The sequence below is a fragment of the Saccostrea echinata genome, unplaced genomic scaffold (genome assembly GCF_033153115.1).
Source record: "Saccostrea echinata isolate AGI-Se365-2 ecotype Australia unplaced genomic scaffold, CSIRO_AGI_Sech_v1 ptg000029l, whole genome shotgun sequence".
Classification (NCBI taxonomy): Eukaryota; Metazoa; Mollusca; class Bivalvia; order Ostreida; family Ostreidae; genus Saccostrea; species Saccostrea echinata.
In genome coordinates, this window is record NW_026889778.1 from 11,154,638 (window position 1) to 11,226,726 (window position 72,089).

The window sequence follows — 72,089 nt, forward strand, 5'->3', positions numbered from 1 at the left end:
ATTTTTAAAGAACATTTTACAACAACTCTTAAACTAACATAACTGCCCTAAGTGAAGAAATATTAAAATAGAAAGCACAAAGAAATTCACTTTTTCATAAGGATACCCACTTCCGCCTTTCATATATATATATATATATATATATATATATATATATATATATATATATATATATATATATATATATATATATATATATATATATATATATATATATATATATATATGAATAATATTTAATATTAAATACGTCAATGCTGTTGGATAGAAAAAAAACAGTGGGGCTACCATAGATAATCAAAGTTTTACATGGGACCATATAAGAAAAAAGAGGCAAAATGGCCTTAAAGGGGCTTAGACACAGATTAGAATTTAATATTTTCTCAAATTTTCTGTATAATAATATCATGAATTATATGTTGCTATAGAATTTCAAACGGAAATATAACAAAAAACTTATTTTATCTGGAAATTATTGAAACTACGAATTTTGGGACGCGTTTGATTGACACATCCTTGCACTTTCGAAACGTAAACTTTATCCTTAGTACTTAAAAGAAGAAATTCTGTTGTGTTTTAATGAAAAATATTAAAACTATAATCCAGAAAATTCAGAGTAGAAATGCGAGAAAGCAAAACCAACTCACCAGCATTGTCAGTCCGTGCTCATTGATGTGTGCAGAGTTTAACAAATTGAACACACCCCGTCAAACGCAAACATTACCAAGAGATGTTTGTGAAACACTTACATGTATGCCCCCCCCCCCCCCAAGTAATTGGACTTTCTCTAAGTCCAAGGGCATAACTCTGTCAAAACTTGCTCGATCGTACCCATAACGAAACTTTACCTACATATTTTTATGATAAATCTGTATATCAAACAGCTAAACTAAATCCACGAAGGGGCTAAATCGGTCTTTTTTTTTCAGGAAAATTAAACTAAGGGGAAGAAGAAAATTAACAATAGAAATATTATCCTTGGGTATCAAACTTTTATAGTTTATGCCAATTTTTTTTATTTGATGAGGTCATATTTGTACAGAAAACGTCTAAACACGTGCACTTTGATAGTTTTTATCAAAATAAAGCATTTTTTGCGTCTTTGATTCAAATTTTTGCTGTGGCCACACCCTTCGAACAAAATAAAATTTATACCATTGAAAAGAGGATTAAAATATGAATAAATAAAGTACATTTTTATTTTGTTCGAGGGGTGTGGCCACATCGAAATTAATACTTTTTGTTCGATTCAAATATCTTAGCACCGACTCACACAGTGAAAATAGCGGGGATTACCCTACATTAATAAGAAAGAAAAGGATTCTATATTGTTTTTTGTAAATATTAAAAAGTTTCGAAATGCGAATGCTATATTTATTATAAGTTATTTTGTGTTGTGGTGCAAAAAAGTACGAAAAACTCTCGCTAAGCATGACTGCATATAGATGCAATAATGTCGACATTTTGTGTACTATATACGTGCCTCAGTCCTCACCCAAGACTTTTCCTTCAAGTAGCTGAACTATATCTATCTCATCATTATGCTGAAATGTTTAAAAAAAAAATAATGTGTTCTCTTTTCCTCTTACAGCCTATTTATTTATGCTTTGAATTTGTTTTCCAACTCCCGGCTCCTCGGGACCATGGTCACTATGTAATCAAAGGGAGATCACCCGAGAAACTTGAAACTTTGAAACTTTTTTGCCAGTAGCTGTTTTTCGTATATTTTTGTTTAATTACAAAGAGTAACGACCCGAAAACGTCCAGGTTAAAAAAATCTCATATACAATATGTATACGACATTATGATTACTTTATCGTCTTCTGTACTCATTAGCGCCTATCTATTTGTAGTTGTGTTAGATATTGCACATGGAGAAACGAAACGTAATTTTAAATATATGAAAATTGTGAGTAAAATATTAAAACTGGTTTTGAACTATATGAAAGACTTAGATGTTGTTATGTTTCAATTTAATTTTCACTTCTCACCAGATAATCATTACTTTATGATTTTATGAAAAGGGTTTATAATAGGTACTCCTCAACATGGGAGTGTGTAAGATATGATTATATGATAAGAAAACGATTAGTAAGCTATAACTAATTCGATTGTTTTTGTCATCCGAAATCTCTTTTCATATCTATTGTGGGTATATAAAAAACGTTTCTCTTTGATGATATAACATATTTATCATAATTAGTGTACTTTATTTCGATTAAGTAATTCACATTGAATAAAGCGGTATACGTGCCATTTCCGTTTATCTTGTTTTTTTAAACTTCAGGTTCTGTTTTGAAATTCAAATACTTTGGAAATCTTGTGTTTTCGTTGGACTCTTAATTTTTTGGCGGCCGATTTGATGCTTTGTATCACTCTTGTTTAAAAGTCTGTAGTTCCTTCTTTCCTGACAATCTGTGTTGCTCAGGATTGCCGTCTAACGTCACTATTTTACATGTATTACATGTATGAACTACAATTTCATTTCAAATCAGGCCCGTAGGAAGCAATTTCAGTTGGGGGGGGGGGGGGGGGAGGGGGCACAGCCATACATTTTTCAGTTGACAGTAGAGGGGGCACTACCAAATATTTCCTGACATTTAAGCAAAAAAAAAAAACTCATCAACTACCAAAATGCCTTAACAAGCAAAAAAAAAAAAAAAAAAAAAAAAAAAAAAAAAAAAAAAAACATTGAGGGGGCACAAGCACATATTATCTTAGCTGCAGAACTGTAGCTCTCTGCTTGAGAAAATTCGGACAGACAAAGCAGAGAGCTACAGATCCAAGCGTTGTAAAAACCTTCGATTTACGCCGCCGCTTTTTTGTCGCTCACTTCGGGTATTATTTCTTGTATTTAATGCTTTCCCCCACTTTAAAAATAGTATCCGATAATTAACCATATATTTTACTCCTATTCTTGATACCTTATCTATCTTTCAACGGTCTCAAACAGCCCTGGTACGGTTTTGGAATGTCGGTTTTAAAAATACCCATTCCGACGTTCATATTAGGGGTCGTGCGAAAAATAAGTCTTTCAAAATCATATACTTGCCGAGAAAATGTAAATAAAATATTCTAAAAGAATATAATATGTATGTAAAAAAGAAATGAGATACATGATATTTGAACCTAGAATATTTTATTAATTCTCGGCAAGTATATGATTTTGAAAGGCTTATTTCAGGATGACACCTAATAGACGTCGGAATGCATTTATTCTAAAGTCTGGAACCGTTGAAAGGTAAATAAAGTTTCAGGAATAGGAGCAAAATATATGATTAATTATCGGATACTATTTTTAAAATGGGGGAAAGCATTAAATACAAGAAATAATATCCGAAGCGAGCGACAAAAAAACCGGCGGCGTAAATCGAAGGTTTTTACAACGCTTGGATCTGTAGTTCTGCTTTGTCTGTCCGAATTTTCTCAAGCAGAGAGCTACAGTTCTGCAGCTAATATTATCTATGTTTACTATAGTAATCTATATATCGGCAAAATTATTGGGGGGGGGGGGGCACGCCCCCCTCCCGTGCCACCTCGGTTTCTACGGCCATGCAAATGTCCGGGAAATGCCATAAATTTCGGAAGTGCAACGAAATTTTCAAAATGACAATAAAATAGATGGTAACTTCAAACGTATTTATTTTTAATGCAACTTATCATTTTAATTTTATGTTTTCGTTATTAAAGAGTACTTGTGTATTTTCTGAAAAAAATGGTGTATTCTTTGTTTGTACGCCGTATGACCATACAATAACACATTTAAGAATGATAAAATCCTTATCCTTGGCTACTATAGTATATATTTTACTACATAAATTCAGTTTTACTCAAACACGATTGATTAACACTTTGTGTTTGTTTTCAGCTTAATGTGTCTCTTATTATCCTTTAAAAGGTGTTACATATATCAATGATTATACCAGACAACCGTTGTATATAACAAATATTTGGCATTTCTTTAGAGTACAAATAGCTTTAATTAAAAATTAAACCAAAAGTTTTCAGAACTTCTTGAAAAATTCATAGTAAAATTTTCCCAAATATTTAAAGAAGAGCCTGTATTGGTTATTTTTATTCCATTAACATACATATGTTACTTTCTTATACAAAATGTCAACGTCACGACGTTAAAGTATGTAAGTCAACGTAATGACGTGATAGTATTGATAAGGAAAACAATACCAATTTTAAACGAATGTAAAAAGAAAACCAGAAAAGATATTGTTAAAAAATAAATTGTTTTACAACATACAAATCTTAAAGTTTTATGTGAGAAAGTTTCATTTATTTTGACGACTGGGCCGATTTAGCCCCTTCGTGGATTTAGCTCTTTCATTTCAGTATGCGCAATCTCTGCGAAGAAAATGAACGGAAACTGTTGGTGGACCCACAAATCGACCAACTGACATACCGACCGACCGACCGACCGACAGACAGCAGCAAAGCAATATGCCTCCCTTCTTCGAAATGAGACATAACAATAACAGAGCTCGTGCCATGTTTACAAAAAAATAATGCGAACACATGCGAAGTAGACAGTATATGTAATGAGTTTTTTTTTTTTTTTTTTCATTTATCACAACGAGCCATGCAGACAAAATCATCATTTCTTCTGCAAGTTCGGCAAACCTCTTTCAATGCAGGTTGAAAGTTATTACAAGCATTAATTTGCACTAATTTGTGCACATGTGTGAGAAAAATTGAGATCCAGTCTTTCCTGAATACTACCGCAATGACTATGTTTAAAATGTAACTTCCGTTTCAAAAAGTGTGTTCGCATTTATATTAAACGCATCGGCAGAAAATTTAATAAAATTCATAATATGTAAGATTGCCAATTATAGTCCATTTTTATACCCACCATGACTTACGCTATAAACAGCAAGCGTGTTATTTGATGAAATCAAGGATAAATACGGCTGAAAATATAGCGGGATTTCACTATAATACTGATATACCCCTCTTAAAGCGGAATACACCCCCCCCCCAACCTGATATATGTTATATACTTAGTTTGGTTGAAATTAGTTTAACTGTTCTCGAGAAGCTGACAATGTTCAAAAGGATGATTCTCTATAAAGCCGTTTTCCTGTCTAAGATGTTATTTCAATCCCTCTGAACCGTTCACGGCAGCTCAGTCGGTAGAGCGCTCGCTTCGTGATCGGGAGTTCGTGAGTTCGAATCTCGGCCGCGACTGACCTAAGTCGATAAAAAATGGGTAGCAGCTATTCCTTCGCCATGCGCTCGGCACTTTGAAGTGAAAGTTGCGGGTCCTTCGGGTGAGACCTTAAAAACCGAGGCCCCGTGTCATAGCAGGCGTTGGCACGATAAAGATCCCTCACTGCTCAATGGCCCTAAGTGCCGAGTAAAGGTCAAAATTTGAAGCCCTTCACCAGTATATGGTGACGTCTCTATATGAGTGAAAAATTCTCGAATGGGACGTAAAACAACAATCAATCAATCAATCAATCCCTCTGTATTTTTTGATTTTTGATGTTTTTTTCTCAACATCGATCACATGAGACACATGGCGGTCAAATAAAGAAAAAGTGAGGGTAGGTCTATTTAAATCATGTTTAAATGCGTGTTTATAAATTTCACTGATCGAAAATAGTTTATATATATAAGAAACATATCATACTAAAATAATATTTATGACAAATGTTTACTTAAAGATTAGATTAATTTTTGTTGTTCTTTTTAAATAATTTAATTTATTTAATATTTGTGATTGCTTTAACTCTAATAAACTTACCAAACTTCGTTACTTGTTTTCTTTGATCCGCCAACAGTTATTTCACAGCCAAAGTTGTCACTTGACTAATATTTATACTTTTGTGCGCTTGTTCTATGTATATTGTAAGTGGAAATTTTGGATATCTCATTCATTGCCTTTGTTAACATTTTCTCGTTTTGGTTTCCTGTCATTTACGTTCCTACCTCAGTTCCCTTATTTGGTAAGGTTAAATATATTGGGAATCTGGTTACAATGATACAGAGAGGGTGGGTAATAGGCATAATATTCTCATGTTATTTACAATTTGCAAGATATCAGAATTACCATAAAATATCACTTGTATTAAGTATTATCGTCATTGGTTAGTATTCTAACTATGTATTTCTGTATAAATCTGGTAATAGGCTTGATCCTAGCAACTACTGAGGTATATCAATTACCTCAAATCTAGGAAAAACTTTTCAATAGAACAATCCATACTAGGCTACTTGCATTTGCATACTCTGCATCACTGATAAGTGAAAATCAAATTGGTTTCAAAGAAAACTGTAAAACGTCAGACCATTTGTTCTCTATAAATACAATAATTGACCATGACAAAAACAAAAAAAGTTTATGCTGCTTTTATTGATCTTAGAAAAGCATTTGACACTGTATGGAGATTAGGTTTATTTTATAAACTCCTGGAATCTAATCTTTCCCTAAAAATGTTTGATATTTTATTTATAGTAACAAAATGAGTAGAATCAAATTTCTGATGGATTAAGTGATGTATTCAATTCTGAGTATGGTGTCAAACAAGGGGATGTCTTAGGCCTCACGCTCTTTAATGTATTTATTGATGTTATTGTCAGTGACTTGAAAAATGGAAAATGTGACCCTGTGCAGGTAAACAATATCCATGTAAATTGTTTCTTATATGCTGATGATATTGTAATCTTTTCTGAAAGCAAAAGTGGTTTACAAACTAGCCTTGATATTCTCGGTAACTATTGTTTAAATTGCAAGTCAATGTAGATAAATCCAACGTTATGATATTTAACTCGAATGGCAAGTATCAAGGGAATTAATTCTGTTTTTAATGCTTATACAATACAAATTGTTCCAAAGTACTGCTATTTAGGTATTATAATGAAATTTAATAGGAGGTTTAATTTAGCAACAGCTGTGAGAAAAAAGGTAGAAAAGCATGTCTTAAAATGAAAAGAATTATTGTTTCTGATAATTTACCAATGTAAGCTTTCAGAAAAACTTTTTGATGCTATTGTACTTCCAGTTCTTCTCTGTTGTAGTGAAATATGGGGAGTGGATCTCTATTTCAAAGTTATTTCACATATTGAGAAATACACATAAAATTTATCAAAGATATCTTTGGAGTGCACTGCAAAACACCCAATGCTGGTCGTCTTGTAGAACTAAAAAGACTACCACTTTGGTCTAAAATTTCATTCTCGAGTATTAAATATTGGAATCACCTGTAAACTTTAATTCTGTGGCTTTTAAACTTTACCAATCCACAAGAAATTGCAATTCTTGGACTAAGAAATTATTTTCTATTCTAGATAATGGGATTTCCAAACATTGCAAAATATAAAGGTTCCATTCAACACCTTTTACCCAGCATAAAACAAAGAATTACTGACCAGTGCACTCAAGAACAAACATCAAAAATCTTTGGTCCAGAAAAACTTGAATTCTATTAAAAATTATACTCAAGAAAAAGAAGATCATAAGTTGATTTACACAGAAATTTGAAGATCTGAGATCCTTTCTTAGTAGAATTAGGTTAAGTGCACATTAACTTGCAATAGAAAGTGGTAGATATATTTCCAAATCAAGAAATGAAAGATGTTGTAATGCTTGCAATACTGATGTGATTGAGGATGAAATTCATTTTCTTTTTCATTGAAAATTTTATTCTAAGCTAAGAAACACATACCTTAGAAATATTTGTAATATAACAAAGGAAAATATTAATATTTACAATGAAAGATCCGTGTTACAATTATATGTAAACAGCTAGTGATATACATAAAGTCTTAAAAGTTACTGTGAAATTTATGAGAGACTGTCTTGAACATAGAAGTCAGTTACTTAATGCTACATAAAAATTATGCAAACATTATTTAGTGATGTTCAATGGGCCTTTGCCGATTATTGTAATTGTGTTTGTGCCAAAAAACATTTATATTTGTATTTGAGTTAAATATTTAGTTAAACTAGTCACATCTACAATCCGCAGTTTACAATCAACCTATACAAATTATACACTTACGCATTGTAAGTTGTGTATTCGCAATTTGAAATACTACAACCTTTTGCAAAATAAAGTGCGTGCTCGCAACTATACAATATTACCACTTTGCGCAATTATATAAATAACTACTTTACGCTGTTTCATCATACATTACAAGGTTTTTAATAACATAATATAGGTTATTGTATAAGCAAAATATAATATGGTCATAATTATCTATGCACATTGTATTAGTTCATCCTAAATCAAAAATAATACCATACACAATTGAAGTTTAAAATTGTAAGTAACACTTGCTATCTATATGATGACATTATATTATCGTGCTTATTACTATAATGAACATGATTATACACTCTTATATAATACAGTTATTATTATTATTATCATTATATATATATATATTTTTTTTTTTTTTGGTTACGTATATAGTATATTTACACCTTATTTATTGAGCTACTATATATGAAAAGTCACATCCTTGCGAAAATATATATTTGTACTCTGCGCATTTCTACATGCATTTCAAGGTAATTAATAAGTTGTATATACATGTATATGAAATCTGTCATAAATTATATAGTTTAAATATATATAGTGTATTGTACCTTATTAATTTAGTTTTATTAGTTAAGATATATTAAGTTCGGGTTAGTTAATTACAACTATTTGGACATAACATACATTCATACTTATTTTTATTCACATATTAACGCATAAGAAACTGGGAATCATGTCGTGCTACGGCTAGTACTAGCTACAAAAGCATGGAATAGGGCTTGAGGTGTAGCACTTGATGACGGCCTCAAAATATATATATAATAATATTATTGTAACAAATTATCAAAATTCCCTTTTGGCAGCCCTCCCCTTTTTCTTATCTGTATTTTTTTTTTTTAGTTTTTAATACAAGATGCAATCATGCACTTGTATTATACTACATACACCCAAACAAATATAAACTTACAAACTTGCATATATCTTATAATCTTATAAATTCCTTTCATTATTCATTAGTATAATATGGTTTTACTATTAGTAAAGTATTAAGTACAAGCTTGAATATATCCTACTTATTTCATCATTTATAATTTTTTTTAATTTTCTATATAATTAATTTAATTTTGTTTAAGTTGACATTTAATTTCATTTAAAGTCGGCCACCAAAAAAAGAATGCTTCAGTCTTCCCAACCAAGTTACACGGTGGTTATTTATTTATTTATTATTTATTTATTTTAAAAATGATAAGTAGATATACATGTATATCTACACGACCATGCAGAGGCATGTCCTTCTAATTACAGTGGAAGGTAGTGATTTTGAGGCTGCAACCACAATGTGAACAAATTAGAATATATATATTCTTAGCACCAATGAATGATTAATATTAATTATGATTTATCAATACAATACATACAGGAGGCATTAATACACTTCTCAGTAGTTATTGATTTTCTTGAATTTAATTATTTTTTTAACATAATCAAAACAGCCGTAAAGTTTTAAGGAACTATATTGGAGCATGCACTAATTTAAGAGGTTGAACATTGCAATTTTCAATGCACAATTTAATTCATCATCATCACTATAAATATCATTTAAAAAGGATTGTATGTATCATAATATGGGTCGTGAGAGAAATTTAGATAGGTGGTTTCTATCATTGAGGCGACTACAGTGTATAAAATTAAGATACATAGAATTTCATAGCGAACAATTTTCGTATACAAGGAGATTGGATCCTGTTATAAAAAGTATTGAGAACTTTTTATCAAGTATATTTTTAGAATATTCACACATAGCTTTAATAAAAATCAAAACAAATCAAAGTACTGATACAGTACTGAAAGAGAAGTTCAAAATAATATATTTCGTGATTTTACAAATTTCTTTCCTGGTGAAAATTTTATAGGGTTTTGATACCTACTTTAATTCTTTTAGACATTTAAAATTAGCATAAAATTTTTGAAAAATTGTAAAAATTAAATATCTTCACCTTTTTCACTCACTTCATTATAGATTAATCAATCATTACTAGTATAGAAACCTTTTATTTTGTCCGAATTTCACAGGGACCGAATTAATATGACATCTCTGGAAGTAAACAATCGATGATGCGTACGCAGTCGTTTATTACACAGCCGAGTAGTTGGAACACTAGTGTGGTTCAATAAGTATTAAAAATTCTCAAAATGCTTCTTTAATCTGTGTAAGAAAATCTTCATATCACTCTTTAAGTTTTACCCAGCTTGTTTATATTTTGATCAAAATAATCTATGCACTACTTCATTTTGCGTAGATTCAATCCATACGTTATAAGCACGACTTCCGTTTTGAAGCCTCGACTGACAGTAAACTAATAGACGGGGTCAGGTGACCCCGTCTAAAAAAAAGGGGTCAATGCGCTTCTTATGGCGCTACGGAGCATTTAATATGACCATTTTGTACTGTAATTACGTGAAACACCTAAATCAATTATTAAAGTTTTTCCTTTAATATTTTAGATCCAAAAAAAATGTTGGAACAAACGTAGCCTTTTTTCATCTTGAATAGTCAAATTAAAATTTATGTCAACAAAAAAGTTTCAAATTACTTCGCATAGTCAATAATTCGACCTTTCTGCACTCAAAAATGTCATTTTTCTGACATTAAAAAATTTAACAAGCAATAACATCATTTGAAAGTAATGACATTTTACTGAATATAAGCAGAATGGTTAAAATTATATTATATATTTAGAAAGGAGAATTAAAAGCGGGGGTCTGTGATGTTAATTTTTAGATATAACTAAAATAGTGTTAATTTTAAGATTAAACTATTTATCTCCTGAACATTCATAATAAATTTGCTATATTTGTGATGGTAAAATTTAAGACATTTAATTCAATATAAAATATAGGATCAGCATAAAACATTTTATTGCACAAAATAACTCTGTGTGCACGCTGCATGTAAAAATAGGAATCCAAACTTAACAATACTGTAAATACTTTGAGAAAGAAAAATTGATTTTATTGATTGATTTTATGATGTTTTACGTCCCTTTACTATATACCGGTGAAGGGCTTCAAATTTAGACCTTTACTCGGCACTCAGCGCCATTGAGCAGTGAGGGTTCTTTATCGTGCCTACCGTAACACGGGGCCTCGGTTTTGTTAAGGTCTCATCCGAAACACCCGCACAGAGCGAGAGCTCTACCGACTGAGCTGAGAATGATTGACCATTTTATTCTAAAAAGAAAACCTTCCGACACAAAATATAGTTCCCCACTTAATGCTTTCGATATGGAATTTAATCATGGGGTTTTAACCGAATATATTTTATTTAGCATTGTAGAATCTAAATTTGTAGTAAGAATTAAAAAAAAAACATGCAGAATTTTTTTTTAATAGAGGCTGCTCAAAAGCTCATCAGGAACGAATCTCATTTAAAGAGCGAGATATTTGCTCTCACTTAATTGTTTATGTTTTGAAATGAAATGTGGAGATAGCGAACAGTATTCATGCTCAAAAGTCCTACATGTAATTAAAAACAATACAAAGTGAGGGCAGGACAAACATTGACCCCCTGAAACAGTTGCTGTCCATTTTTTAACGACTTAGGTCAGTCTTGGCCAAGATCCAAAATCCGAGATGGGATCAAGTACCATGAAGGAGTAGGCATCCCCTGTCGGGTATACAGAGAAATTCCGTACACAATTTAGTATAATATAGAACTTACTTTTATATACGAGAACATCAGTGATCATTCAACAATCAATCAATTCAATCATTTACAATACTGTAAATACTTTGAAAGAGAAAAATGATTTGTTGATTGATTTTATGATGTTTTATGTCCCGCTCGAGAATTTTTCACTCACATAGAGACGTCATCATATACCGATGAAGGGTCTCAAATTTGGACTTTTACTCGGCACTCAGGGCCATTGAGCAGTGAGGGATCTTTATCGTGCCAACGCCTGCCGTGACACGGGTCCTCGGTTTTTAAGTTCTCATCCGAAGGACCTGCAACTTTCACTTGAAAGTGCCAAGTGCTTGGCGAACGAACAGTTGCTACCCATTTTTTATCGACTTAAGTCAGTCTTGGCCAAGATGCGATTTCCCGAGCTTCCGATCACGAAGCGACCGCTCTACCGACTGAGCTACCGTGAACGGTGTCATTGAGAATGTAAGCATATACACATTACGAGTAAATGTTCACTCTCAACAGGGGAAAAAAAACAGAACTAGCATATCTTCTAACATATTACCCGATATATGCACCGTAAGAGAGGATTCACGCATAATACTGACAGATTTTTAAATCACCTGACCTGAAAGCATGACTGTAATAATCAATACCAGGAATATTTTGTAATATAGGGAGGCCATCTTTGATTTACAGGTAAGACACAATAAAAAGAGATTTACAAGTCTTTTATTTCAGTGGACCTGATGGACCTGGGTTTATTTTAATAATTGTTTTAATTGTGAAGCGGGTCATTTTAATTGTCCAATGATTGCAACCGTAATCACTACATTAACAACCAAGGACATGTTATTGCTTATAATTATATCTCTACTAATAATTTAACATGTTTTGCGGTGCGATCGTTTGGGCGAGCACATGCAATTGTATACAGTACCATCACAAACCTTCACATAGCTTTAACGTTGAACTATGATCCGCTTCTTCAAACCTAGACTGACGGTCACGGTCACCTACAGTGAGGGCGTTCTCTTCGTGATCGGGATGCCCGGATTCGATTCTCATTCACCGCGCCGCGTCAAGACCTAAGACGTAAACATGGGTAGTGACTTTGTCAAGCGCCCGGCATTTGAAGCGAAAGTCACGGATCTTTCGGATGAGACCTTAAAAACCGAGGTCCCGGTAGGCATTGGCAGAATAAAGAACCCTCACTGCTCTATAGCCCTAAGTGCCGAGTATAGGTCTAAATTTGAAGCCCTTCACCGGTATATGTCGAAGTCTCTATATCAGTGAAAATTCTCGAATGGGACATAAAAAATATACAATCAATCAAACTTAGCCTGTGACGTCATATTACGTCGCATGGTACCTAGTTGCATTTCCATAGCTGAGTCTAATAGTGCAATTTTTTAAGAAATAAATAAGAAAGTTAAAAAGTTCTCTGGGAAATGAACTTGGTTTGTCACGTGATCAAATCCTATGAAGCCTGAAAAGCTTCCCAGTAGATTTTATTACGTACCAACCAAGTTCATTTCCAAGTGAACTTTTTAACCTTGTTATCGATTACTTATATTTAAGCATTGAATTTTTTGGATGTCGTCGGTCCTCTAACATCACCTGGCCGTGACGACAAATTGAATACCGTGCGTTAGCGATGTTTTGCAATCAAGTTCAGAAAATTCCTGTTTATAATGATAGAGCAGTGATCGGCATTGATAATAACTGTTTTATGCTAATTGCGTCTTTATGTTGACTCAAAAGCGGTGGTATCGTGTGTTTCAGTTTACCTTCAAAGGAATTTATGGTTAAAACGGTAAGCGCGATTTTACTTAATCAAACCATTCTTCACACCGATGAAGATCTAATGGACATCTGTTGATTGAAAAAAAATATCCGTATGTTTTAATTATTTTATCTTTTTCATCGCTATCAAGATAGAGGATCCAAAACTTGTTTCTCAGCGATAGTAATATGCAGTCAAAATACCATAGCCTACTGTGTTCGAAACCCTTTATTTTTCGGTGTTGTACAAATTAAATTATTAATCGTTCATGAGAAATACTAAAATCTGATTCGTTTAGACGCATCCGTAATGTTACCCTCAGCATTAGCAACACACTTGATAAAGGGTAACACAATGATAATATCACATGCGCGCACGAGCTAATTATGCACGTACGGTTCGCCGTAGAATTCTCAACATTCGAAAGAAGCTGAATAAATTTGACGTCAATCAAAACTTGCGCCCGATATACACTGTAGCTTGATTGAAAACAAAACCATAAAAACGATAGGCGAAAAATGCTTGCGAGTGCAGAAATAACGAAACTTTAGATGGTAAAGGACTCCCTGAGTATCAAACAAACAATAAAGAGGTCGGTAAATCTTTTCCGAAGTTTCGTATTGAGAAAAACAAAAGCGGGGAGTTTGAAAGCTTTCTATGCGTGTACTTAACGACAACCTCCGATATTTTTTTAATTTATTGCTGGCATCCTAAATCAATAAGACATTAAGTATAATAAAAAAAAAAGTGCGTGTTTTTTAGGGTAACAGTTGAAATTGACACCCCAAGGAAAACCATTGTCAACTGCCGCTGACGCGGAGGTTAATTGACAATGGTTTTCTTTGGGGCGTCAATTTCAACTGTTTCCCTAAAAAACATGAACTTTTTATATAATACCCGGGGAGTTCGAATTAGCTCTGGCGAGATTTACTGAGACTACAGCGAGCCTGTTAAAGGATAAGGTAAATTGCGGAAGTGTAGCTAGGAAGCTAAGTGAATAGCACGGGGAGACATGGTAAACAGAAAAATAAAGTTACGTTTCAGTTTTCACCACTGTATAATATAAGTGGAAATGTACTTTAATCTCTTTAGAATTAATTCAAACTGCTTCAATAAGTATTCTCATTATTTTCTGCAGTTATGTATTAAAATTTCTTTGAAAATCTCGAAAATCGGTGGGACTAACTGAAGGCGTCTGAATTCCCCAGCTACTCTCGACCAGGGCTATCCTGTCGAAAGGGTTGAATAATATCCCTATGATAAAGATAAATGCACTAATGAACTCCATGTAGAGCAGAGTCAAGGCTGTGGTAGATGCTCGAGGGTGATTATGAGAATTTTTATTTTATTTTCAAATGTGTGTGTGTGTGTGTGGGGCGGGGGGGGGGGGGGGTACCGTCAGATGAATTTCAATAACATATGAATTATCAGTCAAACTCAAATGAGATTTTGGCAACTTGTTCATTAAAGATGAATGTAAATGTTGGATAACAATACTGAAAATACGTTAAAAAAATAGCTTTAATCCACTTCAAAACTTTACCGTTTTCTTTTACCTTCCAGTATATTTATAGATAATTCATAATTTTTAAGGTTTGCTTGATTTAAAACCAGTTATTAGTTTGATTTAAAGCGTACATTAGGGTCCACAAGATAGTCCCAAAGTAAGACATTTTACAGAATTACCTCGAATCTGATGTAATTTCGTCAAATTTGAGATACTAGTACTTTTCAAAACATAAAGCAGAGGCTTGACTATCTGAGATTTTTATACACAAGATGCCCCTGATACAAGTGCATTAGATTTATAAATTCGGTAAATAGGTATGTTTGTGCTCTGTATTTTCTTTAACAAATTTGCTGTAAAATTGATGAAAATTTATGTAAGAAGGAGAAAATTTGGAAAATGTCATGTCCTGTGACCTTTAGGAATTCCATAACATAGAATCAATGCTCATTTTGAAAGAGGTATGACAACAGGTCTTTTAAAGAACGGATTGTTGCATCGTTCTTATATACATCCTAAACCAGGGGCCCAGATGGGTCCTTTCACATTGAATATTGATCGGAACAAATTAAGCCTCAGGGAACGCTATCTAATACGACACCTGTGCAATCCGTTTCACTGTGAATTCCGACCTTTATTTAAATTTCCATTTTACTGTTTTCAATGTTCTTTACATTTTGTAATCCAACATCTTGTCTACTCCGACACAAGTTTTGTCTTCAATTGCATGTCAAGTTGGACAGGTTTTATTAGGCTATTATTGTTATTTAGATGGAGGGAACGTTCGAGATGTGTTTCTCTTAAAGATTGGCAACAATTTTTAAATTTTCTATCATTAAAGGGTGGAAATACTACGCTTAATGATACAGTTTGTATCATTAGCGGTCAATCATGTAGATAATTTGTTTGTTTCATTAAGCGTTTGCGATGCTCTGCATTTGTAACGCATAATGATATAAAGCTATCATTAAGCGTCAATTTAGTATTAGGGGTTGAAAATATCAACTATTAATACAATAATCCATGGCATTAAGCATTGCAATTGTAATGCTTAACAATATTTCTATCATTAAGCGGCGTTTTATCATTAGCGGTTGCTACATTACCAGCCAAACACAAACAAAATGATGTGGATGCACAGGTGTCTAAGCGTAAAATATTACATTTAGCACATGTGTTTAAATGTACATCGTCGACTTTTTTGAATCACAAAATTTGAAATAACTCTGTTTTCCATACGATATATATATATATATATATATATATATATATATATATATATATATATATATATATATATATATATATATATATATATATATATATATATATATATATATAATCCAGCATAATCCTAATATAATTTACCCTGCAAATTTTTTTTTTTTGACGTAGTCAATCAATGAGATGTATGTAATTATTACAACCTTTTTTAGGGAATGCATTCATCCATCTTTATGAAATTCTTAACCACTAATCATGGACTCCCGCACCACCGCCCAGGATGTTATGCGATGTAACATTTGTGAAACCAGTATAGTTCAGATGCACTGTGATACATGCTTTGTCAATCTGTGCAAGGTGTGTGTTGGAGAGCACTTTTCAAATGATCTCTACAAAGCTCACAGAATCGTTGACATCAAGGACAGAAACTCCACTCTCATCTTCCCTCAGTGTGCCACTCATTCAAAAAACATTTGCGAGTCTTTCTGCGAAGATTGTAACATTCCTCTGTGTATTAAGTGTGTAATCTCTAATGACACACATAAGGAGCATAATCTCTCCATAATGTCAGATATGTTCGATTATAAGAAGCAGGTTATTCAGAAAGATTTTAAGGAACTTCAAGAATTAATTGTCCCTACTTATCAAGATATTGCTTCGGATTTGCAATTCCGGATAAGTCAGCTAGAAAGCATATACGAGTATACCACAACAGTCATCACAAAACACGGAGAAGAGTGGCACAGAGAAATAGAAAAATGTGTTAATAACCTCAAAGCTTCAGTTAATAAAATGAAAACTAGTCATATCAAAGCTCTGAAGGAACAACAAGATGATATCCTTAAAAAGGTTGAGACAATTCATGAGGCAGTTCAACTTTGTGAAAATCTAGCAGATGCCAATGATGTATCTTTGACATTGAGCTATACATCACTAAATGAGCAATTCAAGCGCCTCCCTCGAAAACTTGTTGGATCTTTTCCAGTATTCACACCATTGCAGGTTCAAGATGCAATCTGCAAATTTAGGGATTTGTTTGGGAATTTAACAAATCTATCCTTCATATATGAAAAATATGGCTACAGTATCAAAGGAGCGCCAAAATCGCAAGAAATTGGATCTTCTCAAGTCAAACAACATTTGTACGAGCCAAAAAGAGTATGTTTTTCCTCCAGAGAAACGAGACAGCTGTGGAATGAAGCTACAAGCTCAGTCTTTACTTCCATCAATAGTGGTGAAGAAATCTTGGAAACAAGAAATAACGACATAAAACTCTTCAACAGTAATCAAACTTCACTAGTCAAGTCACTTACTGACGGACTTCCTAGAAACAGTTTAACAGATATAGCAGTGACAGGCTGTGGAGATCTTGCTTACATTAGTTATGATGACGGAACACTGAAGATCTTGCAGAACAACAAAACAGAGAATGTGGTCAGGTTGGAGAACTGGCGACCTCATAGCATCTGCTGTACCTCTTCTGATGATCTCTTGGTTATCATGGATAGTGATGACAGAAAACAAACAAAACTCGTCCGTTATTCAGGCTGCACAGCAAAAAATACTATTCAGTATAATGGTGAATATAATCCTCTTTATTCATCTGGTAAATGTAAATACATTAGTGAGAACAGAAACCTGGATATCTGCGTTGCTGACTGTGGAGCTGGGGCAGTAGTGGTGGTCAATCAAGCCGGGAAACTAAGATTCAGATACACTGGTCATATTCCTGCTCCAAAGAATAAGCCATACCGTCCGAAAGGAATCACCTCAGACAGTCAAAGTTACATCCTAACAAGTGATTACAACAATGACTGTATCCACATTACAGACCAGGATGGACAGTGTCTCCGTTACATTATTGATAATATTTACATTATTCACTGTCAAATTAGTTGTCACCCTGGGGGATTACGTACAGATACAAATGATAATCTGTACGTTTGTGTTCCTTACAATTATTCTTCATCATGCCCGGGGTATAAAGAAATTTATAGGTACAAATACTTAGCGTGATTTCATGATTAATCTGTTCGTGCGCTATGATAATACGAACTACATGACTGTGCATATATTGTGTTTGAATTGACTGAAAAGATTTCTGAAAGACTGAAAAAAAATTATAAATCAGATTATGATTTAATTACTAATAAGTCTACAAAAATGATCATCTGCACTCAATCAACATATATAATCCATCCTTTACAATTGCAGTTACGTTTATTTACACCATTACTTGTAAAATAAGAAAATATCAATCTGTTACTCCCATAATGATGAAATGATTGACTTCTGACTTATTAATTTTCTTCTGAATGTATCTTCATCTGTTTGTCTGCCAATATGCGTTAACCTTAATTTAGTAAATATGAGGTTTACAAGAGTTGTTTGCAAAAAAAATTTGGAGATGACCATATGTATTGACTAAAAATCGATAGAAACTACGTATATTTGAATTTTTGAATTGAAAGTTAAAATACTGCATATAGATTTGCTGTACTGATGTACATTATAATTGCATTAAATATAAATATAATTGGGATTAATCTCTTATTACATGTACTGGAGTTTGGTCCTTTAATTTGACTGAAATCAATTTAAACAAGAGGCCCATGGGCCACACCGCTCACCTGAGCACTGTGGCTAGGATAAAAGCAAAAATCAGTTCAGTATTGAAAAGCTTTAATGCATAAATTGTCCCGACCTTCCTCTCTAGAACGGGGGAATGATTTTAAAAAAATGAATCTACACTAACTAAAGATGCTTACCTATTTCTTTGACTGTGTCATTTTTTCCTCCATGTTGAACTTTCATTATGGTCCCACCCTACCCCAAGGGTCATGATTTGAACAAATATGAATTTACACTACGTGAGGATGCTTCCATATAAATATGAGCAATCATGGTTTTGCTGTTATTGAGAAGAAAATTTTTAACGATTTTCCTATATACTACTATGTAAAACTTTGATTATCCATTGTGGCCCATACCTACCCCCTTGGGGTCATGATTTGAACAAACTTGAATATACACTACCTGAGGATGATTCCACATGAGTTTCATCTTTCCTAGCCCAGTGGTTCTCGAGAAGATTTTTAAAAGATGCCATTAATTATTCACTAATTTGTAATTATCTCCATTTGGAAGAGGGCGTGGCCCTCCATTTGAAGAAACCTGAATCCCCTTTACTCAAGGATACTTTGTACCACGTTTGGTTGAAATTGGCCCTGTAGTTCTGGAGGAGAAGATGAAACTGTGAAAAGTTGACAACGATAACGACGACGACAGACAAAGGACAAATTTCAATCAGAAATTCTCAATTGAGCCTTCGGCTCAGGTGAGCTAAAAAGCACTTACATTTAAAAAGAACTGTTCCTTTCTTTTTCTATTCTTGTTTTTGTTTTGTTTTTTTTAAGGAGTTTGATGTCAACAAAATGGTAGCAAGTCTCCCCATGAAGTGATTCTTCATTTTTTCAGTATTATTATTTATTTCTCAGTGTTAAGTTGGTTCTTTTCTAAATATTATTATTTCGTTGACAATCCTGCCAAAATAAGAGTATGTCTGTACAATTTGTTGCATTAATAGTCAAGAGCAATGAAATCTATGAAAAAGATATTTTTTTATTCTAAAAACAATGTGTCATGTGCGAAGAACATAGGCTAGAAACTTGGCTGTGATCACCAAATACATTGTAATCAGATGATATGACATGAATAAAGACAGGTAACTGGAATATTTGATTATCGATACAGATATTTTATATCATATGATCTGCGCTTCAAACATCACGCACCTAAGGAAAGAATCCATCTTTAAATTTAATCTCTGAAAGACTAAAGATGTTTCACGTAAAACGTTCAAGTGAAATACTAGACGTTTTAAGGAACCTGTCTTATAGATGGGTTTAGTTTGTATGTTGTTTTAACGTCCCTCTCGAGAATTTTTCACTCACATGGAGAAGCCACCACTTGTCGGTGAAGAGCTGCAAATTTTTACCTATACTCGGCACTTACGGCCATTGAGCAGTGAGGGATTTTTTTCGTGCCAGCACCTACTGCGACACGGGACCTTGGTTTATACGGTCTCATCCGAAGGACCGGTCTCCACGTCCCACAGGGGATTCGAACCCGCGACGTAAGGATCAATTCCTTCCTTCACGATTCTAGAGCAGACGCTCTAACCACTGCGCCACGCGGGCAACACCTGTCTGATATAAAAAAAAATCCATATTAATACTTACAACATGAATGTAAACTATTAAATTAGGCAGTGCAAACAATAAATGAAGATTTAGTGTAACAATGAAAGCTGCCTGCCAACAAACTCATTATTATTTTTCTTTTTAATTATTCATATTTTTTTATTTTATTTTATTTTATTATTATTCATTTATTTATTTTCCTGTTGATCACAGATATTGCATTGTTGAACAAAAATAAATCATGTTTTCATATTTTTCATGTATCAATTTACAAGACTTGAGCGTCTTTTGGTTTTTATTTCATTGAAAGCTAGTGCCTAGAGTCGCATTATTTCACTACGATGTATTAATTTATATTAATTTAAAGTTAACAATACACTTACAATTTGGTATAGAGATCCCTCATGAGAGCGACTAAATGAATAACACATTTATTTTCCTTTTAAAAGGTCGAAAAATACCACGGCGTACTTTGACTTTCTCTTTTTTCCTGAAAAATTGAATTCCACATTGTTAACTTTAAAAAAGTGAGATCTAAAATTAAATTATGTATGTCGAGATTTCTATATATCGAAAACGTATTGTCAATTAACAATTAGACATGCAGCTTTTACCTTCGTACATGTACGTCAACTCTATATATCTCATTGAACTTGAAATAAAATACTGTAACACCAGTGTCTGCCACATGTTTCATATTTGGGTGTTTTACTGTCTATAAGGGCCAACTAACAACTAATTGTATGACAAAGGAGATGATCTTCCATCGTCAACTATTCGACTAACGAGATAATTAACCATTTCTATCGCCAACTTACCCTATTCCACTGTCATCTGTATATGGTGTTCAAGTTTAGCAAATTAATTGATACTCAAGAGCATGAAATATATGGAGATAACGAACAGTATTCAAGCTCAAAAGTCCATTAAACAATATAAAATAGGAGCAGAGCAAACACGGACCTCCAAACATCAGAGGTGGGATCAGGTGCCATGGAGGAGTGAGCATCCCCTGTCGACCGGTCACACCCGCCGTGTGTCCCTTGTCATGATCGGAAAATAACGGAAAAATCCGTCGACAATTCAGTGTGTAAATAATGGCCTAACAATTAGTATGAAAAACGTCAGTCAGCATTTGACTTAATGATAAATTGTATTTGCTGACAAGGTCATTGTATCGACCATAGAACTTACGAAATGATGACTTTAAACGAGACAGCTGATATTCTTGTTTCATCAACTTGTTTGTCAATAATTTACCTCGTTTTAGAAATTGTACATACGTAGAGCATGCTCTTGCGTATCGAATCAGCTTAGAGAGATATACCCAGTATGCAGGTGATGAAGGTACATTGCTGCATAAGTAAGGGAAGTTGACGATTGAAAAGTTAAAGTCATCACGTTTATTATAAAGCTTGGTTGTTAGATTACCATTAACGTCTTTTTCAAGTAATATATCCAAATATGAAACAGATGTGTAAGACTCTGTGGTATCTTTTATCTCAAGCTCACTCTCAGGATATATCGTATCGACATAAGAATGGAAATAGTCATTGTTAATTGACAATACCTCGTCGATATATCTAAATGTCGAGTTGAAGGCCACAGCAAGTGTTTTCTTCTTTTCACATACAAGATTTTGGACAAATTCTGCTTCATATGAATACAAAAAAAGTCTGCTAATAAGGGGGCGCAATTGATACCCATGGGTATTCCAATAGATTGTTGGAAGACCTGGTCTCCAAAAACCACATAGATATTGCCAATCAGAAACTCAAGCATCTTTTTTAATGTCAGCTTCAGAGTACTTGTGTGTACAATCAGAATGTTTTTAACAAAATAATTTTGCAAATGACCAATGACAATATTTACGAGTTCCATTTTTATTGAAAAAGCAGCTGTCAATGATATCAAAAAGCCTGGACTTTAATTTATTGTGGGGAATGGTTCTGTTTAAAGTTGAAAAGTCGTAAGTTTTTAAGCTGTTGATTTTCGTAAAACCTTACAAGCAGACTGACACATAACTTGATGTTTCAGGGTTTTCAACAGTCTCAATTAAGGTCAGAATTTGACAAATTCTATCGTCCTTATATCATTATGACCTTGTTTGCAAATACAACGTTAACCTATTGTTTGGTCGTATTTTCAATGCAATGTTCCTACCAATAGTTAGGTCATTGTTTTTATAACGTTTTTGACCGAATGACTGCGTTCTCTGATCAATGCACGTCAGAGGATTCAACAGCGGGTGTTTCAGGTTTCTACAGGTTTGTTGAGGACGATCCAGCCACAGTTACCGTTTGCGCTAGCCGATGGAAATATTTACTTCAAATACCCTACCGCCAACACTCAGTTCATGGTGTGTGAGGGTATGGATCAAGTCAACATAGTGTTAATTTGGGACAATACATGCAGTCCTTTCTTCATACCGCCGCCACCAACAGACAGACACCATTAATTTGTTTTGTTTTTAGATTAGCTTTGCTAAATGTAACTATGTTGAAACATATGGAAGCGCAGACAATGCTTATTCTTTTCAAAAATAACACTGTAAATTTGGCTACATGTATTAGTAAACCTGCACAAATTTTATTCCGTGGGATAAACTGGAATGTTTCCATCAATTTGCTTATGATGATACAGGACTAACGTACTGTACATGTATTACGTTTTCTGATAGGTATGTATGTATGTGAAGTTGGGGTTTTAAATTCATATCAACACTGTAAGCACTATTGATGATGTTCTTGCAATTAACCTTGGACGGTTAACCTTGTCAACAATAACGTTGCAGCCACTGTATCTAGCTATAAAGAAATTAAAATAAATATGTATTGCTATCCTGTTCATGAACTCATTGTGAGAGGATATCCATGGCCGTAGGAAGCGGTGGAACGGGGGGCGTGCCCCTCCCCCCCCCCCAATTATTTGGCCGATATATAGATTACCAATATAATAGTAAACCTAGACACTATATGCTTGTGCCCCCTCAATAAAAACGTCTGATGACTTTTTTTTCTTTTCTTTTGCTTGTCAAGGAATTTTTGGTAGTTGATGCTCTTTTTTTTTTTTTTTTTTTTTTTTGCTTGTCAGGTAATTTTTGGAAGTGCCCCCTCAACTGTCAACTGAAAATGTATGGCTGTGCCCCCCGCCCCCCCCCCCCCCAACGTAATTTGCTTCCTACGGGTCTGATATCATATTATGTTTTTTACTCCCATAAAAGTTACGAAGTGCGTTACAGTGTTCATATTCGACTCTCGCAAATTTTTTCCTATTTTCTCTTAACTCCATTACATAATATTTCATGTTTTAAGTGTCAATATGCATGTATAAATATTAACATAGAAAGATATATTACTATATGATATGAATTCGATCAATCTGATATATATAACTGTGATAACAAAATAATTGCCACAGTCTCGGGCACTCACAACACTCATCAGTTTGGGTCTTATACAGTCATGTAATATTCATATGCTTTTCCGAATTATCTTCGTTCCTTATGATATCGATTATTTAAAGTGTAGGTGATAGTTGGTTGATTAAGTATTGTTGCTGTCCCCGTGCATTGACACTTGTAAAAACATCCCAGTGTACGTGCGTCACGTGTCTACGCCTGGAGCCATTTCAACGTCCAGGTAATATATAGTGCTAATTAGGTCCAGCTTTGGAACATAAAGCCACTTCGAGGTATCGAGGATTAAAAGAACAATAGAACATGCATTAAGGGACTGCATTTTGACTTTGAGAGATCAAGGGTTTTCGAGAAATCAAGCTTAAATTTGGTTAGGTTATATACCAGGTAGGAGAAAAAAATCGGGACCGGATACTCACTTTGAGAAATCGAGAACTTCAAAAGTTGAAGTTCTAGCCATCAAGCGTCGCCTATATCTAAGACTCTGCATACCAAATCAGGTCTTTTAAAAGACAAACCTGCCATTCTATTACATTTCTCTGAAGAAAAAAATTATTACATGTTCTTTAATGAATATGAGCAAAAATAAGCAAAATCTACATCTTCTTACTACATTGCTGAATTCTACATAATTATATAATATCCGTCAATCCTTCTACAGATATTTATAGAGTCTATGATAGTGAAAAAATGTGCATATTGTTTATTCACATGAGGTATCTAGATATACCATTAATATCATATTACATACCATGGAATTGTGGATAGAGATCATAGTCTCCACCAATCATTCCAGGACCAAATGGAGCCAGTAGGGGTATCCTCTGGGAGAAGGGGTCAGCCGGTATAAAAGGAGGGACAACTGCTGTATCTTGACTCCACCACTTTCTCTGCTGTTTTCTGTTTCCATACTCTGACTTGTACAACTGAAAATGGAAGAGAAGCCAAAATAGGGATAGATATTGAACCATGGTTACATGACTATATACATCTACCTGTTGTCTAATTCTTGTCATATCTTAGATTTGACACAGAATTGCAAAAATTATTTATCATGCAACTGACAGGATTCAAAGAATTAATCCTTCAAAAGTTTTCATATTTCCCTTTAGGGAATAAATAGGAAAATCATTCCAAGCTACAGAAATTTCTTCTTAAATACAATTTAATATCCAGTCTGATACCTGAATATCTAAACACTTTCATAAATCACACTGTTGTATGTTTCTATCCCGAATGCTTTACAAATCAATTTTAAAATGTTTTTATTTCCAGCAATCATGTTCCCTAATTTGCAATGCAATGCATCAACTACATATACTATGTAATAGGTAACATTTGTATAAATTGATAGCTTACATGACAACTTAGTAAAGTATATGCAATATTTCCAGTATATTTAACACTTTCCTATTTAAAAAAGATTTCAATAGACATTCATTCATTTTATTTTTCTTTCATATTGATCAAATTCAATTAATATCCAATATGTTACCTTTCTCCAGATTTGGTTTAAGCCATTATTTGCTCGATCCGTAAAAAAAAATTAAAATCTTACTGTATCTGTTATCATGACTGATAGTAAGCTTAAGTCTTTAGAATTTCTTTGAATAATTCAATATATTACAAACAATATTTAAGATCTAGAATTAACACATTTTATAGAATTAAGTACATATGTAAATGTATGTCATCTAATGTCTCGGAAAAGGTATCAAGCTTCAGTTGATTTCACTTACTTTTCTTACATTCTACATTTTAAGCTTCCTTGATCTATAAATATCCATACTTACTCCCAAAATGGGACAAAAACAGCCTCCTCCAGATATATTTATCATTACTAAGGCTACGGAAAGGCTTACTACAGCCCAGGATTTTCAGCTATGTAACATAGATAGACATAGAAATTAAACACAGCTTCTTAAATTCCACTTTCCATCAAGTACATGTACATGTATACTATCATTTTAGACTTTGAATTCTAAATAAATTTTATTCAACACAACTGTAGAGAGTTCCTTGAAAAGGTTTTGAAATAGGCAACTTTAAACTGCACTACATTTGTAAAAAAAGTTCTCAAACTGATTATATAATGTATAATGTACTTTTGCCCCTACCTTTAATTCATTACTCAATGCTAGAAGTCTATGTAAGGGCACCAAGTTCATAGCTGAAAAATTCAAAAAAAGCAATATATGAGGTCTTTACAATACTTGAGGACAGATGATACAAACAATATTTTTTTTTTAAATCATGGTTACAACAACTAAAGGAATAAAAGTAAAGGAATATAAGTAATATCAATAAAATTAATCACATAGATTCGCCCAAGGTTTAACATTTTTTAGTTTCCTGTCTGTGAAGCTGGAGGGAACTATTAGTTTCTTCTATCCGTCTGTCTGTCTATCTAGTTGTCCCGCTGTCTGTTTGTCAGTCTGTCCCACTTGGTTTTCCACACTTTTTTTTTTCTAAACACTTGCAGATATTGAGCTGACTTTTGGTATGTGAGTGTACATTGATGAGTTACAGATCAAGTTTGCATTTCTTTCCACTTTGAAAAATGATTTTTGACGGAAGTATGGCTGTTTTTTAATTTTTGGTATGTAAGTGTATCTTCATAAGTTATTGATCAAGTTTGCATTTTGTTATGTCTCAATGATTTTTGACGGAATTATGACATTTTCAATTTTTAATAAGAACCAGCTTACACTTGCCAGTAGCGGACTAGTATTGTTAATGCCATACTCTCAGAATGCTTGTTTATAATGTGCTTTAAAGTGATAAAAATTTGTAAAGATTTATAGAGTGATGGCAAAAGGGTAGAATTCTGAACATCAAAGAACGTCTACAATTTCTTAATATATTAGAAATTTAATATTTGCATCATTTATAATCAAAATAGGTTCAAAAGTATATTATATCAATCCAGGCATCTAATACTTTTTGCTTGTATATGTATCATCTGTTCTTAGACATACAAATATATGATTTGTAATTTGTAATCACATATGCATCTACAAAAAATGATGGAAGTTTTACATTCCCCAATTTGTCTGATTGTAAATTAAAAGAAAACAGAATCAAAATTCAGTTTAATTATTGCTCTTTTCACACAGTATCAAGTAAGATATATTTGCAGTGCCTCTACCCCCATATTTTGAAATGAATGAAAATGCAGATTGTCATTTCTCCCTCAGTGAAGAAACAAGAGGCCCATAGGCCACAACACTCACCTGAGCAACTATGGTACTTCTGCTCTTCAGCAGATTCTTTTTTCTACATATTCTTATTAAAAACTTTAAACACTTTTTATAGACCCACCCTACCCAGGAGGACATGATTTGAACAAACTTGAATCTACACTACCTGCAGATGCTTTCATCTTAATATAATCAATCATGGTTTGTTGTTCTTTGGAAAAAAAATTTAAACACTTCTCCAATATATCCTATGTTAAACTTTGATCCCTCATTTCTGCCCCATCCAACACCCAGGGTTCATGATTTTAACAAATTTTAATCTACACTACCTGAGGATGATTCTATATAAAATTTGAGTGATCATGGCTTTGCTGTTTTTGAGAAGAAAATTTCTAAAGATATTTCCTAGATATTTCTATGTAAAAGGTTGATCCCGTGTTGTACCCCCCGCCCCCCCCCATAACCCCAGGGATCATGATTTGAACAATCTTGAAACTACAATGTACACTACCTGATGATGCTTCTATATCAATATGACTAATCAAGACATTGTTGTACTTGAAAAGAAGATTTTTTAAAAGATTTTTCCTATATATTTCTATGTAAAAATTTGCCCCCCTGTTGTCTTCGACAGGATAAAGTCGTTATGTAGGCTTATGTCTGTATTTTTTAAGGACCCCATATATTTCCATATTATCCCTTTAAGTGTCCTCATAACTAATAATGTGTGTGTGTTTGTGTGGATGTTGGTGGGGGGATGTTGGTGTGGGTGTGGGTGTATGTGTATGGATGTTGGTGGGTGCGTGTGTGCTTGTCATGCACAAACAGGCAAAAAAAAAATTTTAAAAAATGAATAAAATAAAACCTTCAAACTGTAATATTCGTAGGCATGCAACAGCTAGACACTTACTTTTTAAGCCTAACCTATTTAATTCTTTGATTTTAATGATTTAAAATTAATAAATTTAATAAAATATGTGAAGATAACGAACAGTATTCGAGCTCAAAAGTCCATTAATCATTACAAAATAGGAGAAGAATAAACACGGACCTCTAAGACATCAGAGGTGGGATCAGGAGTGAGCATTCCCTGTCGACCGATCACATCTGCCTTGTGCTCCTTGTAATGATCGGGAAATAACGGAAAAATCCGTCGATTTTTCTAGAACATTATGGAATTTCGTGTATGTCCAGAATGTTCCAGTAATATCTTGCATTTACAATTTTTAGAATTTTCTAGATTTATGTTAATGTATAAATACACTGTCAATTGTATGCATGGGTAAGACTGGCGTACAAGAAGACTGGCGTACAAAGAGACTGGCGTACAAGAAGACGGGCATACAAAAAGACTGGCGAACGGAGTACAAAGAGATTGGGATAGGATACTCTCACTGGGATATTGTGTGTAGTAACGGGCACTCTGTTGTATGTATGTTTGGATTCTTGCTGTAAGTTTGTACTTTTTGTTTTTTATAATTACTGTAAATAAATTGTTGTTAAGTTTAAGCTGTGTGATTAATTTTTGCTGGCATTTCGGGTTTTTCTGACCCATAACAGTATCTTGTACTTTTTGGGATATGCCAGTTAACTTCACAGGGGTGAAGTAAAGTTCCGCACAAGACAAAAGTTGACATTCGAACTCCACCAAAGATACTCTTTATATGTCATTAACCTATTTGATTAAAGTAATCTGAAATCCCATATCACACTGTCTCTAATTAACTTCCTAGTCTTTATAAGAATAAGAACGAAAGCCAAATATATTGTTTTCCTATACTTCCGACGCAATGCAAAAATATTCATTTTTTTATGTTTTCTTGCATTGGTTATCGGAAGTTTGAAATGTTTTTTTACATGCTTGATCACTATTTTGAAACAAAATAAATAATCTTTAACAGCAATGATTGATGCGAACAACAAACACAATTAAAAAGCCAGGGAAGATATTGACTCAATTTAATTACTAGTATCGTTGTATATTTTCTGTTTACAATAATCCGGTATTCTGTGTCAAATTAAATTGTTGTTTATGTTTATACATTGGCACATGAATGGACATCATTTAATTTGTTTATAAATGCTTTAAACGTATAAAGGGAACATTTCATTTTGTGTGTGCATTTTTTGTTCTCACTAGTGCGAACGTCAGTAGCATTAAGTACATGAAAGTTGAGGGACAGGAATACAGGAGAATATGTTATTCAACTTCACAAAACTTCCTGGTAAGTACATAATAATTTAAGCGACAGGAATACAGGAGAATGTTATTTCACTGCACAAAACTTCCTAGTAGTTTCTCGAAATATTGTTTATCACAAGTGATTTTGAGATAATTTTTTTTTCAATTGGCTTAAAACCAGGCTTCCATCAAGAATAAAGCAGTAAGTATTCCTCAGAAAAAAATTGCAATGGCTTAAATTTTCCCCTAATTTCTTGGCAAGCAAAGTACAAAGAAAACATGAATATGTTTCAATTATTTTATCAACTAAATCGATCGAAATTAAGCTGGATATTTTATTAGTTAAAAGTTTACATGACACGGAGTTTAAAAGTCCTGAAATAGTGATGAATCCATATATTCAACTTTTCTTTGTCAGGCCCGTAGCAACGGTATCAAAAGTGTCGGAGGGGGGTTTCAACTTCCCAAAATTATCTGACAAGCAAAAAAGGCTAATTTACTGTCCAAATCCTGGTATTTGCCAGTGCGCAACCTTACAACATCAAAAGGTGAGGGGGAAACCAACATCTAAAAGAAAATTTACTATAGCAAAATACATGTACTATACTCAGAAAAAGTCGGGGCGCCCCCCCCCCCCCCCCCCGCGTTCTACGGGCCTGTTTGTATTTTTTTTTATTACAAGTAAAATGAAAAAGTAAATTTTCAAGCAAAGAATTAATTTACCATTATCATTTTTTTTATGAAACTGATTTAATTATTCTGAGCATTTAAATGTTTCGCTAAAAGTTAAATAACAAACTTGCCTGATTTTTGTTTTAACTATAACACTCTTTTGAGAACTCTACTGTAGCTTTGTCCAGTCTGCTCTTCAAGCTACTCTTTCATTATTTTCATGCGTTACGCATGATTTTACTTTCTTTTTGCACCATATCACCAACATCTTACATTACTTCACTGTACATGCAACCATAAGTTTAGTATGCATTATTTTTAGAAAATTACTTACATGTAATTTGCATTACTAGAGTATACAGTATCATTTCTTATATCTTATTTAATCTCCACAGAAGAGACAGCTATTGTTAGTAATACAGAACACGTAATGTATAGGATATTTAGGGGGTGGTTAAGCAACGGTGTTTCGAATAGCAAAGTAGTATCAGTCACATTTTTTTAAAACCAAGCTCTGCTCCTTCGATTTACAAACATCTTTTAGCTTACTCTAAAAATAAATGAGGTGTATAAGAAAGTAATCTGGTGTATTTTTTTCACCTTTTATAGGTGCGATAAGCAGAATATATGTGGAGGATGAATCAGTGGCTCTTCTTTTGCGTGATGTGGAGTGGCTTCACTTCAATTGATATTGTCCCACTGTTTACAACTGATGGCAGGGGAAGTCTTAGTCACATGGTTTTAAGCAACCAAAGCTTGTTCGTTGGAGCCACAAATGCTATATACCAATTCGACCTTGATCTATACTTGGAAATTGTGATTATCACAGGCCCTCATAATGATTCGCAGAAATGTGGAATGAACTTGGAGACTTGCTCGGCCTTATCTGAATTGTCACCGATGGACAACCACAATAAAATTTTGTTGCTTCATTCCGATACACTTGTGATCTGTGGAAGTCTTTTCCAAGGGAAATGTTACATCATGGATATCAAAAACATCAGCGAAGTCTCTTTTCCCGGAAACACACCTGTTGCATCCAATGAAATTGATGTGAACACAATTGCATTCATCGCACAAGTTATGAATAGTGCTACAAAAAGAATGGAAACAATGATTTATGTAGCTACCGAATTGTCAAGGTTCGACAAGTCCAAAAATTCATTAGAATTTTATCTTAGACGATCCCATCCCCTTGTTAGTACTCGACTTTTAGATTTTTCACTTCGTGGAAAAATCACTTATGAAACTGAAAATAAATATATGAAACCCGGGTTAATATTATATGTTACTGGATTCGCTTCAGGAAATTACAGCTACATCTTATTCAATGAAAAGAATCCAGACGATACACGTTACAACACTAAAATTGTTCATATGTGCAGAAAAGATGACCTACTCAAAACATTTTTGGAAATACCAGTAACTTGCACGACAAATAACAAAACATTCAACATTCTAAAGACTGCAAAGATTTTTAGACCTAGACAAATCTTATTAAAATCACTTCAGGAACAGTTTCCTGACCTTACATCAGATGATGATGTCATAATCGGACTTTTCAGTCATAGTGTAGACAACAGTTCAGCTTTATGTCTGTTTAGTATGCCAGAAGTAAAAAAGACAGTTCTTATCAATATAAAGACATGCCTTAATGGAAACACAGATTATGCAGCTAATTTAAAGTACAAAAATGGATTAAAATGCACAAAAGTAGATCTGGTAAGGACAATAAATATAATTTTTCTTCAGAGTTGTGATAATGCTAAAAATGGAAACTTTATAAGGCAAGCACTTTTGCCAAGAATTATTGCTCTAAATTTTGTACCAAATTTAGGGGATATTGTTTTTGTCATGGTTCTTTTTCATGGATTCTGTAAAGGACATGCATTGTTGAAAAAGAGATTGATATGAGGTCAGTCATGGTGTGTGTCGGTGCCCATGACTGAAGATCAATGAACATTGATATAGTGAAATTATGTATGGTCTATATCTTTGAAATCCTTTAACTGTAAGAAATTCACTTTCATTTTTTACTGGCGGCCAACAGACATAACATGGTCTAGACTTAAAATGGTATTGTAAAAGTCAAGTTCACTGTAATTTTTGATTGATTCATTGAAGTATATAGATAGCGTATTTTTATGTTTTCGAGAGTAAGAGATCAAATTGACAACCCGAGAGAAAATCATCAATAGCCTCCAATGACGAGTTCGCTGACAAAGGTTTTTTTCTCGGGGTGTCAATTACAACTCTTTTCCTCAAAGAACATACTATTTGTTTTATTATGCTGAAAATATAATAAAATGAACCGTGAAGATAACGAACACTAATCTGGGCCAAAAGTCAATTGGAATAATGCAAATTTGGAGCAGAGTAAACAGGAACCTCTAAAACATCAGAGGTAGGATCAAGTGCCATGGAGTAGTAAGCATCCTCTGTCGACCGTCACACCCGCTGTGTGCTTCTTGTCATAATCTTGCAAACAGAAAATTCCGTAGACAAATCGGTGTGAAAATAATGACCTAACAATCTGTACATGTATTAGAGACGCCGGTCAACATTCAATTTAACGATAGATTGTATTTGCTTACAAGGTCATGCATTGACCATAGAAGTTGCGGAATGTTGATTTTAAACGCCACTGTTGATATCATTGTATCATCACCTTTAGCTTTAACATTAACATTAGCTTGCCTTGATTTAGAAATTGTTCGTAAGTAGAGCATTCTCGTGCGTATCGAATCAGCTGAGACATAATGTCTATTTGCTGATGATAATGGTAAATTGCTACATAAAAAAGTAAGTTGACGATAGAAAGATGAACTCAACACGTTTATGATGAGCTTTGTTGTTAGTCATCAATGTCTTTTTCTAGTAAAATATTGAAATATGAAACAGGTGTGTAAGACTCTGCGGCGTCTTTTATTTCTAGTTCAAAGGGAAATATCAAATCAACGTAGGAATGAATATTGTTTATTGATAAAGGTCGGTGATATATCTCAATTTCGAACTAAAGGCCCCAGCAGGATACTTTTCTTTTTCATGTAAAAGTTTTTAAATACACTTTGCTTCATATGAATACAAAAATAGATTTGCTAATAAGGAGAGCAATTAATACCGCGGGGAGTTCCATTAAATTGTTGGAGGACTTGATCTCCAAAAATTACTCAAATATTGTCAATCAGAAACTCAAGCATTTTTGTATCAACTTCGGAATTCTTGGGGGGTTTTTTCATGTAGAGTCGTTCATGATTGTTCGTTTTCTTTAAAATATATGTTATATGTAAAGTCACATACAGCATTTAAACATTTTATTTAATGGTGTTTGTTTGAATTTTAGAATTTTTTTTCTGATGATGAGTTGCTGTGCTCTAGTACACTAAATTTGATAATTGCTGGGAAAACTCCATTAATTGCTGCTCCAGTCATCCAGTTTCCATTAACACAAGACCACTTGGAATCTTTGGTTGTAACTTTCACCACAGAACACACTGTAGCTTTCCTGGGAAGCTCCCTTGGACACATCAGAAAGGTAACATACCAAGGATAAGTGAAAAAGAAATAGGTGATAAAATTGTTGCAAGGACAATCATTATGTTACATATTGTGAAACAAATGTCTCAGGTAAAATCAGAAAGGAACATGCAGCACAATTATCTCAAGTGACAATTTAGAAAAGTACATATGGCAAACTTTGTAAAGCTTAAGATACCACAATTATCTAGTTTCAATTCATAAGTACATTGTAATATGCTCATAACGCCAAATGTAAAGAATAACAAAGTAAATGTAATAATTTTTAAAGTAAATCAATCGCAGGACGACGCCATTGTAAGTAATGCAGCTGATGTTGTGATATCATGAAACGCCCACGAGTTTACAAATTTTACGAGAAAGTGAAAGTTGACATTAAATAAGGGTGGCGCAAAGTAAGTTGGACCAATCAAATGTTTAATGTAATTGCTGCACTAATCTTATGTATTAACTTATTTGATCAAAATTGAAGAAAATCTTTAGAAATGCACTCTGGGCTATGTTGGTATTTACGGAAGCCCGTTAGTGTAAACCGAAAATAAATAAAGAACAAAATTATTAGATAAAGAAAACGAAATTTTTAAATAAAAAAAATGAAATTATTATATAAAGAAAACGAAATTATTAAATAAAGAAAACAAAATTATTAAATAAAAACAAACGAAATTATTATTTATTTAATAATTGTGTTTCCTTTATTTAATAATTTCGTGTTTTATTTAATAACTTCGTTTTTTATTCAATAATTTTGTTTTTTTCTGAATAATTTCGTTTTTTATTTATTTTTTTTTTGGTTTGAACTATTGGGCTTCCGTAGGTTTTACCCTGTCTCATATAAAAAACTCTATAAAAAGTTGCTTAACATAGAAGTGTCGACATTTGTGCTGCAGTTGCAACAATTATCTGAATACTCTTCTTATTAGGTCATATTTGTGTAAAATGGAAAAAGATATATTCTTGTGCCTAAGCTGTTCTGTTGATCTTTATTTCGTGAAGTAGTGATGACCTTTGGCTTCATAGTATGCTGTCATTTGTATCGGTTATATCCTGTTGTGTTACTATGCATGTATTATAAAGTGAGATTAAACATTTGTTAAACTGATAATACGCCTACTTCTTACATGTTTAAATTTGCTCACTTACATGGTAATACCAATTATCTAGCCTTACCTAACCTGTGCAATCTTTAACATTTTTTTTAATCCACCGTGACCTATTTTTGAAATAGCTTTTCAAACCTCAATAGCTAGATATTATGCTTAGTTTGAGTCCAAGAATCAATATTTTCAGTGAATACATATTGGATGCTATAGATATTACGAGAGTGACTTGCTTTGAAATTTGTACCTATTTTTGGACTTTTTTTTAGGGGGGGGGGGGGGTGTAAGATATGAGATATATATATATATATATATATATATATATATATATATATATATATATATATATATATATATATATATATATATATATATATATATATATATATATATATATATATATTAAACTCCTGAAGATTGAAAATGAAACCGGTAGAGTTTATTTCGGTGTTGTGATTTTATATATATATATATATATATATATATATATATATATATATATATATATATATATATATATATATATATATATATATATATATATATATTCATCAAACATTGTTGATTTTGTATTTTGTATTTTTAAATTAAAGTACATTATCCTCAAAAAAGCATATTCAGAACTACTTTGTAAGCGCTAAGATTGCAAGTACTAATCAGTAAATGGACCTTGAAAGCTACAAGTGCTTTCATGTTTATTTTGTTTATTCGATAATTACTCAGACGAGATTTCTAGACCTAAAGCTTATTCTTTCGTAGGTTGCACTGCAAACATCCAGCAAAGCAGAATTATATGATTCCGCCATTGTAGTGGACGAGGGTCATGCGATAAAGCAGGATATGGTGTTTGACAATTCCCAGATGTATCTTTACGCCATGAGTGATAGAAAGGTAAGAATACAGTGCGTCGCTTAATGACAGCATTCAGGCATATATTTTCAGTACATGAAAGCATACTTTTAAAAAAAGGGAAAAGAAAAGTGATATACTATTACAACTGATAAAATCATTTGAAGTCTTTGTAAACTAGAAATTTGAAACATCTTTAACTCTCCAGGAATTACAATCAATTACAATCAATTTAGTAGTATTAAACAAAACCTTTAGTATTTTTCTCTAAAAGATACCTCCTTTATTACATAAACAGAAAATACTATTAAAAATCAATTTCTAAGAAAATTAACATCACTGAACAGTAAATTATTTTCAGATAGCCAAGATACCAGTACAGAATTGTAGCCAGTACACAACATGTAGAGGCTGTCTGTTAAGTAATGACCCTTACTGTGGGTGGTGTGTCCTAGACCATAGGTCTGTATCTGATTGGTAGGATCGTTTTGAAGGTCTTACACTCAAGGCATCATTCACCAGTATATTATCAACATTTTAATAAGCCTTTTCTGAAAAAAAAAAACATCATTTCTACATTTCTAACTCATTTGACGCCCCTTTTTGGTTAATGTAAGAGATAACTATTGATTGACTTATTGATTGTATGGCGTTTTAAGTCCTATTCGAGAATTTTATCACTTATATAGGTGAAGGATTTAAAATTTAGACCTATACTCGGCACTCAGGGCCAGTGAGCAGAGAAGGATCTTTATCGTGCTGAAGCCTACTGTGACACGTCACCTCGGATTTTAAGATCTCATCCGATAATCCATGGCGTTCACTTCCTTAGCCGGACGCTTGGCAAAGGAACAGTCACTAAGTATGTTTTCGTCTTAAGTTTGACGCAGTGGGGCGAACGAGAATCGAACCCAGGCCTCCCGAGTACGAAGCAAATGCTCTACACGCTGATTGAATAGATAACCATCAAAATCATTTCAGAAATTTAAATTTTTGGACACGTCTACTAGCACGTTTTTGGACATGTACAACAATATATTTTACCTGCACATGTTTTTACCTTCTTCCTGTCATATTTTAACCCTTGTGTGGCTATGAGTTATCTAATCTTTGTAACTGTCAATTGTCTAAATTGTATCTACATGTACATAAAATAATCATCAAAATCTAAATTTCAAAATCACTTCTCTTTGCTTGGATATAATAAGTTCATTATTTGCAGATGCTCACTGAGGAACGAGTGCTACAATCCTACACGTAATCGATGGATTCACGGTCCAAAGGAAAAAGACAACTGTCTCGAAGTTCTTAATGTCTCCCCACCAATGTTCCATGTCTCACAAAATATCAGCGTAAGAATGGTTTTTTTATTGAATCCAGAATATACCAATATATAACAGACTTTAAAAATGTGCCAATTGTATTGTAATTTTATGCATTTTCACTAGAGAATATGATCACGTTTAGTCCCCTACTTGTAACCAACCCCCTCCCCAGTGGGATGTATAGGTATTGCGTCCGTTTATACGTCCGTCGTTTAGCGCTCTCTCCATCTGTTACTCAGTGTCGTTTTCCGGCAGCTTTTTTTAAAATAAAACCTTGAGGCATTTTATTGAGTTTTGTAGTTTTGAATGAAAATATGGATCAATGTAAAAAAGGTTAAGAAAACGAAAAGTGATCAATCAAAAAAAAAAATCTACAAATACACAAATTTGTGAATAGGGCACAAAACACAGACCTCCGGAAATTCCAGTGGTTGAATCAGGTGCCTAGGAGGAGTAAGCATCTCTTGTCTACCTGTTCGACCCTCTATGGGACCTATTAATTGATAGATAGACGGAATTTGATGTTCTTTTTAAAAAGATTTTCTACATATTTGTTTTAGTAATGCCCTTTAAACATTTACATTCTAGATTTGTTTTCCGGAGGTTTTGTTTGATAAAACTTTGAGGTACAGTTGAATCTCGTTATGTCGAAGTAGGTGGAACTTGAAGTAAAATTCAAGATGAAATAGTGAAGAAAACGAACAGTGAGCTATCTAAAAAAATCTACAAACAATACAAATATGTGAACAGGGTACAAAACACGGATCCCCGGAAATTCCAGAGGTACAGTTGAATCTCGTTATGTCGAAGTAGGTGGAACTTGAAGTAAAATTCAAGATGAAATAGTGAAGAAAACGAACAGTGAGCTATCTAAAAAAATCTACAAACAATACAAATATGTGAACAGGGTACAAAACACGGATCCCCGGAAATTCCAGAGGTAGGAGCAGATTCCTTGGAAGAGTGAGCATCCCCTGTCGACCAGTCACACCCTCAGTGAGCACTGTGTATTGACCAGGTAGACAGAATATTCCGTAGTGAAATTTAGTATATTAAGTCAATTTTCGACCCCCATTTGACCACCAGGGTGAAAATAAAATTGCGAAGCCTTACTGCACATACATACATGTAAGACACCACCAATCATCTTCCAAAATATGATAAGGCTACTGCGTAAAATGTAAAGGGAATTCTGGGAACCAGGTCGTAATAGGAAAAATCATTTTCGACCCCCAGGGTGAAAATGAAAATTCCGAAACCCTATTGCATATCTATAGGGCACCACCAATCATCTTCAAAAAGGTAGTTAGGCTACTGCATAAAATGTAAGAAATGTAAGAGGAGTTCTGGGAACCAGGTTTTTGTAGGGAAAAAAACGTCATTTTTGGGCTCCCATTTCCGCCCTTGGGTAATGTTCAAAATGCTAAAACTTTTATTACACATCACCTATCGTATTCCAAATGATTAATTGGTTACTGCTTAAAATAAAAGAGGAGTTTAAGGAAAATGAAATTGTGACAGACGGACGGACAGAGCAGGGTTACAACAATTTACCCGATCTTTCTTTAGAAGGAAGTATCAACGTTATAAGGTTTTTACCTTTTTAGTTGCTTCTAACAATCATACGTCTGCCTCGAGATGACAACGCTTCCTACAACTGTGTGTTTAATTTTCCTAGCGTTGATCAGGAATTATCCCCAGCTCGACAATTGAGTTATGGTATTGAGTGTACAATTCCTAATGTTGATGATCTCGGTCTCATCTTCGACAGCAGTCTGGGTATTAATATTAAATCATATACAGTTGTTTATATATATATATATATATATATATATATATATATATATATATATATATATATATATATATATATATATATATATATATATATATATATATATATATACAAAAGGAAAACTATTTATAATTTTTTAAAAATTATAATTTTCAAAAAATCTGAAAATACAAAAACTATTAAAAAATATTCTTTTTTATAATGTTCAAATAATTTTTTTATTAAATAATGAGAAAGATATCAAACAAACGAGAGAAAAAAACAACAGACAATTGGTGAAAGAAGATTATACAGTATACATACTCTTCAGATGTTCAGCATGCTTTACTTTTCTACAGTGAGAGATTATAGTTGTTTCCTAAAGTATGTATTTTTCATTAAATATCTCTTTTTGACAATCATACGTATATGTTATTTACGATTGTCACCAGCAGCTTTATAAAAAGTTGGCGACAAAATGAAAAAAAAAATCATATAAATTAACTTTTGTGTTATAAATTAACCATTGTGTTGGATGCTCTAACTGATGCTGGGTTTTTCCTACACAAGAGGCTTTCTGGTATAAAAAACCATATAAATTATTCTCAGAAATTGCACTTCAACAGTTTTTAATTCAAGAGATGGCAATTAAATATCACTTTGATTTTTAAGACAGAAGTTTGTTCACACCAATTTAATTCTAAAAGTCATATTTTAAAAAAAAAAAAACTGATGTTAAAGTTGCTTGTTGATACGCTCTACTATTCTTTTCGAATTCACATATGACTATCTGACATTTCGAACACCACATCTGATGAATTCTTCAGACTACACATTCAAATGCAGCATATGAGTGTACTTGGCCTGCAAACTTCGGTAAAGTTTGCATGTAGTGCCAAATAACGGGAAGATATTTCTGTTATTTCGACAACAAAAAGGGTCATATTGAGATAGTTGATCTGAGATACAAATATTTCCAACTTCCATCTTGTCTTTTTTTAAAACAACAATTATTTAACACCTTTACGGGGTTCGATAAATCATTGGTGTAATATTTCATGCTTAAGTAGTACATTAGAAAAGGTAATTAGGATAAAGTTAGGAATTAAATTTGACTGGTCTATTGATCATATCCTGTTGACAAAGAAAAAAAAACATTGAAAGGATGTGAAGTCACGCTCATAAACGGTCCTGTTTCTGGTATCTTTATCAAAAAGGCCTGTTCAAAGTGCGAACGTGGCGAGTGATCGCCAAAATTCCTTATCCCTCCAACAGAAATGTTCGCACGCGCTCGCGAACGTTCGCTCTTTTGAACAGGCCTCTGGTTTCTTTACCAGTGATGCTCCCTTTTTTGATCAGCAAGCTGTTTTTTTTTTTTTTTTTTTTTTTTTTTTTTTTGGTCTAGAGTTCTTATTATAAGAGCTTAAATTGATGTCCAAGTTGGTTAAAATTTCATCACAATTTCGAGTAATTTACCATTATGGTAATGATTGATATATCATTTTCATATTCTTTCACCCTTTCCCATTTTTTTTTTGAAAACAACAATCTTTGATATGTAGAATTAATAAGTATATGTAGTTTCCATGATCTACAATGAAAATATTTCAATTGAAACAAAGGTGATTGAAGACGACTTAGTTAAAGCACCATGTTGTCTGCGTACATAAGGGAAAAGAAAATAATGATTTCAAAAGGTACACGTTCCTAATGAAAAGAATGCTTTTCAAAATCATTTTCATACAAGTTGAATAGAATGGGTGAAAGTACATTGCTTTGCATTAAATCAAGACTTCTGCTAAAACAATCACTCAATAAACATTCCGAATTTGTAATCCTTATAAAAAAAAAACGTAAGAATTTGCCTTGAATCCTAATTTTGGGAGCCCCAAATTTTGACAATTTCAACTTAAGTATAGATCTATCGACGAGTCGAACGTTCTTTTTTTTATTAATCAATGCATCCCTTTTTTGTAATTGTGGTAGTAATTCAAGTACAAAGTAGAAAACTGGTTTTCATTTTAATTTTAAACCAAATTGTGCATCAGTTACAACATTATTACATCCTGACTATGAAAAAATCAATTGTTTAAGACAGAGGTGAAATGTTTACATAGGTTGCAAAAGACACTGATTCCTCTACATTTGTTAGGATCAAAATTATCATCCTTTATAAAAATAGTCACAATTACAGAAGTTGACCAAACTTCAAGCAGAATATTCTTTTTGTTCAGATGTTTATCTTTTTAAATTGAACGTAAAGAAAATTGCTTTTAATTGCAGATTACCACATTTTGATTTTTTTATTCGCTTAAAGAATTACAGATTTTCCAAGTGATCACCAATGTTCCGACAAAGTGATCAGAAACTGTAAACCAATTATTATTCGCTACATATTTTATTCGCGATTCATTAGTATGAAATCTATCTGTGACAATTTTTTGCGACTGAGGATACACTAAGCAAAAAACTCACGGATAAATAATTAGTTCGCAGCAAGAAATATTCACGAGTATACAAAGAGGTCAAAAAACTTATTTTGATATTTCTCGCACACGAATAAATGTTGGTTTACACTTACCAGTTACAAATTATCATCCCCGAAAATCGCATACTGCAAAAAAAGTTTTTTTGTGAAGATTTCAATACAGTATTAGTGCTTTTTTTCTTCTGTAGGACATATCAACATAAATCTGGGTATTCAATCCATTGAGACAGGACAAGTGATTGTGTCAACATCTTATCTCATCTACAACTGCAGTAGTTTTACCAGGTTGATCAAAATACAGAAAGATTTACTGTCTCAAAATTTTAATTAGAATTTAAAAGTTTTGAAAGAATTGTTCTGTATTTTAGTACATAATTCTATGAAAACCATAATTTTGACTTTATTATTTTTTTCAGTTGTTCTAGATGTGTGGACAATGTTTACTGGTGTGACTGGTGTTTAAGAGAAAACAAGTGTCAGTATAATACTGATTTTTGTTCAGGGGAAAGTGTCAGAAGTCGAAATGCAAGTATTCATTTAATGAAACAATGCTTTGGTTTGCAAATAATGTCAGGATGTGATTCTTTGACATCTTGCTTTGCTTCCACTTTCAAAATCAACGTAGAACTATTTTATGAAAACTTTGTTTATGAAATGTTTGTCAATGTGTCTTCCAACAGCTATGGCACATGCCATAGATAAGTCATGCATTTGATGCAATACATAATTCACATTTAATATAAGGGTCAATCTTTCGATTTGCTAATGGCTACATTGAAGAATAATTGCAAAATTGGCAGATTAAGAGTATTTACATTGCAAGTGGAAGACAAACTTATATACAATGTATCAATTTTTTTTAGGATACCTATCCACAAAACAGCATTGAATATATTGTGAGTTATTTTTTACTATAGCTATCGTTGTTTGCTTATCTGCTTCCATTTACTTTTATCAGCAATTATGTCTTCTTTTCCTTTTCAGTCAATATTCAACAAAAACAATGCAATAAGTAAAGCATGTAAGTGACCTATAGGTTATTGCATTATTTTGGGGTTACCAAGACTCATTCGAGCAACAATGGAAGACTCAACACAACACCGGCAGTATTTTGCATTGTAATATTCGGTTCAACAACACTTTCTTGCGTGGCATCTACAACCTAAATAGAGACCAAAATTTAAACCATTAAAAACAGGACTCAAATAGAACTCCGACCATAAAAAATGAACGAGTAATATTATAGCAATACCCTATAAACAAACACTTATTTACAGGTAAAATGCAAGTGATCTTGACATCATATTTCCCGATGCCTTGTGTAAACTGATCTTTCGATGTGATCTCCTGTTTTGAATGTTGCAAGATGACTTCGTTTTCTGTTTGATTAGGTTATTGGTAAGCCTATGTGAACTCAAATTCTCATTCACAAGATCACATCCAGTGGACTCACACAAAGCTTTGGCAGCTTGTCACTCTCTGTGGCCTAGCCTGATTAACCATACAGGGATGTCAACCTCTTCAATCTATGTTGATGCACAACTCTGTCATTGTCCCGATTTATAAATATAAAAAGCACAAATTTAAATGAACTTTTGTTCGATTATATCCATGGTTTCTGGAGTTTATCTTCTACTTTCTTTGGTGTTTTGTATCATCTAATTTTTGTACGTCTTTCAAATACAAACTAAATCTAAATCAATCTTTCCAAAAATCGCACTGCATGTTTTTTTTTTCTCAGTCACACAACTGCGTTGTTAATCTTCTCTTGCAGTTAAATGAACTTTAGCAAGAATTTATTCATAATGATAAATGTAATCTGATAAAAGTCATGTCTGTCTTTTCATTTCTGCCGTGAAGTCTATGTTACTCCCTCGTCTTTTATTAGCTGTAAATCATGTCTCTCTATCCTCTTCTGGCTTAGTGGTACCTGCTATTAACGTTAGTATGTTTGATTAATGCTGGAACATAAATCATTTTCAAGTTTATGTTAGATTAATGCTGGAACATAATTCATTTTCAAGTTAGCACTTTATTGAATGCATTATGGTCCTTGTATGATTTTCTTTTTGAGCGTTTGAATAAGGTCTGTCTGGTTTGGAGTGTTTTGTTACATGTTTCTTGAGAAGATTATACTACTACTGTACTACTTTTACTGAAAATCTTGCATCAATTTTCGAAGTGTCAATCAATACTACGTCATCAACGGCCATGATGTTTTCCCCATGTCACTCCAATTAAGCAATTAATTTCAAAGCTTATTGCTTTTATAAGCATTGCACTAAGTTACTGCTTTAAATATGAGATGAGAAATTTTGTGTACAAAATCAAACTTTTGACTCATTGTTTTACAACTCATACAAACGAAAAACCTCAATATTGTGAGATGTAAAAGGAAACCAGCGAATTATAAGACTACACTGTCAGGCAAGATAGTTGTTTTTCCACAAAATATATCTTTCGACTAAGATAATTATTTTCACACACCCCCCCCCCCCCACACACACACACAAAATTAATTGGTTAAAAGTGGGTCACAAAAATCTTAGATTCTAGTACATTATTTTTTTTATTGTGAATAATCCTACAAAAAAGGTATTATCTGTATTAAACAAAAAATTAGAGAGTTGTCAAATTTAATTACGATTTTTCATGAAAAGGTCTTAGGGCTACAAATGCCTGAAGTGTTGATCTGAACAGGGGTGAGAATGCGCCAGATTGACAAATCACCTAATCTTATTAAATTAAATGCACATACAGGTACAATGAAACAATTAACTAGAATGATTGTTTAGCAATGTAGTATATTTTTGAAACTACAAAGTGCTTAGTGTCCCCTAAGTTATGAAGGATCATATACAGTTATATTTAAATTAATTCAAGCCTCGGACATTTAACCAATTTTATGAACTATTCAAAAGATAAAAGAAAAGTAAAAAACATACATCACAATATTTACTTTTTTTAATGACTTGAAGGGTTTTGAAGGCAAACGAGGGAAGTATTTTTGCCCCATGGCGGACAAAATTCAGACGGGTCCCTTATTGATACCACAGGATCAATCTAAAACTATCATCGTTCAAGGAAAGAATTTCCCAGAACCAGTAAGTACTTACTTCATTTGTACACAGTTACATTGTGCTGTATCTAAAAAGGCACAATTCTTGAAACTGATATTAATTTTCAATAAGTAAACAACTAAAAAAAATAATTTCTTTGTAACTAGAATGTCCCATTTTTATTTATTACTGAGTCAAAATATCATTCCAATGCCTTATAAATATCAAAGTATATTTCATATTCTTAATTTACTTGGGTCAAATGTTCGTTGGCAGTCAAAATATTATCAGGACGTAAAGCCATGAGTAATCTGTGAATACAAGAGACACTTATTGCATATTATCCAAATTAGACCTACCGGGTAAACATTTGTAACTATAAAAACACTGTACTTATACATGTGTATTCTCGCAGGACGAGTATAAAGGACAAATAAAGTTACCATCAAGGATACTAAATGTAGAGGGGAGAAGGATATCAAGTACTTATTTAATTTTCAATATCAGCAAGGTAGGTTTTATACAGGAAATACATATATATGTAAAATATCGGATGGTGCTTGTCATTCCGGTATAGATATTAGCTTCTATAATTTTACTAGCTTCTTTTTTTGAAAAATCAGTTAATTACAAAATTATTATATAATAACGCGATCTTTCTTTACTCCTCGTTGCCATTTCAGATTGAAGACGCTTTACCCAAAGGTTTATATGATGCAAGCATGAAAGTCCTGTGGACAGAAGGGGAATTTAACATTGAAACTAGCTATTTAACATGTAAGTGTAAGAAATCTAGAACTGCTTTCCTTTAAACAAAAAAAATTATGAGTTTTAAAACGTTATCATAAACATTTTTCAATGAGCACCAATGTACATGTACGAACGGACTATACATTTTGATTTTACCTTTGCTTACTATATTGTTCCGTGTAATTATCTTTTCGACATTAAGGTCATCGTTGGCAAGCATGAAATGATTTTCAAAAAGTGTTCCTTTTCTTTATTTTCAGCTTGAAGGTTTAATTGTTTGTTTTATTTATTATGATTTTTCCTAAACTTAATCTGCCAAAAAATACCTACTCCTGAATTAGAGTGATGCTTGATCATGAAGAAATCCCATCATCTATATGTTAAGTCAATTTGATTGTTGCTATGTTTCAAGAATTCAGACTACCTTTAATTTGCTTCAGCATAGTTGCCGGTGTTCAGCTTAACCTCAGTTTTTAAAATGAATTCTTATTTCAGTAATGTTGTACAGCTGTACAGGTCAAGCTGCTGGAGACTGTACCTTCTGTAAGGATCTGGAACTCAGTCAGCCTGCAATGAATTGTAAATGGTGTGGTGACCAGTGTATTTACAGTCTAAAGAACTGTTCAGAATCTCTATGTCCAGCCCCAATTGTCAACAGTGTAAGAAATTAAACTATTTTGGTAACGAAATTAAAGTTATTATCTTTGAAACCCTCGAATTTCATTCAAATATGAGCACCTTTTTCTTGATGACGTGTCTTGACCTTGATGCAATGCCATATTTAAAAGTCAAGGATATGTTATAATATCAATTAGTAAGTTCAAGGGTACATGTAAAAGTAGGAGTCGGTAGGATATCTCGTTTTGTCAGAAAATAACATGCAATATTTTTGTACCTTTTTGCGTTTTCTTTTGACATTTCAAGCTTTATAATTTTCTGCTTTTGTTACTTTGCAAATTTGTATGGAGCTATACATGTGTCACAATGCATGCAGCTACTTGATACTGCATATGATGAATTTCTGCGCAGCTATTGGTTTGTCATACAGTATCAAACAATATTAACAATTTCTCAGGGTACATTTGTGAAATATGTACGATTTTTAGTATTATTAACTAAATAACATAATGAAGAAAAAATTTTTGAAAAATATTTTGTTCAAACCGTAGATTCTTTTTAAGCCTTTTAATGCTCATCCATGGAGATTGATCTTTGATTTTTCATTATTTTATTATTATGATTTAGACAGATTGATCCAATGGATGGTTCGGTTGATGGTGGTACTCACCTCACAATCAACGGTAAAAACCTTGGCGTGTCAAGAAAACAAGTAGATAATATCACTGTTGTTGGTGTATTATGCTCGAACATTACGGTAGTCGATCTAACGTAAGTTATATGAAGTCGTTTCAAACGGTGTCATTTTATCATATGAGACTAAGAATTAGATGCCCTTAAATCCTGAAAATGACAATATTGAAAAAAAAAAAACATTTAAAAAAAAACCTCAGTGTCTTCCGCTCAAATTTACTAAACAATTCTTACCTGAAAACAAGCCAATTTATCAGGCTTAATTTGAATTCGACGCTTTATCCTTTTGTACTATCCCTGTGTAATTACAAATTTAAAAAAAACTATTTGAGAATATATGAATTAAGTTTGACAAATAAAATCTCAGGTTTACTTCATACGCAACGATTTTTTTATGATGTAGTGTACAGTGTGTTACGGGACCCAGTTCTGTTTCATCTGGACAAATAAATCTAAGTGTTGATGGACGGCTTGGAGTCAGTACAGTGCTGTTTTCGTATAAGGTGATACTAAAACTATATTTTAAATGCATTTCAGTTTACATTTCACTGAATATTCATTCATACATTTGTGCTACATTAAACCTGCATAAAAATGATATCGAATATGCTCAATCTTTGTAAACGTATTTGAGTTTCGTTGCATAACCCTGATTCTTAAGTCCTTTGGTTTCAAATATTTTGTACTTTCTGATGTTGATAATATTTTCATAGGATCCACAGCTGTTAGGACTATCTCCTGCTGAAGTAATACAATCAGGGGGAAGATCCATCAAATTGATGGGAAGAAATTTATTAATAGGAAAGAGGGACATTCGAGTTCAACTAATAGATGATTTTTCCAAGGCTAAACTATGCTCAGTGTATGTTTTTTTTTTCTTTTTTTTCTTTCAAAAAATTATACATATTTAACAAATATGTCAAGATCATGTACTCCTCTGTCAAGTACATTGATTTTGTTTTAAACTTTTCTTTCTATGTCAAAATATAGAAAAATGGAGGTTTCATCTGACGAAGCAATAACATTTGTTCCAGAGCCCACGAACATAACTGGACCTCACATAATACAGGTTTTCTTTGATAATACATCAGTCAGAACATTACAGAACATGAGACTAACCTATCTGTCTGATCCTGTAGTGCAGGGCACAGAACCTTCTGAATTAAGGAGTATTTATAGGTAAACTTCTAATTAATCACAACGTTGTCTTGACTTCAATAATATAAGATGTAATCCTATATTTCAAGTTGTCATAGGGGTTTAGGTTTGTGTTAAAAGCATTTCACTCTGCTTTTATGTTTTTTTTTCCTTAACAACTTCTGTTGATTGATTCGGACACTCTTACATATTTTATTTACGTCTATCTAATAGCATTGCCTTCCGTCTAGATCAGACCCCACCTACAATATCATTTTGTTCGATTTACTTTTAAGAAAAATGAGATTTAACATAGCTTTGCTATCTTCAAATTGAAGAATTTATATTTGAGTCTATGATATCCTGATCGATTTTACATATTTACAAAGGCACATGTGTTTTGCAATAGAAATTTTAACGCACATCTAAAAAATTTTAAAAAAAAATGCTATATCGAAATGTGGTACGTTATATGAATCAATTAAAATATTTAATATCTTTTCTTGCATAAATAAAGATGTTGTGAAGGAATTAAAAATTTCTATAGATTAGATAATAAAGAACAAAGGCCACTTAGGGCCTTTTTTGGCCCTATGAGTTTCTAAAAATCGGAACTGCTCAGTTGTAGTTGACAATGCAGTATTTATCACTTGGATCCTTGGTGACCGTGTATCTATTGAACATGACGTAATTTTCTCTATAGTCAATGTATTATGACGTCATGAATTGCGTCATATTTACCATATCATGTAAATCCCTTTAAATTGGCCAAAAGTTGGAGTATTTTTTTTAATATTTCATATGGAGCACAACCTCTGATCCAAAATATGCAATAACATAATGATAGATCTGTTTCTGAAGATCATAGAACATGTTTTGGATCGAGTGCTGTGCTCATATTTTAATTCTTTGCTGAATTTGGTCAAATGTGTCTGTTTTCTGCAAAATTCAAGAATATTGCATTTTTACAAAGCCTGTTTTCTAATACCTGAATTCTCAAAAAGAAATTTTGTTATAGGAAATGAGAGCGCCAAGTCTCTAATTTATTTTGATATATGAAATGGGACAGAGGGTGATAGTCAATTAATTGATATAAGTACAGGGCCATTTTATGCATGAAGTGAACCTAGCTCTTTTCAAAAATTGAGTTTTGAAATTTTGTACTTTAAAAAGATTTTTAAATTCCGAAATTGCGTAAAAATGTGTTTGTAGTATATATTACGTAAAATGGAATTTTTAAAAAACCTTCAGTCGCATAAAATGTTGATGTAAACGTTTTCTTAAAAAGCAAAAACACATTATCATTTTAATTTCAATTTTGTTTATTTTTACTTTAGTGGAGGTTTAAGCTTCTCTGTTGTCGGTAGCGGGTTTGTAGAAGTGATAGATGAAATGACAGTCTACTTTTCTGGAAACAAAGAAAACGTAAGGATATATTTTTACTCTTTGATTTCAAAGATTGTCTCGATATTTTTATTGTTGGGGGGGGGGGGGGGTGAGGGGGGCTCAGCTTAACAAAGGTTAAGGTAAGGTTTTCTGATCAAAAAGTTCTCAGTATACCGCTGTCCGTCTGTCGTTTGTCACACATCTGTAAGGGTTTTTTTATTTATTTATTTTTTATTTTTTTTACGTTATCACATTCCTTGCCAGCACCATCATAAATAACAAACCTAAAATTTTTACAGACTTCTTATTAAGGAGAGTCATGTATGTGTGTGTTTTATTGATGGTGATCATTATTGGTAGTATTTATGACTTGTAAAAGTTTATAACTTATTTCTTACAGAATAAAAATCTGTGTTCAAGAATAAATACAAATCGTCTGAAATGTAAATACCCTCCTTTTCCAAGATGGATGACAGATAATAGCTCCAGGGTCCAAACATTGCAACTTTCACTAGACGGTTTTACAACCACTTTGCAGCCACGAGTGTTGTATCTTAAAGATCCAATTTTCTTCCCATTTAATGGAAACCAATCCCTCAGCTTTGATCCTGCCTCAAGAGAAAACAAAATTATCATAATGGTAAGTGCTTGTGTAAATTTTTCATTTAATACTACTACCTGCCAAGGCATACATACTATATCAGGGTTTTTTCAGTTTCTTTTGCTATTGAAAAGGTTCGAATTGAACAGAAACTGATTTTTCTGTCTTATATATATATATATACTGAAGGTCGTGTGTTCGAATCACGGCCGCGACCCTAAGTCGATAAATAATAGGTAGCAACTGTTCTTTTGCCAAGCGCTCGGCACTTTGAAGTGTGAAAGTTGCGGGGTTTTTTGGATGAGACCTTAAAAACAGAAGCCCCGTGTCATGGGAGACGTTGGCCCGATAAAGAACCTTTACTGGTCAATGGCCCAGAGTATCGAGTTAAGGCCTTCACCGGTATTTGGTCTATATACTCTATATGAATGAACAATTCTCGAATGGTACTTAAAACAACATAGACTCAATCATTCAATCTTATATATATGCACACATGCTTTATGCAATATTCTTAAATATGCCGACTAATGGTATTCGGGATAATTGTAAGCTTTTGCCTATTTTGATATCTTACAAGGATAATCTAAATGTTTGATAAGGAATCGTGTAGCGATTATCTTGTCAATAAAAACAATTTAAATTTGTAATTACAATAAATTAGCTATCGGCATCTTGATTAATGACTCTTATATGCATCGTTTTAGGATATGTTTGCTGTTTGTAATCTTGATATGGAATATTTGATTATTTTACAAATGGAACACAATGAAAGGTGGATCAGCAATACGTAAATAAGATATGAACGATCGCTCTTTTACCTAGGGAGATTATTTAGATGGTGTAGCCACTAAGGATGATTATTTTATTCGAGTTGGGTCGGGTGAATGTATAATGACAGATCTACAAAGTTCTAATCTCACATGTAAACCTCCATATACAGAGCCATCACCATTATCAACTGATGGGAAATTGTATATTAGAGTAAGTAGACAGTAGTAATTTTACTATATATATTGTATATCACTCATTTCACGCAATTACTTGACGATGTGACCCAAATTTCCAGATCACCAAATTGTAGTTTGCCACTCTCTAAAACTGATGACATAGAACTAGTTTATGTGACTTTTTCCTGTATATCAAAACAAACGTCCCTTGAAAAGGTGTTTGCAGGGTATAAAATTTAAGATTGTAACAGTAACCGTTTTAAAAAGGAAACTTAAATATGCAGTGAGGTAACGCCATTTTTAATTGCATCATGAACATTGCTCCAATTCCCCCCATGGTTTTTTTTTTTTTTCATGTTCAAAGTGTCTATGTATATAATACAGAAATAAAATCTTGAGATGCCACATCGTTATCTTTAATTTGGTACCGTGTCATTCAGGTCAAAGTAGGATTTCTCACCGTTGTTGTTGGTGATTTGATTTATCCTGCATCAGTCGACATGTATATTCCTATAATTGTCAGCATCACGATTGTTATTGTGGTTGTCGGCGCCGTATCTCTGTTTGCCATCTTAAGATGGAGGAGACGAAAAACCAGAAAGACACAACAAAGACAAAATTATGTTCAAAATATGCAAGGTATATGCTGCAAATTACTTTTAAGGTTGCAATTTCTTGTATAGAAATGTTATTGGATTCGGCACTTTTGAAAGTTTTGTTGTTATTGTTGTTTATGCAAGGCCTTACATCTGTGCATTTGTCTCATTTATTTGAAAATATCAAATTATATAGTTTCGGGATACGAAATGCTGAGAAGAAATCGAGATCAAGCCAATGAACACAGAATAGATGAAAGTATAGTGAACCTTCTGAAAAGTAGAGGTTTACTTATCTCTCCTGATGACCTCAGAATCGGAGATTGTGTTGGAAAAGGTAGATGTAAAGATAATGTAGAATAATATAGTGTTTTCTACATTTCTAAGTGTACATTTCAATTTTAGATAAAGTCTTACTTATCTTGTATTTAGGGAATTTCGGGATTGTCTATGAGGGTACTTTGACCAAGTCAGTGGATAATTATGAAACCACAGTGGCGATCAAATCTTTACATCGTAAGTATAATCACACTTTATAGTTATGTATTAATTTTATTTCCATGAATGACTAGTTCTTCTTTCTCCATCCTCTTGCAATTGTTTGTCAAGCAGCCATTTCCTTCGATTCCCTGTTCTTCTTTCCTTTCATTAATTCTGCTCCAACAAAGAAAAAAGTCCCCCCCCCCATTTTTTCATCCTTCTACTAATGCCACAAAATGTGCAACTTTCAGCAACACTGTTAAGGCTACATAAAGGGGGGATTTATGCGGAAAATGCTTACTGTGAAATGAGGCTAAAATAACAATTCCTTTTAAATTGTATAAAAGTATTAAAGTGCATCAAAACTTACCACTGCATTCATTTTGATATAAATAAGTCATTGATCGAAATGCACTTATCATTATGGTAAAATGTGACGCATTTTTTGTACCCTGAGGGTCGAATCAATTTTTTCCCACAGTAAAAAATGCATTATTTTTATTTAACAGAATATTATATGTTTAAAAGACGTGAAACCTTTGTTTAATGCCATTATTTTATCATTATCGAGAGAAGATATTGAATATATTCCGTCTTGTTTTTGTGTACAGGGTTGATGTGCTTTATATCGAGGTGCGTCGTTAAAACACCTTTTTGCATAGGCATGAACTTAATTAAAAGATTTTGAACATTTTTTTTTAAACAGAGATAAAGGAAATATTCTTGAACTTGAAAAGTGCTGCTGCTTTCGTGAAATCTATACCATTAATTTATGAATACATAAAATACTTAATAAAGGTCAGGCATATTTCAAGTTGAGCCCCATAACTTGGAACTTAAACTAATGAAACATTAGGTTACTTCAATTGATATTAAATTCATTGATAATAAAATAGCTTTACAAAAATAGATTCCCTTTAAAAATGTATTTGTGTACTTCTCCATTCCGCTGATTTCTTTATAGTACACCTTAACAGTGCTGCGTCCCTTCTTTATTTCCTCAAACTCTTAAAACTACTGCTTACTTCTTCATCTTTTTACCTTCATCTCATATATCATGTGCCACGACTAGCTTAACTACTCATTTTCCTAGTATTACTGATCTTTCCACACCTTTTAATTATGTATCTATTACTGCTGGTACCACTTAATTTACTTCTGCAGTTCTTCTCATTTTCTTCCTCTTATACCGTCTTCTTAAACTGCTATCATCCTCCAACACCTTATCTTTTCCCACAACTACTAAAACTATTTGCACATCTTGTTCATTATATATTTCTTTTTTGAAGACATGTAATATGCATTTACTTAGAAAAAGTATCACGAGATATAGATGCCAAGGAATTTGTAAATGAAGCTTTACAAATGGCTGATTTCCACCATCCGAATGTGATGACGTTAATTGGGATTTGCCTTTCTGACGAAATGCCACTGGTGATCTTGCCTTTTATGAGACATGGAGATATGTTAACATATATCAGGGATCAAAACAATGTAAGATATACAGCACAGAAGTGAGTGGTTTACAATCTTTTATAGCACTAATTCATGCAGATCTTATTGTTTTACTGACAGTGTTCTCAACAGCAAAATAATTAAATTAATGAAATTTAGAATATTAAAATTATTGTCTATGTACATGTATATATTTTGTAGAGTCTTTATTAAGTTTAGTTTGAACCAAGATATAATAATCCTTATCAGACTATTGTGGAATTAAAAACATGGAAAGTTAAACATGTCAACTGAATGCGAGTCCGTTAATTAAAGGCGAACGGTACATATGGCAAATTTGATCTTTATGTTTTGATTGAACCAGGTGATGACACTTTTGAATATCTTACAATTTGGTCTTGATATCGCCAGGGGTATGGAATACCTGTCTTTACAAAGGGTCGTGCATCGTGACCTTGCTGCAAGAAATTGCATGTGAGTTATTTTCTTCAAATTATCAAATCTACTCATCTTCCATGCAAATATTCTTTTTATGTGTTAATTTAATTAACTTTTTTCGAAGGCTTGGTGATGACAAAACAGTAGTAGTAGCAGACTTTGGCCTGTCACGTGACATATATGAGAAGAATTACTACTGTATAAGTAACAAGAAGTGTAAGTTACCCGTGAAATGGATGGCACCTGAAAGTCTTGAGAAAGGAATGTTTACTGCCCAGTCAGACGTGGTAAATATTTCAATTGATCTCGAACTTTAAAATTCCCAAACAGCATCTGTCATTATTGATATTTACGTTTTTACATAAACGCCTTTTCTTCAAGTGGTCATTTGGTGTGGTACTGTGGGAACTGATGACCAGGGGAAATAAGCCATACCCGGAAGTGGACGGATGGGACATGCTCAGATTTCTGAAGATGAACAGGAAGTTACCGCAGTCTCAGTATTGTCCGGATGTTTTGTAAAAAGCCTTCTAAAATACACTTATAGAAGAAGTTGACAGACTAACACTACAAAATATAATTGTTTTCACTGCATGAAAAGTTTACAGAGTTCAGCATTGTCCTACTACTTATAATTCTGTTCGATTTGTACTTGTTAAAGAAAATGTGTTGTATGTTACATTTTTTTCTTTATTACCAAATGGTTTGTTGACCATAGTAATATCTTATGTTAAGCATATAATACCATTATTTATAACACGATACACCAGAAGAGAATAATTCTCACAGAATGAGAATTTCACTCGAAAACATAATCTAAAGAAAGAAATTTTATACTGTCGAAATATCGAGATATAAGTAGACGAGAGAAATGTAAACCATGTCTACTTCACCATCTTTGTAGCTGTGGTTGACCGTGAAGGTGTCCAGTATTTGAATTGCTAAAAGCATTTTTCTCTGAATGTAAAGAGTGTTAAATAATCATTTTACTAAATTCTAACATTTTTCAGTATTTCGGGAAAATGTTACTAAAAGCAATCTCAAGACAGCAAAAATGCTTTATGCTTTATGTGCCCAATATATACCTTAAAGTCCTCTGAAGGTTTTTACCCAGAATATTAGTATGCTAGGTGAACCAATATTTTGGATGCAAATACTCGAATGTATACTGAAGCCGCATATGTTTTAAAATTACATGTAAACTATTTTCTTCAGTGATATAATGCTTTTAACTTGAACTTGTTTGGAGTCCTCAAATAATTAATGGATTGAAATAGTTTGTGCAAACTTTTGTCGCGTCCAAAGCAGGTACAAATTGCATTATAACCCCCCTCCTCCTGTAACTGCCCTCCCCTTGCCTCCCCCGTATCTAACGCCATTGAATGTAGTCTACTAGTATATAGAAAGACTGTTCACTGCTGATTGAGGCTTTCTGTGGACCATCAAAGTTTTAAAAAACTATCTGTTTTAACACACAATCAAATTGCAAAAAAGTGTATTTTTAATTTTAATATCAATTATTCAAGAATTTTTCGAAATCTTAATTTAAGACGTTAATGGTAATCTAACAACCAAGCTTTATGATAAACGTGATGACTTTAACTTTTCAATCGTCAACTTCCCTTACTTATGCAGCAATATACCTTCATCACCTGCATACGGGGTATATATCTCTCAGTTGATTCGATACGCAAGAGCATGCTCTACGTATGTACAATTTCTAAAACGAGGTAAATTAATGACAAATAAGTTGATGAAACAAGAATATCAGCTGTCTCGTTTAAAGTCATCATTTCGTAAGTTCTATGGTCGATACAATGACCTTGTCAGCAAATACAATTTATCATTGAGTCAAATGCTGACTGACGTTTTTCATACTAATTGTTAGGCCATCATTTACACACTGAATTGTCGACGGATTTTCCCGTTATTTCCCGATCATGACAAGGAGCACACGGCGGGTGTGACCGGTCGGCAGGGGATGCTCACTCCTCCATGGCACCTGATCCCACCTCTGATGTTTGCTCTGCTCCTATTTTGTATTGATTAATGGACTTTTGAGCTTGAATACTGTTCGTTATCTCCATATATTTCATTTAAGGAGGCTGGGGGGTCAACAAATTAACCACAAATTAACCACCAGATATAACTTAATTTTTTAGATATGATATCTTAAGCTGTCAACTATCATTTGGCAGAGAAAAATTTCAAAAATTTTAGTTTTAAAATTTGATCATTTTCTTTATCTTCATATGGAGCTCTTCTTCTAAAGGAGATCAATATAGTCTAAAAATGGCCAAAATCCCTCAGCCTCTTTAAGGAGAAATTCTAGTCTGGTGTCAGACTAAATAAAATATGCATATTATATTTGCTTATAAGACTTTTATATCTAGATTTAGGGGATTTAAGAGATCATAATTTTCTTTCCTTCTTTTAATTCTACAACTTTGAATTGAGTGGGAAATTGAGTTCAAAATCTAGCAGGGACTATATTTTGGGCGGAACTTCGGCCTATGAAAATATCTCCTTTTTCTGCTTCTTAAAATTACTACTGTAACAGAACAATGAATTTAGTTAAAAATTTTGAACAATTGAAGACTTCAAAAAATTTTCTGAAGTGACTGAAATTAATAACAGGGGACTTAAGTTAAAATTTTCAAATAAATACGATTTTCTAAAAATAATGATAATAAAAAAATAATAAAATTCAAAAAAAAAAAAAAACAATCTTATTAGCTTTTAAAAGCTTCCACTCTAAAAGCAGATTTTAGCAAAAAAACAGTAAAGAAGTTTTTTCTCTCTTACTAAACGGTCAAAACTTTCTGTGTTTGTATCATTTTGTAGCTTTATAGACACTGTATGTCTACTTCACCATATGCGAAAACTCAGAAAAACTAAGCATACAAAAATAACTAATATTCCATTAAAAAAAAATTAGAAAAATAGAGGAAATTCGGGTTAGCCAATATCTAATTTAGATAAATTATCATTCTTAATTTGGCAGTGCCATCTGATAGACACTTTTTAACGAGATCTTTCTATGCAAAAATAAAAACATTTAATCTTTTATGATAGAAGTGAGGATCACATGATTGGCAAAAATAATTTCTTATTCTTAATGTCAAGCAAAATGATGATGACCTTGACCTAACCTTGCTTCTAAACTTATTCTAATTGAAATCATCACTTAATGATAGTGTTTTCTTCAGTCTGAGAAAATTTCATTATTTTTTTAAAAACAATAGATATGAGAAGAATCCCTCCTTAATGGAGGCTTATAAACAGGATTCCAATTTGTTTCCCGTACATTAAGGTGTTTGTTTGTTACAGGTACTATGTAATGACAAGGTGCTGGGATTTAAACCCCGACAGAAGGCCAACATTTTCCGAGCTTGTAGATGAACTGACAAGATTCACGAATCCATCATCTGATGATAATTATCTGGAACCCTCTTTTACATATGAGCGACTTCAGAGTACTTATGTAAATATTGGAATGGGGATAGACTACATTGACCTACAAGAAAACTAAAAGTTTATTTTAGACTTCCTATGAAAAAAGGAGAGTACTGATTTGTTATTTTGAAGCTTCGATTCATTACTTTATCATATATATATATATATATATATATATATATATATATATATATATATATATATATATATATATATATATATATATATATATACTGTAATAGCCCTAACAACAATTTACAATAGTTAACTACAGTAAAAACTTTGATACTTTGATTTACTATGAAACTTTACTCTGGAACTTTTTTTTGAGATTTCAAAGCTTAAAATCTCTTGAATTGGACAATAGTAATATAAAATTTGGAAATAACATATTAATATACAAGTAATAGTTCCATTTAATTAAAAAAAATGTGCCTATATGAATTGAAGAACAAAAAATATAACAATCAGAAATCCATAGTAAAATACTTTGATTTACTATAGTAAAAAAAACTTTGATACTACAGTAAACTATAGCAATTTATAATATTTTTTTAGGGTATAGATCATGAATCTTCCCCCTCACCTGGCCTCTTCTTTACATGTTCTTTTACATCCAGTTTCCGTATGTTTATTTTTTGTTTTAAGAGGCCCCCGAATGCCTTTAGTGTTCTTCTTATCTTTCAATTTTGAGGACGTTCAAAGTGATTAAAAATAATTCCAATTATTTGTTTTAAAAAATACATATATGCACATAAACGAGTATATGCAAATCAAATCATTCAGACTCATGCAGGCAGGTGATTATATACGTTTATATATGAATATGTACGATCATTTCTGTCGTTTTTTTTCTACGAATGTTGTTTGCATGTATTTTATCAGTATATCTATGATAGCTTCATTTGTTTAAATTATTTATTTCATTAATTAATATTGAAGAACATTCAGTAAAATTTGTCTAATCCAGACATCATGGGATCTGTAGGAATTTGCTACGTAAAACATTCTTAATTACACAAATTTTACAAAATTGAATTTTACGGAAAGGAACTAAAAAATTTTCCCCGTTATAGGTAAGTTTTAAGAATATTTAGTACACAACATCAGAGTAGAGAATTCCTACTACATGTATATATCATAGAATAGGAACATATTTTTATACCTAAATGTAATCCAATGATATTTCAATGTTTATATATACAGAAAGGAATATTGAATAAATTAGCAAATTAACCCTACAGACCCTATCAAAATTTTATTATAGTTTACTATAGTTAACAATAGTAAAAACTTTGATACTTTGACTTACTTTGACTTACAATTAAACTTTAAGGGTTTTTTTTTTTTTTTTTTTTTTTTTTTTTTTTTTTTTTTTTTTTGAGATTTCAAGGCTTAAAATCTCAATTAAATAACAGTGTTAGGTGAATGTATAATTTGAGAACATGAAATATCACAATCTGAAATCCAAAGTAAAAATACTTTGATTAACTTAAATAAAAGCTTTGATTGACTATAGTAAAAACTTTGAAACTATTGTTAAACTATAGTGAACTATAGTACATTTTTTATTAGGGGATGATCTAAAAATGTAGTATTCTTTGTAAACAGCACTTTGTAATTGTAGTTCCTCTTGAGAATATTTTGTACATTATGATACACAGTAATGTCTCTGGAATATTTATTGTTGCCCATCCTCATAATGTCAAGGTTTTGTGATTTCGGAACTTCACACAAACTCAAGGGTTTGTGTGGAGTTCCGAAATCACAAAACCTTGACATTGTGAGGATGATTGTTGCCTTACCCTGGAAAAATACTAATTATACCAGGGGTCGGATTGGAATTGTTTACTTTGAACATGGTAATTAAATATTCATGCTGTAATATACGTTAAATTTTAAATTATTCTTGGGATAAAAATGTATATTATCCCTTCATGGTTATGCTTATGAAAATCATAAACAGTTTTGTACAATCAATTGATGACTTTAAATGTACAGTTTACTGAATTCTACGTATACAGCTATATGATTTTTGGATAAATCGTGTAGTATATTTTAAAGAAAAGGGTTATTTGGATGAAAGAAAACTTGATCAAAACATTCAGTTGTAATTGTAATAAAGTTTTGTCAACATTTTGAGTATTTGTATGTCTTGATTTCTGACATTAACCTAAAGAAAGCGTTTTAAACGGACGAGGAAGATTTTAGCGGATTTGCAAAAGGAGTGAATGGAAATATAAGGGAAAATTAAAAGACATTTTAACGGTAGAAGAATCAGTTATCTGATTAAAAGTCAACGGACAGTTTTACAGGATAATTCAATTCTTTTTAAACAATGTTATGTCAGCAAAAATTGCATAACCAATTCATAGCTACGTTAGAACCTCTAAGTTTCAATATGGAAGTTGTAGAGGTAGAGACTAGTCAAAAAATTAAATAATATGGCCCTGCTATTATTGCAAACAAGATATTCAAAAAGTTTTGTCCCCCACTTTTGCGAAAGCGATGGGACATTAAATCTCATTCTTCTATCAGTCTGTCCGTCTGTCTGTCATAAAAACTTTAACCTTGGCCATTACTTTTGAATAAGAAAAGAAAGGACTTTCATATTCCACATGTACATAACCTGTGACAAGATCTTTTCAAATATATTATTTCTAACCTTGTGACTTTGACCCTGAAGTTTGACCTACGAGGGGTGATCAAGAAGTTAACGAACTAATTGAATTACTTCCATAAAAGAAATATAAATTACAGGTGTCAGTGCTTATAATTTTTTAAAGCAGTCCCCTCCGGTTTAAATGCACGCCTGCCAACGTTCTGGCCATGCGCGAATCACTTGGTCCAGGAGGTCACGTGAGATGTTCGGTTGCGTACTGTTCTCAGAAGCTAGAAGATTTTTTTCCGAGTCTAATATTTCTTATCATGCAGGTTATTTTTTTATTACAAGAATAGTCGATTTGTCATGAATCGCCAAATCTCGGCATCCTTTCCCAGAATGAGCATGGTGACTATCACAACTCGAATTATTTGTCTTGAGTGCGTCGTTTATCCCATGTGGATCAAGTATGGGCACCTTCTCTTTATCATATCTGATATGTTTAAAGTCCAAAGTAAATGATATTTTAGGGATTTAATGATTATCTTATTGTTAAGATATTCAACTATTTTTCTAACTGTAACTTGGTGATCTTTCATATCAAATTGCTCAACTACGGACACATTTCTTTCTCAGCTTACTTTCACTGGGCACCAGAATGAGCATCATTTTTAACCATCTCCCTTCCTTCACTAAATCAATCAATCAAATTAATGATTAAACTTCTGACAATTCCTTTGTATTCATAAACCTTGTACAAATAATTATATGCTACTGCAAAGGAATTTCCAAGATACACGTTAAACTTAACAGCCGTTCCTTGCTCGAGTACGACTGAGTCAACCATTTTTTGTCACAAGTCATCCATATATTGACGTCATTTTCACATTGTGACTTGCAAATCGAATGAAATGTCAAACTCACAACTTATCAATAGCACAATGCTTCTAGCTCTCATCAATATCGCTTAATTAAAAGAAAATATCACTCCACCTTTCGATACAGGTCTCAAGAGATTTCAAAATGCACGAAATCAAAACAAACCTCGACAGTTTGATAAAATGTTTTCACCAGACACTTTATATTACGAAGAAACAATAAAAGCGATACTGGTAAGTACTAAAAGCATTGCACTGTTGATAACACGTGAGTTAGACATTAATATCGAAAATCGACCCGAGAATGCCGCATCCGTTTGGAGGTGGCGAATTTCCACTTTTCATAATGGCGCCGGTTCTGACGTTTTCCTGGCAGGTAAAATATCAAAATGATGAAAAACGCCTGGAAAACGTCAGATATATCGGATTAACAGAAGGGATGTACTTCTCCAACACTACCCCCTAAGTTCATTCTCCCCCTGGGTACAGCTTAGGTACGTCCGAAACTGTCCCGAGGGGACAGAGTGGAATTAATTCATTTAATTTTGTGTCTCCCCATTTGGTAATCCTATAGCAGAAATGTTTTATTGACTGCATTAATAAACTTTTCAACACTTGCTAATTTTCATGAATTTAATTGTAAATCCTTTCAACATTTACAAAGAACAGCATTTAATATTCTCGCAACAACTTCATTAATGCTGTTGTTAATAACAAGGGATCATCCAACAGCAGAATAGTTTGAACATTGCAGTCTTAAATGCAAAATTTAATTCATCATCACTGTAAATATCATTTTCCATAAAAAGGATGGTAAACAACATAAAAAAAGGCATCAGACGAGGTCTCTATCATAAAGGGAATCAGAGTGTATTATAAAGTTATTATTTACCGAAAAATTTGATGAAAAACTATTCCCATATTTTAAAATCAATCAAATGAGATACATGTATTTGCACTTATTCAGTTCTTCAAGCTTTAAATTAAGCTCAGAAGAATTTTGGACCTCCTCCAAACCCGCCCATTCCACTCCTTGATCCACGTGAAAATCTGGATCCACCACTGCCTCTATCATAAAACCCTCCACCAGGCCCAGGAGGAAAATTCTGACCTGGACCAAACGGGTCAAACCGTGGCCTCATTTCAGGCACGTGTCCACCACGACGTCCAAAAATAGGATTTGGAATACCTTTATTTTTAATAAATGAATTGCAATCACATAATAAAAGAATACAGTTTAATACTTGTACATTTCTTTATTTGATATATTCATGTGAAATGATGAAATGTAAGAGATATTTTCAAACTTTTTTATGCATAAATAAAAAGCTAATAATACAAAGTTTACATGTACACATTTTAAGAATTTTCGTTACACAGGATCATAAACAAATCTGGGAAATATTTTTATGACACCATGCCTACCAAATCAGGTAATCTAATTAATAGGTCATTTCATTAGATTTCTCTGCAGGGAATCATTGCAGCTCCTTTAATTAATATGAGCAAAAATAAGCAGAATCTACATTTTCTCACTAACTGATCAATTCAACATATAACTGTTCTTCCCTCTAAAGATATTAAAATTTTACAGAATCTATGATACTGACAAAAAAGGCACATACTGCTTATTCGCATAAGTTACATATATCTAATATACCATTAAAATCATATTACATACCATGGAATTGTGGGTAGAGGTCATAGTCCCCTCCAATCATTCCAGGACTAAATGGGGCCAGTGGGGGTATCCTCTGTGAGTAGGGGTCAGCCGGTATAAAAGGGGGGACGATTGTTGTCATCTGACTCCACCATTTTCTCTGCTGTTTTCTGTTTCGATACTCTGCCTTGTACAACTGAAAATGAGGAAAGGCCCTAACAGTGACACATATCAACTTTATGGTTGCATAATTATGTACATCTGCCTTTTGTCTAATTTTTGTCAAATCTTAGAGCTGGAACAGATTGCAAAAAATATTTCAATCCATTATCATTATGTGATTGACAGGATTCAAAAAAATAATCTTCAAATGTTTTCATAATTCACTTGAGGGAATAAATAGCAAAATCATTTCAAGCTACAGGAATGTCTTCTTATACAATTTAATATCCAATCTGATATCTGAAAATAATCATATAAAACACTTTCATAAACCACTGTTGTATGTTTCTATCCTAAATTATTTACAAATCAATTCTATAATGTTTTTACTTCCAGCAATCACATTCTCTATTTGCAATCCAATGCAAAGCCTACATGTACTATGTAATAATTCATTTTTATATTTAAAAAAAGCTTACAAGACAACTGAGTAAAGTATATGCAATATTTCCTGAATATTTAACAATTTACTATTTAAAAAGGTTTTAATAGACATTCAATTTCTTTTATTTTACTTTGATCAAATTCAACTGACATCAAATGTGTTACCTCTTTCCAGTTTTGGTTTAAGTCATTATGTGCTCGATCTGTCAAAAAAAAATATGTAATTTTACTGCATCTGTTCTCAAGACTGACTGTAAGGTCTTAAGAGTTCCTTTCAATAATTCATTAATATTAGAACTGGGAATTACAAACAATATTTAAGAATACACTTTAGAGAACTAACTATGTCATTTAATCAATGTCTTTGAAAAATTACCAAGCTTCAGTTTGATTTGCTTAATTTGCTTATAATCTACATTTTAAGCTTTTTTGATCTATAAATAACCACACTTACTTCCAAAATGGGACAAAAACAGCCTCCTCCAGATATATTTATCATTACTAAGGCTACGAAATTCCTTACAAACTTCAGACATTCTCAACAAACTGACAACGTCCAAACAGCCCAGGATTTTCAGCTATACAACAAGGATACATCGTACATATCAAAATTAAACAATGCTGTTAAAATTTAATTTCCAACAAGTTTATAATACTTTTGTTTTGGATATTTAATTCAACACTTTACTGTCCATTTTATTTTACACAACTGTAGAGATTTCCTTCCAAAAACGTGCAAACTTTGCACAACATTTGTAAATAAAAAATGTTCTCAGACTGTTAATATAATGCACTTTATCTATGGAACGCCATAGCTGCCTGAAGGTCATTTTCATTTTATATGAAGTGGTATAACCTTTATGTGAAGTGGTTAAGTCATTATATATAGTGGTAAAATCATTATATTCAATGAAAACTTTATTATATGCAGTGGTTTTATCTTTATATACAGTGATAAAATCATTATATACAGTGATAAAATCATTATATTCATTGATGACTTTATTATATGCAGTGGTTTTATCATTATATTCAGTGGCAATGTCATTATATGTAGTGGTTAAATAATGTAATGAAGTGATAGTACCGTTACATTATGCTGTAAAATCATTATATGCAGTGGTTTTTCCATTATATACATTACTGATATCTTTCTGTGATGTGATAAATTCAATATATACAGTACAAATATAATTTGTGTGATAAAGCAATCATTACATTTTATGAAACCCGCTGCATGTGGAGTGCCAAGTTAATTTCATTCAGTGCGACACCTTTACATGAAGTGAAAAATCTATTATGTGCAGTACTAAGATCATTATATTATATAGTAAAATTATTATATATATTCCTAAAATCCTACTTTGCAGTGGTAACATCTTTATATGAGGCGGTTAATTAATTATATGATGTTAATTTGTTATATGATGTGCTCAAATCTTTATATGCATTAGACGTTTCATGTTATGCAGTGGTAACTTCTTTGTCATCATCTAAACTGGTCCTTTTATGCGCGGAGTTCCAGTTTAAAGAGTGTTTGAAAATAGGAAACCCGGGCCGTGGCAAATTAAAAGCCGGGACTATTCGAGATTTTTCTGATTTCTGATTCTATTATACAGCTTCCTGATTTTATCAACTGTGCTGAAATTTTAAGACTCATTTTTATAGGTTAATGTGTATTCGCTGTAAAAATTGCATTTAATTTTAAAATACTTAGTAATTTAGATTTTCTTGGCGATTGTTGATTTCCAAGTTCAGTGGTGGATCCAGGAATCTTGAAAAGGGGGGCCCGACAAGTTTTTGGTCGGGGTAGGTAGCCCACAGCCAAACCAAAAAACAATTGATTTATGAAATCTTATGTATATTTTGGACACAAGGGGGGGGGGGGGGGGGGGGGGGGCGGCGGGCCCCATAGGCCCTCTCTGAATCCGCCAGTGAGGTTGGTAAATCGGGTAGGCAATCAAGTAGACATTTTACGTGTTTTGTTTGTTTGTTTGTTGTTCTTTGTTTTTTTTTTTTTGTTTTTTTTTTTGTTTTTTTTTTTTTTTTTTTTTTGCCATATTTGACAGAAAGCTTATAAACTTTTAAATTATTCTGATATTAAAAATTATTCATTCTTTGAAAGGCATTTTTTGAGTGAAATGACACGTTTAAGAAAAACCGGTTCACATAGGCGTCGGAACCGGGGGGGGGGGCTATTCCCCCCCCCTTTTTTTTTTACAAAGGTAGACATAATATAGGCATTGAAAATTCGGGCGTAGGTCTAGCCTCCCCCCCTCCCCACTTTTTACAGGCACGATTCATTGTAGTGAAAGAAGGGTAATTGGTAGTGTTTAAAAGAATTTGGTACTGAAAGATGTTCGATCACCCCCCCCCCCCCCCCCCATCCACCCACCCACCCACATCCCCGAAATAGGATTTTCGGGTTTGGAGAAAGAACAATCCCCCCCCCTTTTTTTTTTTTGCTTGTCAAGTTTTTTTTTCAGGTTTGATTTTTTTTTCTATTTCAATTAGCCACCCCACTATCAATTTCCTTCCGACGCCAATGGTTCATTAAAATCGGATTTGATCTCCAGGAAGTCAAACATAAAAAATCCGAAATACTTATTCATTATCTACATGCCATTTGATAAAATATAAATTAATTAAAGAATTATCACATATACATGTAATTATAGGACTATTAATGCAAAGCCTTGTGTCAAACTTTAATCACGCGTAAGTTGCTTGGATTAAGGATATCCGATCCTCAGCCTTGAAGGATAACTCTTAATTTTATCATTTTATTCAAAAAGGCTAAAATGATTTTAATTTGGTTGTTTGTTTGCTGTTTAACGTCCCTCTCGAGAATTTTTCACTCATATGGAGACGCCACAATTTGCCAGTGGAGAGCTGCAAAGTTTGTCCTATACTCGACACTAACGGCCATTGAGCAGTGAGAGATTTTTTTCGTGCCAACACCTGCTGTGGAACGGGACCTCGGTTTATGGCTTTATGCGGTCTCTTACGAAGGACCGGTCTCAACGTCCCACTGTCGGATTCGAACCCGTGACGTAAGGATTGACTCCTTATTCCGCGTCTCTTAGAGCAGACACTCTAATCACCGTGCCACGTTGGCGACGGCAAAGATGAAACTTGAAAATGAAATGTTTTCATGCAGCAATTTTTATTTTAAGCATTTCAATGTGATTTAACTCATTTAAGGTTTTCTGAAGTCTTAGAAACAGTCTTATAAATAGTTGATATTAGTAATTTAACACCCTCCACCCCCCCCACCCCCACCCCCACCCCACCCCCACCCCCGAAAAAAGTATTAAACAAATTACATATTTAACGTAATCCAGTTTCTTTCCATCTACTAACAGATAGATACATGTACCAGTGCACATTTGCATATTATGAAATTAGAAATGATTTATGGTGTTTTGCACCAGGTTCTTCCCGGATGATCGGATCTGGTTTAATAATCCTTTTTTTAATGAAAATGTGTATTTTGCATAAAAAGAGCATTTTCAAATAAAGAAATAACTATCAAAAAGAAAAAGCTTTTTAAGTTAAAATACAGTGTTTAACATCGGAATAATTTTTAAGTTTATTAGATTTTTATCAAATATGTCAAAAAAAAAAAAAAAAAAAAAAAACACACACACACACACACACACATAAAATATCGCCACCCCAGTCTACCCATTTTATCAACATGGAAATCAACAATCGTCAAAAAAAAAAAATCTAAAATACTAAGTATTTATAGCACAATGGATAAAATATTAAATCAGAAAATTGAAACTGCCTACCAATTTTACTTGAAACCAAAAATCGTAAAGCGAATCTAAAATACCAAGTATTTAAATACAATTTTTACAGCGAAAACACATTAGCCTAAAAAAAAGAGTCTGAAAATTTTAAATAAGAAATTTGAAAAATCTCGAATAGTCCCGGCTTTTAATTTGCCACGGCCCGGGTTTCCTATTTTCAAACACTCTTTAAACTGGAACTCCGCGCATTTTTTTAAACAAAAGGACCAGTTTAGATGATGATAAAGAAGTTACCACTGCATAACATGAAACGTCTAATGCATATAAAGATTTGAGCACATCATATAACAAATTAACAACATCATATAATTAATTAACCACCTCATATAAAGATGTTACCACTGCAAAGTAGGATTTTAGGAATATATATAATAATTTTACTATATAATATAATGATCTTAGTACTGCACATAATAGATTTTTCACTTCATGTAAAGGTGTCGCACTGAATGAAATTAACTTGGCACTCCACATGCAGCGGGTTTCATAAAATGTAATGAATGCTATATCACACAAATTATGTTTGTACTGTATATATTGAATTTATCACATCACAGAAAGATATCAGTAATGTATATAATGGAAAAACCACTGCATATAATGATTTTACAGCATAATGTAACGGTACTATCACTTCATTACATTATTTAACCACTACATATAATGACATTGCCACTGAATATAATGATAAAACCACTGCATATAATAAAGTCATCAATGAATATAATGATTTTATCACTGTATATAATGATTTTATCACTGTATATAAAGATAAAACCACTGCATATAATAAAGTTTTCATTGAATATAATGATTTTACCACTATATATAATGACTTAACCACTTCACATAAAGGTTATACCACCTCATATAAAATGAAAATGACCTTCAGGCAGCTATGGCGTTCCATATTTATCCCTACCTTTAATTCATTACTCAGTGCTAAAAGTCCATGTAAAGGCACCAAGTTCATAGCTGAAAAATATGGGGGAAAAGAAACATAATTAAAACAAATCTGAGATCTGACTATGATTATTAATCACATCTACAAACTATGGTTGAAGGTAAACTTTGTGTGACTTAATTTTTTTTTTAATAAATGAAAAAATAACACTGCTTTAAAAGAAAATTGAAGACTTGATTTTGAGCCTGATTAATTAATATATATGTAGATAACTTTTATTTTAGCATCCTACACTTTTAGATATAAAGCCTTTAATATGTGGGTGTTTTCTGAGTTAAGAAAGGATATGTTAGAATTTAAAACAAGCTCTTTAAATGAAAACATCATTTTTTTTTTCACGATAAACAAACATAAATTTCAACACTAGATTTTAACATAGTAGTGGAAGTGTCTGTAATCACAGTATTGTGTATGTTACATTGTATTAAGAGGAAAGTATACATGATTTGAATATAACCAGAGACTTTACTATCAGTTTATTTATACAAACAAAATCAAGAAAACAGAATTCAGATTAATTATTGCTCTTTTCACACAGTATCAAGTATAGAATATACAAATGTACTTGCAGTGCATCTACACTCATATTTTGAAATGAATGAACATGCAGATTGATTCATAATCCCTCCTTCTGTGAAGAAAATTTTTTTTAAAAATCTAGCAAAAGGAAGTAATGCAATTAGGAAACCTCTTTATGTTACCATTGTTTCATACCTTCTCTATACTTCTGTAGTAGTGGTAAGGATATAGAATCCTTAAATGTTCTGGACAGCTTTGGTAGATTCTGGTAGCATGTGTTAGGCTCTGTGAAACATAATAGAGAACAAAATATAAAACTACAGTCAAACCTTGTTATCTCAAACTTCCCAGGACCAAGAAAATACTTTGAGATATCCAAGGATTCAAGATATCCAGGGTAAAATACTTAAGAAATAAGCACTTGGGACTTCAAAAATCACTTCGTCATATCCATGGTATTCGAGATATCCGTGTTCGAGATACCGAAGTTTAACTATATACATGTGTCTGTAAGATGCTGGACATATTTTAGACAGCTTACTTCCTCCACAGGTGCTTGAGGACAGGACCCTCTCCTCCCCCAAATATACCTCAAACCAAGGGATTTTTCATTTGTTTTGTTTCATAGATAATTCTTCTAGCACTCATTTACAAAGTGTAAAAAGGGGTGGGCTGGGGTTCCTGTCCACAAGCACCTGTGATGTCTTCATGCTGAATTTTGTTACTCAACTTTTTAAAAACAGTTTACGATGTATGATGAAACATGATTATAAAATTTAACACAAACTTTTCTGAATTTGAAAATAAAGGTTTTCATTTCCAAAATAATATTTATAATCATGTATATACTGTAAATCAACTATTATTCGCAAGTTAAAGTAGGTTGGGAACCTTACGAATTTTTCTCGCACACGAATAAAAGTTGGTTTACAGTATATAATTATAACTTTCATTTACATGGTAATGACTTTTGCAACTTGTTACTTCAACACTATATCTTAATTTTTACATGTATCAACGAGTTCCTATATAGTAACAAAACTTGCAATACAATTATATGTACATGCATGTGTCTCTGAAGACATCTCTACTTTTAAACTATCTTCCTATATGCTGTACAATTAAACAAGATTACTGAGAAAACATGATTTAACAATGATTTTTAAATATTATTTTACAATAAATAATTAACTAAATTTAGTTTAAAGACCTTTACCTGGAGTTACGTTTTGAACAAAATCCTTGGTTTTGAGTTGACACTGACATTTTTCTATATTTTCCTCTATCTTAACTTGACCTATAACAACAAAAAATGAAACAGATAGATAGAATTGCAAAAAAAGTCTTAAATGTGATATCATAAAAACGTTTCAAAATTGGTTTTTTTTTAAAGTTGTCCACATTGCATTGTGCATCTTGATTTATTACTCTTTGTTAGCAAAAAATGAGGCTACCCATGACTCTTACCATGAACAATAAGAGAGGTACCCATGGGTACAGCAGTTACTGTATAGACAGTGGAACCACTTGTGGGGTGTGTGTACTCTAGTTTGTAGAAGGCTGGTGCTCTCTCTCTCCAGGAATCAGTGGGACACACATCTGACTCCAATCGTGTCTGAGGGTTGCAACCAGTATCTGAAGTGATCTGTGTGCGAGGGTTACTATTTAGTGTCTGAAAAAATGTGAAAAAATGGTTTAATTAACATTAGAAAAAAAATTAAACACTGTTTATATGCTTAGTAAATAAATCATTAATTAAAGAATAACAAAATAAAATCAATTATGATTTAACCCTACGAAAAATAATAGCCGATGACATATGTACATGTTCTACAAAGCATTCTCTCTCCTCTCCCTCTCTCAAATGAATACAACAATGACAAGTTTGTGTTCACTTTATGTATATGTTTGTACTATAACAATGTGTATTTCAAACTTGAAAGAAAATCTATAAAACACCTCCAGACAGTAAATAAATAAAATGATTATCTTACAGATGAGATTGGTTGGTACCCAGCCTCTAACATTAACACATGAAGAACCAGACAAAGGGCTTCCTCACAACTCTGACAATGTAAGTCTGAATACAGCTCACTCAACAAAGGAGGCAAACTGCCTTGTATGCATTCACTACACAGTCTTGGCTCACTGAGACATTGGCTAACAACAACAGGGTCTAATGGAAAAACAGCCTCACTTTGGAAATTCTCGGCCTCCATTTGAGAGTCATCTGTTGAACAAGATGGCTGATTATAGGGATTTTGATTTTGTACTGCACTCTGTCTAGACGTAGAGGGATGATCATTTCTGTGGGAACTTGAAGTACTCTGAACCTGTGTGTCTGTCAGTCCCAAGGGTCTATTGGTTGATCTCTGGTTTGAGGGCTGCTTTTGTTCTGTAATGAACATATCTACAGATCTTGATCTTAGAACTGGACCAGAAATATGTAGAAAAACAACAACATTTGGCCCTCAAAGACCTAATATTTAAATTTATGCTTATTAATGTAAAAGGAGAGAACAGGCCACCGGCGATCGAACCCCTCTAACGCCACATTCCTCCCTCCTTAAAGGTCTTCGTCTCCCAAAGACTCCAACCCAGGATCTTCCCCTTTCACTTTCACCTGTCACTTCCATGGCATGGCATGGCACCAAATATAACAGGAGAGGAGAAAAATGTGACGGATCCAACCGGGATTTGAACCTGCTCTACCAACTGAGTTATCAGGCCACTAGCGATCAAACCTGCCTGATGCCACATTAGCATATATTCATTATTCATTATATAAGTGTGATAGAGTGATATTTTATTTTATTAAGTGAATATTATATTATATAGTTCAGTGACTTAATATTCACGTGTATATATTTTATTTTTAGCATCGCGCAGCATTTCGTTTTCACGGAGTTTTGCGCCCACCGTTAATAAAATTAATAAAATACTACAACTTCATTTGGTTTTAATCTTTACTTATGTTCTAGAAGTTCTTACTTATCCTGAGGGCATATAATGTTATTGGTCAGTTTTAGTAACCAAGCTTGTGATTGGTTAGGGACGTTTTTCCCGCCGATCTCTTTGTGTATCGGTCAGACATCTATAGACCATTGAGAAAGTGAGATGAGTATTTTTGGTCATCATTATATACAATATTAATTTTGAGACGAGACCTCAGGACAGAGACTGTAAGTTGACTTCTATTTCTTTTATCTATACTAATTCTTATTCTATACTTTCCAATAATTCATCGTCTTTGATTTTTAATGTAATTTTGTGAAGATATACTGAGTTCAACTTTATCATTATTAAATGAAGCTTAAAGTATAAATTCTTTGAGTATGTAAATAAAATATCAATTATGCAGAAGTGTATATAGAATATAATTATTGTTTAATAGGAGTCTATATATCAAGACCCGTTATTTTTATCGGGTGGCCATTGTTTGAGCCTTGATCCACAATCAGGTATACCTACAATTATTTTCTATTTATTGTGTATATATTATTGCAAATAGATTTGTGAACTATTCATTTTATTTGTAATAGTTCTATTTGGAATAGTTCGATTTATATTCTCGTTTTCAAGACGTCGATGTAAGGGAAATAACTCTTACTTTTCCATGTATTTATTTCAATGCTCAGTATAATGTGTAATACTTTTATGATCGATTATTATAAAGTAATTTATGCCTAAATTCATGAATATCATTATAAATGTAATAAATAAAATGGCGCCCATTCTGTAACAGGGTTTTCTTATGGTGTTAAAGAAGAACTCCTGCGTCTAAGGTTCAATCATTTTATTTTGTCATGTTGAATAAATAAATACATCAATAAAGCCCTGAAAATATCAATAACAAATTATAAGTATTTAGAAAACAAACAACCATATTACATTTATAATGATATTCATGAATTTAGGCATGAATTACTTTATAATAATCGATCATAAAAGTATTACACATTATACTGAGCATTGAAATAAATACATGGAAAAGTAAGAGTTATTTCCCTTACATCGACGTCTTGAAAACGAGAATATAAATCGAACTATTCCAAATAGAACTATTACAAATAAAATGAATAGTTCACAAATCTATTTGCAATAATATATACACAATAAATAGAAAATAATTGTAGGTATACCTGATTGTGGATCAAGGCTCAAACAATGGCCACCCGATAAAAATAACGGGTCTTGATATATAGACTCCTATTAAACAATAATTATATTCTATATACACTTCTGCATAATTGATATTTTATTTACATACTCAAAGAATTTATACTTTAAGCTTCATTTAATAATGATAAAGTTGAACTCAGTATATCTTCACAAAATTACATTAAAAATCAAAGACGATGAATTATTGGAAAGTATAGAATAAGAATTAGTATAGATAAAAGAAATAGAAGTCAACTTACAGTCTCTGTCCTGAGGTCTCGTCTCAAAATTAATATTGTATATAATGATGACC

At 32.7% G+C, this 72,089-nt stretch overlaps 5 protein-coding genes across 6 annotated transcripts in view; 4 read left to right on the plus strand and 1 right to left on the minus strand.

Annotated features, from left to right (window-relative positions):
• The first annotated feature begins 16,457 nt into the window (after positions 1–16,457).
• Positions 16,458–18,218, plus strand: LOC133194964 (uncharacterized). The gene has a single exon (XM_061330857.1). It carries the CDS (start codon positions 16,458–16,460, stop codon positions 18,216–18,218), a length of 1,761 nt encoding a protein of 586 aa, XP_061186841.1.
• A 12,291-nt stretch (positions 18,219–30,509) lies between these two features.
• LOC133194965 (plexin-B-like) lies at positions 30,510–41,838 on the plus strand. Its single transcript, XM_061330858.1, has 10 exons — positions 30,510–31,598; positions 33,220–33,411; positions 35,273–35,404; positions 35,724–35,839; positions 36,195–36,224; positions 36,585–36,714; positions 38,295–38,466; positions 41,138–41,234; positions 41,366–41,478; positions 41,813–41,838. The coding sequence occupies exons 1-10, from the start codon at positions 30,513–30,515 to the stop codon at positions 41,836–41,838; spliced, it is 2,094 nt and encodes a 697-aa protein (XP_061186842.1). The 5' UTR covers positions 30,510–30,512.
• Positions 41,839–43,878: 2,040 nt separating this feature from the next.
• On the plus strand, positions 43,879–46,136 carry LOC133194495 (plexin-A3-like). Of its 2 annotated transcripts, none has more exons than XM_061330442.1 (5): positions 43,879–44,053; positions 44,424–44,519; positions 44,692–44,791; positions 45,254–45,417; positions 46,004–46,136. In XM_061330442.1, exons 1-5 carry the CDS (start codon positions 43,964–43,966, stop codon positions 46,010–46,012), a joined length of 459 nt encoding a protein of 152 aa, XP_061186426.1. In that variant the 5' UTR covers positions 43,879–43,963; the 3' UTR covers positions 46,013–46,136. The 2 variants fall into 2 exon arrangements, with proteins under 2 accessions (XP_061186426.1, XP_061186427.1); XM_061330443.1 differs by having other exon boundaries at positions 44,692–44,785.
• Positions 46,017–56,702, plus strand: LOC133194966 (macrophage-stimulating protein receptor-like). The gene is made up of 15 exons (XM_061330859.1): positions 46,017–46,147; positions 46,473–46,572; positions 46,783–46,931; positions 47,060–47,248; positions 48,544–48,631; positions 48,993–49,232; positions 50,019–50,177; positions 50,584–50,782; positions 50,936–51,076; positions 51,172–51,255; positions 52,532–52,713; positions 53,039–53,148; positions 53,237–53,399; positions 53,494–53,630; positions 56,443–56,702. Exons 1-15 carry the CDS (start codon positions 46,017–46,019, stop codon positions 56,642–56,644), a joined length of 2,274 nt encoding a protein of 757 aa, XP_061186843.1. The 3' UTR covers positions 56,645–56,702.
• A 3,965-nt stretch (positions 56,703–60,667) lies between these two features.
• The window catches only part of LOC133195600 (F-box only protein 7-like), a 13,333-nt gene continuing 1,911 nt past the window's right edge, over positions 60,668–72,089 (minus strand). Inside the window, exons 3-11 of the mRNA XM_061331485.1 lie at positions 69,610–70,010; positions 69,083–69,287; positions 68,832–68,912; positions 67,811–67,900; positions 67,055–67,107; positions 62,769–62,892; positions 62,480–62,517; positions 61,730–61,904; positions 60,668–61,237 (exon numbers count right to left, since the gene is read on the minus strand). Coding sequence (XP_061187469.1) covers positions 61,038–61,237; positions 61,730–61,904; positions 62,480–62,517; positions 62,769–62,892; positions 67,055–67,107; positions 67,811–67,900; positions 68,832–68,912; positions 69,083–69,287; positions 69,610–70,010 — 1,367 coding nt within the window. The 3' untranslated portion in view covers positions 60,668–61,037. The remainder of the gene's footprint in view (positions 61,238–61,729; positions 61,905–62,479; positions 62,518–62,768; positions 62,893–67,054; positions 67,108–67,810; positions 67,901–68,831; positions 68,913–69,082; positions 69,288–69,609; positions 70,011–72,089) is intronic.

Coding starts and splice junctions, on each gene's coding strand:
- LOC133194965 (XM_061330858.1), top strand. CDS start 30,513: ATGAATCAGTGGCTCTTCTTTTGCGTGATGTGGAGTGGCTTCACTTCA. Junction 36,715..38,294: donor ATGTCTCACAAAATATCAGC/GTAAGAATGGTT, acceptor TTACCTTTTTAG/TTGCTTCTAACAATCATACG. Junction 38,467..41,137: donor CATCTTCGACAGCAGTCTGG/GTATTAATATTA, acceptor TTTCTTCTGTAG/GACATATCAACATAAATCTG.
- LOC133194966 (XM_061330859.1), top strand. CDS start 46,017: ATGGATGGTTCGGTTGATGGTGGTACTCACCTCACAATCAACGGTAAA. Junction 51,256..52,531: donor GGCGATCAAATCTTTACATC/GTAAGTATAATC, acceptor GCATTTACTTAG/AAAAAGTATCACGAGATATA. Junction 53,400..53,493: donor TTACTGCCCAGTCAGACGTG/GTAAATATTTCA, acceptor CTTTTCTTCAAG/TGGTCATTTGGTGTGGTACT.
- LOC133194964 (XM_061330857.1), top strand. CDS start 16,458: ATGGACTCCCGCACCACCGCCCAGGATGTTATGCGATGTAACATTTGT.
- LOC133194495 (XM_061330442.1), top strand. CDS start 43,964: ATGGCGGACAAAATTCAGACGGGTCCCTTATTGATACCACAGGATCAA. Junction 44,520..44,691: donor TAATTTTCAATATCAGCAAG/GTAGGTTTTATA, acceptor TTGCCATTTCAG/ATTGAAGACGCTTTACCCAA. Junction 44,792..45,253: donor TAGCTATTTAACATGTAAGT/GTAAGAAATCTA, acceptor TTCTTATTTCAG/TAATGTTGTACAGCTGTACA.